The following is a 72,089-nucleotide window of genomic DNA, read 5'->3' as shown; positions in this document are numbered from 1 at the left end:
GCTGTTTTGTTTGTTGATGGTATGGATGTGTTTGAGAGGGGTTTAGAGTTTCTGAACTTTTGGGGGTTAAGGGGGTGGTTTTGAAGACGTTTTGATGCAGTCACCCCATTTGATGATTTGGTTGAGGATTTTAAAAACAGACCCATTGCTAAAAGTGCTGGGACTTGGCTCCATCAGGCGCATGGAGGGGGTTTACCGTTGATGAATGGCAAGTTTTTTGTAGTTGGTCATCTCGCAGTGCGGGAAGAATTTTTTTTTCACACCATGGTTCTCCAGTGACTGCTTATCATTTGTTGGTGGTTTTGAGGATGAGTTTAAGTTAGCTCGGTTTAGATGCTAGTCCATATGGCACCCATTCTTTTCGCATAGGGGCTGCTATGGAAGCAGCTAGGTTGTATTTGCTGATCAACAGCATTATGGCAGAGGTCTCGGTCTGACTAGCAGCCATCATTAAATTTTCTGGTGGGGCAAGAGTGGCATGCGGTGAGGGGATTGCTTCCTTTGTTCGCCCAGTTATCATCTTCTGGGATTGTCGTGATTTACTTTGTATTCATCTGGGTGAGATCAATCTAGCCCCTCTTTGAGGATTGACCCTTCTGTAACAGATGAGGGCGGACTTAAAATTTCTCAGACAGTTATGGTCGGGTACAACTATTGTATGGACTGAGTTTGTGCCTAGAAAGAACTGGAAAGGGGATTTGAAACACATTGCGGTCAACAGAGCCAGATGTAAATAGAACAGGGCTATGAAGTTATTCTGTCAGTCAGCATTTGACTAAATTTGGTTATGCCTTTTATTTTATGGAGTCGCATGAGCTGTTGGCACAGGTGTGGAATGAGCAGCCTTGGTGCGTTTGAGGTATGAGTTTATTTTCTGTTGATGGGGCAGGAAAACACCTTTTCAGGGTTTTACTGGCTGGCGGTAATTTGACGGGCGCATCCACCCCGCAGAAGGGTTAAAAGGAGGACCCAAGGGGAGGGAAGAGGAGCTTGGAGGACATGGAGCTAGGCAAAGGAGAGTGATTTTGGTGAGGATGGTGTGTGCTGGGTGAGAGATAGATTGGTTATTTTGAAGAATGGGTGTAAGCAGAGTGAATAACCTGGTGGGGTAGGGGATGTTCGATTGAGTGAGCTTGCATAGTTTGGGGTTTCAATGGTATTCTGCATTAATAAAGTTACTGTTGTAAGTTCTGTACAATGTTATTCTTATTACTACATACCTGTCCTAAAAAGTGTTCTTCTCTGTTTCAACAGGCTTTTGTGTGTGTCTATGGTTCTATATTGCACAACAGACATATTGTTGTTCTGTACTGATCAAATCATCTGAAACAGGACAAGTCGGCCTTTACAGGTGGGCGAGCCAATGAATTAACAGGAGGAGCAGAGCCAAGTGTTTTGGCTGGGCTCTAAGAGGCCATACATGATCCAAGCCCTGAAAATAGTTGGCATCTAAATCATGCAACGAACATCATGTGTCATAGTACCTCTGAAAAAAAGTATACCTTTAACAGGAAGAAGCGTTTCACATTAGTATATCAAATTATTTTTTAACAGCTCACACCCTGTACTCTACTTACATTTTGGGAGTTGCATTCATATGTGCTAAAAAAGAAATAGGAGTCTCTGTTAAATAAAAAATTTGCCTTGGACCACATGATTTGGAAAGACAGGATTGTTCCTAGGTTTTCTGGTTTCACATTAGGAAATGTACCCAGTAGGTAGATACCTCTTTCTCTATTTTTTAATGTCAAAGGTTTAAGCTTTGTTTTTAGTTCTTGGCACATATGGTCAAGTGTGGGAGGTAGGCAAAAAAGCTACATAAAAGCTCAACTCTTTTTGGGCTTGAGGATCCAAGAGAGCCTTGAGCAGAGTCAAGCCTATAGCTCAAAAATGGCGCAAGCCTTAAGTGGCCCGCCCACCTCTACCAGCCACTAGTATGAACATGCAAAGCTTATACAATATGGGTACATTCCAACAGTAGTTTTGTGAATCGTATCCATACCCAGAGTTTGATTTAACTTGTGAAGCTGCATTATGAGTGTTGTTTGTGGCTGTTTTATTGCTCTGCTACGCAGGTCTTAATAGTTGATAATTTAGTGATTTATGGTATTTTATTGGGGAGGCCGCAGCTCTTACCAAGTGCTTTGTAGATTATTTGGCATATTCTTTGTACAATTTGTAGTGTGTAAGTGAGGTAATTGGAGGTAGTGGACCATACTTGTCATCTGTTGCCCTGTATAGACTTTGTTGGGTGCTTGTGAGGAGTTCTGTCTAAAAAGGTCTGTTGTAGGTGTGTGGCATATCAAGAAGGTAAGTACTGTTTTGAGCACAGTAATAGCAAAGCATATCTGTTCTCTGTTGGCTGTATGTGCGCTGTTCTGTTTGACACGTTCTGTTGATTATTGTGTGCGTTGTTTCTTATTGGTTAGTGCTGTTGTGAGGACAGTGAATTCCAACTATGTGCACTAGCTCTGCTGTGTTAGATGTAAGCATAATCTGTCTAATGTGTTTTTTGGAAGCTCGATCTGTGGAAGTTTTACAAGCAGTTTTAGCATACTTTTCTCACCTGGTTACAATGAAAGTTGAACATTTAAGAAGGCACTATGTTAAGTATGACACCTAAATCAGGTTTTGATGTTTTTGTTAGAAGCACTTTGTATACTGGAAAGTGAAGTTCATTTTATGATGATATATATATATATATATATATATATATATATATATATATATATATATATATATATATATATATATATATATATATATATATATATATATATATATATCATATGAGGTTTAAACAATGTGGATGGTCTGAGGGAAATTGAGTTTTATATTAGCTTCAATATTTCCTAACCATCTCTATATTTATCAATATGAGTTGTTGTGATCAGAATTTTATAGAGTTTTAACAGCATAATTTTGGGTGTTTATATACTTTTTTAACATATATACTTATTGATTTATATGTTTTTTTATTTATTCAAAATGCTGCTAATTTATTGACATTTCTAATGTTTTCAATATGCTCTATAACAATGTATTATACATTCATACATTCGGACACATTATGATGACACCCATTACTAGAAAATGCGTTAGTATGCTTTCTATGTCTATCAGTTACCAACATTGCAGCTGATGCATTTTAATACGTCATGAATAATTATACTTTAAAAGAGCACTCCGCCTTTTCAACTGAGTCATGTGATCAAGGCCCTTTCCGGGCTGAAACGCGTCATGGCGGTTTTGGTGTCGGGCATGCAATAGAGAAAAATCGCACCATCCAGTGGGTTCACCTTGTCTTTTTGCTACGCTACCTGAAGACGTCCTTTTGCCTCAAGTTATTTCGAGATTGCTTCCTCGAACTGGCGAAACCCCTCCACGATTTGGCCCCACGGCATGAAGCAGTGATTTCAAGTGTTTGGAATCCTCTTTCTCTCCAAGTAAGAGTAGCCGCGATTGCCCCGGGAAAGCGGAAGTACATCCTGTGTGGCAGGGAAGTGTTACGGTGGAGTTTCAGGTGGGAGGTCGGCTGACTGAGGACGGGAGCTGAGCCGCTACTTCCTGCTTGCTACAGGAGTCCCGCTGATTGTCCTGTGTCAAGTGTGAAGGATTTGGACTACGATATTTATCAAAGGACATATCCGATTGTGAGTATTGAAAAGCCCTATCATTATATGACACCATGTCCGCTGACACGTTGAAAAGCCTTGAAGAGGCAGCCACTGGCATGTTTGCCGATTCCCCGGCTGGGGAATGTGTACCAAGTGTGATATCCAGCAATCTGCAGGAATCGCAACCTAAAATTAAGGAACTATTTAAAGCCTTGGAGAAAGCGAGCAAATCCAAGCAGGCCAAATGGTGGGAGCATCGCTCCCTTACGAGATATTTGGAGGCTGGCAGGATTCCGTGGAGTCTGAGGATAATGTTGGCACCATCATATGAGAACCCAGACCCCCTCATGTTATCTGAATGGGCGGAAAGCAACCTTGAGTCCTCTCGGCATTTGGTGCAAATATTGGTGAAATACGCCGAGAGTGACATGGCTGCTTTACAAATAAAAATTGATGCTCTAAATAAAGAAATTGAGAAGCTTCCGAGTATTCCTCTCACTGCAAAATACCAGGAGGACATGGAAGCACGTCTACATCGGGAGGAGGAAATTATAAAGAAACGTAAAACATACAAATTCAAGCGTGATCATTTGGATTATGAGCACGGGCAGATATTCATATTTGCTAAGAAATATGACAGTTTGAAAGCAAAAAAGAAAATGATACACAGTGTAACTACAACAATGCGTCCTGTTGGTAATGAAGCCCCTGAGACTTCGTCACTCTCAGAGTTAAGTTCGAATGTCGACAGTGAATCTGACAATGACCAGCAGAGGGCGCAGCGATTGGGGTTTTGCAAATTCACATTGGCTCAGGAATTAGACTGTGTGTGCCAAGATCAAAAACAGACCTTGCGTTCCGGTGCACGGAGTGCAAATACAAACAGAGCGCCAACCGGAAACGTAGCACAAGGAGGCGATGCAACAGACAGCGGAAATGACAGTATCAAGCCTCCCATCAGAAAAACCAGAAAACAATGGAAACGCAAGTAAGTCTTTTGCATGATGGTGCTCAAACTGTTGTTAACCTTACTGATATAAAGCTCAGTGATAAAGAAACTAATATCTTGGCACTGGGGCTCCCATACAGTGCTAAAAGCAACTTTGATTATGCCAGTACTAAGATTGACCTCTATAGGTATGTACGGAAGCTCAAACTCTGCAAATACCATTCAGTGCACAAATCAACTAAAACAATACCACCAACTGTGCCAATCTTGAGCTCACCTCTATTGACAGCAGGAGATTCTGATTTATTGCAGGAATTATTACAGATGCAAAATGAGACTTCAGTACCATCCTCTAGTTCAGACATGGGGCTTAGAGTCATTACAGCTCCTACTGAATTCAAACCGAAATCCACCTTTTGCCCTTTAATGTTGAAGGACAACATTGACATGTTTCATGACAAGGCCTCTCTGGAGCTTAAGGCATTATATGTAAAACAGACCAAAATCACCAAAAGACATCACTATCGTGACTTTTCCTATCACCAGCTGATCAAGAAACTGCAAAGTAATGCTAACATCATTATCCGCCAGTCGGATAGGGGCGAAAATGTGGTGCTTTGTCCAAGGCAAATGTACATGGAAGGAGCCCGTGGCCAATTGAACGATAGAGAATGTTATAAGAGGACGACCATGAGTGATGTTAAGCAGGCTTGGAATTTGATTAACACAAATCTAATGGCATGGAGGAGTATGGGACTAATAACTATGGATGAGTTTAAATTTCTCAAAAAAGAACATCCGGTGATGCCCGTAGTTTATTTTATTCCCAAGATTTACAAGAACAGAACAAAACCTCCTGGTTGCCCAATCATTTCAGCCTGCAATAGCTTCTTGGAAAATGTAAGCAAGTATGTGGATATTTTTCTCCAGGACCATCTCAAAAAACTGCCATCCTTTGTCCTTGACACAGGGGACCTACTAAATAAATTAGTGGGCGTTGCATGGCAACCTGGATATTTACTTATCTCCTTAGATGTATCCTCCCTGTATACTAGTATTCATCACAGGGAGGGATTGAAAGCTGTACAACACTATCTGAACTTGAGACCAACCGGTTTTTACGAACATAACAAAATGGTCCTGTCAATGATTAACCTTTGTCTGGAAAATAATTTCTTTCTTTTTGCCAACCAGGTGTTCTAACATGTGAGGGGTGTGACTAGGGGGGCCTGTTTCTCTCCCAGTTACGCCTGTCTCCATAAGGGGTACTGGGAGAAACAGGTCCTCATACCCAGCCATCCTGATATTTTGTCTACTAAGGTTGTAAAATGGATGAGATATATTGACGACCTTTTGATTATTTGGAACTGCTCTGAAAGCAAAGCCTCACAATTCATAGGCCACCTGAACAACAACAAGCTGAACCTGGGATTCACAAGTCAAATTAGTGCAAACTCAATATGTTTTTTAGATGTTGAGATCTTTATCCATCATGGCAAATTAGAAACTAGGTTATTCAGGAAGTCTACAGCCGGCAATGCCGTGCTGCACGCATCTAGTCACCATCCTGCATACCTAATAAGAAGCATTCCATAAGGAGAAATGCTTCGTATTAGAAGAATTTGTAGTACAGAACATGACTGTAGAGAGGCACAAAATGAATGCAGAGCTAGATTTTTGAGGAGAGGCTATCAATCTGATCTTTTGGACAAGGCCATATGCAAAGCTAATACATCAGGCAGGCTACAATTACTGGCAGGCAAAAACAAACTCGCTCCGTAACGAAGAAATAGAGACCAGACTGATTTTTACTTATAGTTGCCAACATCAAACTATTCGTAAAATTGTGAAAAGGAACTGGGCGCTGATTGCTAGTGATCCTGTATTGGGTAATCAGCTAACACGATCTCCTAGTATTACTTACAAAAGGGCGAGATCGATGAGCAACTGCTTGGTATCCAGTAGCCCAGAAGTCAGGCCAACTAGTTCCTGGCTGAATAGCAGCAAATGGTTCATCAAATGCTCAGTTTGTAAGGCCTGCAGAAATGGGGTGAGCAAAACCGAATATAAGACACCCTTTAGTGAGAAACCTGTCCGTATCCAAAGTAAATTGACATGCAAGACAGAGTACGCAGTGTATGTGCTGGAGTGTCCATGTGGCCTGCGCTATGTGGGAAGCACTAAGCTGCAGGTGCAAAAAAGGATACTCCAGCACCTACGTGCCATTACCAACGGTGACACCGCGTACCCAGTCGCTAGGCACTTTGAGGAAACCCACAATAAAAACCCTGCAGATATAAGATACTTTGTGATTGATACAGTCCCTCCGTTGAGGAGAGGTGGTGACCGTGAGGCATTACTGTGCAAGTTAGAGACCAGACATATTATACTCCTCGATTGCAAAGTACCTAATGGATTAAATGCTAGCGAGGATTGTTTTACTTACCTGTAATTATTTCATTTTTCTTAGAAACTGTACACACTTGCTGCTGCCCCTTCTTTAGACCAATCTGGTCCCTTCATTTTAATCAGTTTTTGAATATTTCATATTTTATCACTTTTTAATACTTGGTTTGCACGTTATTTCATGTCCGTATTTATTTGCTGATTTTGCACGATTTACGTATAATACTAATATGTTATTTTACCACTTGCCCACTTGAGCTATATTCTGGCGCGTCATCAATTATTACTCATATGTGGATGGTGTGAGGGAAATTAAGTTTTATATTGGCTTCAATAGTTACTAACCATCTCTATATTTATCAATATGAGTTGTTGTGATCAGAATTTTATAGAGATTTAACAGCCTAATTTTGGGTATTTATATACTTTTTTAACATATATATTTATATATAAAAGCGCTGGACTTCTTCCTACCTTCATTGGCCAAACTCCGTAATCTTTCCTTTTCATCAGCCACAGTACCCACATGTTGGAAACAGGCTTGAGTTACTCCCATAATTAAAAAATCTACTCTAGACCACGCAAAACCGGAAAACTACAGGCCAGTTTCACTGCTCCCGTGGGTGTCTAAATTAGCTGAAGCCCATGCGAACACCGTACTCACTGACCATCTGGCCAAAAATAACATCTTGGACCCCTCCCAACACGGGTTCAGGCCTGGACACAGTACGGAGTCCGCCCTTCTTTCCACCACAGAACACCTCCGGAGGATTATGGACATCGGTCAGAGTGCTGCACTGATACTGCTCGTCCTCAGCGCAGCATTCGACACGGTTTCCCATAATATCCTACAGGGCCGCTTGGAAAGCATTGGGATCAGTGAACTGGCTCTGGAATGGTTTCGGTCATTCCTCACGAGCAGATCTTTTCGCGTGTCAGCCCCCCCTTTTATTTCCCAACCTCATGCGATCGGCCAAGGAGTCCCACAGGGATCTGCCCTTAGCCCATCCCTTTTTAATGTGTATATGCAACCTCTTGCGGCAGTGGCCAAAGAATGGAACCTCACGCTGGTGTCATACGCTGACGATACCCAGCTTGTAATCACCCTCACAGAGGTGCCCTCTGCCACTGCTACAAGATTTTGGGATGGGTTAGCTGCAGTCGCCAACTGGATGACTGCGAACTGTCTACAACTAAATGCAGGAAAAACCGAGGTGTTACTCCTGGGTAAGGACACTAGCGGCTGGAACGACCATTGGTGGCCCCCTTTGCTGGGCCCCACCCCCCCCCCCCAAATCCCTGGTAAAGAACTTAGGAGTATGGTTGGACTCCGCACTGAATTACCAGTCGCATACCAAAAAAGTAGCAGCTACATGTATTGGGTTGCTGAGAAGCCTTAACCCCATCTTAGGCTTCTTTGACCCCAAGACAAGGCAGCTCATTGTCCAATCCACCATCCTTGCCCGGCTGGATTATGCGAACGTCCTTTTACTGGGCGCTAACAAAGCAGAGATAACCAGATTCCAACGTATTCAGAACTCAGCGGCCAGGGCAATTGTAGGCCTGCCCAGAAGATGCTCGGCTAGAGCCACCATACAGAGGCTCCATTGGCTGCCCATGGAGGCTCGCATCCAGTTTAAGGCTCTTACCATCGCTTTTAAAATCCTTAAAACTGATGGCCCCGAACTTCTCCAATCGTTGCTAACACCTTACACCCCCCAACGCAATCTTCGCTCCATGGGTCAACACTTAGTAGTGGTCCCCCGCACGAAGTTCTGCCGTGTCGGAGGTCGCTCCTTCAGGTTAATGGGAGCAAAATTATGGAACTCTTTGCCCCTCCACATTCGTTGCCTTAACAACCTGTCCGCTTTTCGTAAAGCAGTAAAAACGCACCTCTTTCCACTTCTGTAGCTCCCTCTCCCTCCCCCCCCCCTCCTCAGTTAGTTATGCCATGGTTCTTAGCGCCGGGACGCCCCGTTGCTGGGGCAGCTGTTGCGCTCAACAAAACTTATAACACATAACATAACATAACATATATTTATATGTTTTTATATTTATTCAATATGCTGCTAATTTATTGACATTACTAATGTTTTCAATATGCTCTATAACAATGTATTATACATTCATATATTCTGACACATTATGATGACACCCATTACTAGAAAAAACGTTAGTATGCCTTCTATGTCTATCAGTTACTAACACTGCAGCTGATGCATTTTAATACCTCATGACTAATTATACTTTAAAAGAGCACTCCGCCTTTTCAACTGTGTCATGTGATCAATTCCCTTTGCGGGAAGAAACGCATCATGGTGGTTTTGGTGTTGGGCATGCAAGAAAGAAAAATCACACCATCCAGTGGGTTCGCCTTGGCTTTTTGCTACACTACCTGAAGATGTCCTTTTTCCCCATATATATATATATATATACAAATGTAAATATATATGTATATATATATATATATATATATATATATATATATATATATATATATATATATATATATATATATATATATACAGAGGACACTATGCTTTCCCTTTGATATTGTATATTTTTGCACATAATCTTGCCCCAATATAGGCACAATACTAGATTTGCACTTACTGGTACTATACCGAGAGCAATGTTAGAAATGAGAATTAACGAGGGCAGAAGTTACTGACAAGGCGGCGAAGGTACTCATCCTGATGTAAATAACTAGAGTAGCATTAGATTAATGTATACTCTATGGGTACTATACCGAGTGAATGGTGTATAGAAAAATGTTTATAAAATGTTATAAATGTTTATAGGAAATTCCTCGCGACTTTACCAACATGGCGGGGAATGTATTAGCCCAGGAATAATTAATTTACTTTCACCTTGGAAGAGACTCACAATTAATTAATGCCGGTACATGCCATAGTCAATATGTTAAAGTAAATGACAACCTTGAATGTATGAGCTTCAAAAAGTGGTTTTGAATGCATTATACGTTGTATTTTACCATTCTGTAATGGCGGGCCAAGGTTTACATAGAGACACATGTGACCTGAGACATACATGTCAATACCCTTGTTTATGTTTATTTAATATGCCGGAGGAGTCAGGGCTTTTACGGTGTGATCAAGACACAATCTAGTGTCGAAACGCGTAGCGTGTTTGAGGATAAAGAAAATCCTTGAGCAACCTGCTTCTGAGTGCGCATTGCTTACGAGCGGTTGAGGAAAATTGAATTAATTTGTAACGGCATATAGTTGACTGGATGCAGGTTCTGTATATTTAAAGGACCAGTGTACATTGCAAATTATGTAAATGTGAGAAACTGCCTCTTTTTGTGTGGTCACCTACCTTTTTTGTGGACCGATGCTGCTGGTTTTTTAACTCTGGGCACTGTACTGGGGCACTTTTGATCGCATGTGCTCTAGCCCCGAAAACATGGTAAAACTGACTGATCTATCTTAAATTGTATTATGTTATGTTATATTATGATATCAGGCCTTGAGAAATCTACTCACCCACTTGCTATGGTGATTGGGGAGCTAACAAATAAAAGCTGTTCTGTTTAGTCACAGTGAATGAGCAATAAAGATGCCTTAACATGTTGTTTTTATCTTGTCACAGTTGCTCTGTATTCAGAGGCAGATGTCAAAGGTCAGTTTGTCTTCCTATGTTTACTTTTCTTTTTCTGACTATGAAGTTAGAGGATTTTGTAAAGTGAACTGCATGACATTCATGCTGTGCAAAACTTGTGAAATGAAAGGATGTAAGATGTTAGGCTTTTTTTCTAAAACAACATTGAAATAGCTAATAAGTGAACTGTATGAACATTTCAAAATATGTTTCAGTAATTATGAAGGCACATGTTTGTACTTCTGTATGGTGAAAAAAATATTTTTATAGAATGAAATCAGAACACTTTACTTGGTGATGTGCAAAGGATACATACTTTAGCTGAAACCCAATTTCCAAGTATTGTTTATGTGCTATGTAGTTTTTTTTAGTTTAGAAAGCTTTATTGAAAATTGTAAACATTGTAAAACATCATTACAAAAGCAAATGGTTTACAATGAAATGATAGAGTATAATGTTTGCAAATTCAGTCCCAAGAAAGGGAATTAAAACTGTACATAGGGAAAAATCTTTCTAAAGATTTCTGAAAGGGGAAGAGAGAGAGAGAGAAGAAAAAAGAAAAAGAGAAATAGAGAGAGGGGGGTAGCTTAAAAGAAAAATGACTACAACAACAACTACAAAATCTGTAAGAAGATGAAAGTAGAGAAATAATAGAGAAAGAAAAGGGTACTTTAAATGGGAAGAAGAATGGCTCAAGGAGCATGTTTGGAAAGGTAAGCTGTGAGAGGTGACCATAGCAAGTCGTTTTTAATTAATAGAGAGACTGAGGTGGCAAATGCACGGTCAAGCCTCTGATGGTGGCATAACAAATTCCACCAAGCCTGATATGATATTTTAGAGGTATCTTTCCAATTGGTTGTAATGATTTGGAGGGAGATGGCTATAAATAAGTCCATAAATCTTTGCACATTACAGTGAACAGTCCATGTTGGTGAGGAACCTCCCAAAAAATATGTATAATCTCAAAAGGGACATTGGTGGATAGAATGTCATTTAATTTGGATCAAATATGAAACCATAGAGATTTAACCAACGGGCAGTGAAAAACATATGGAGAAAAACACTATCCTCACATGGGCATGACCAAATTTTTTTAGAATCTAATAATTTTAATCTCTGTAAATCAGAGGGGGTAAAAAAGAGTCTGTTATAAAAGAAAAATAAAGTCTGTGTAGTGCTTGCAGAACGGGAAGAGGTATGTATTTTGGACCAAACAGATTTCCAAAGCTGAGGTGAAAATTCCTAGGCTAAATCTTCCTCCCATAAAAGTTCTATTGGTGACTTAGATGTGTCTGCTAATGGATGAGAGTTTATAGATGACAGCAGCTCTAAGTGGGGTAGAGAAATCAAGTGTGAAGGAGGGGACTTGAAGAGGAATGGCTGAAAGGTCATCCTGAGAAAAAACTTGAGTAAGGGAGGCTTTCAAGAGGGGTTAATGAAGAGAGTGAGTGTTAGAGATGTCAAATGATCCGTGAAGATCTGAAAACTACCTTGGTGAATTGTCCTTCATTAAATGATTAAGAATAATGATACCTTTATCAATCCATTCCTTTCAAAAAAGCGCTCTATTATTGATCTTTAAAAAAGTATTATACCATATTGGGGTTTGGTAGAGTGATGTAAATATATAATTTACCGTCTTAATTTCTATGCAGGTAAGTACTTAATCAATAATAACTCAAATCGGAAAGAAAAAACCAGAGTCCGTGGTGTTAGAGTTCTTAGGGGTTTTATTCCTCAAAAAGGAATGGTCAAGACCAGGATATCATGTTCTTCCCACCACAGGGGTGGAAGAAGGGATAGAGCGCGCTACATTTTATTGACAGTACATAGCTTATATACTTAATTCATGTCATAGAAAACAATACAGTAGGCGTAACAGCTGAGAGAAGACAAGATAACAGTATCCACGTGTTACTAGTACGTAATCAAAAGGCGTGGACTAGGCGTGAACTGGAGGTGTGTGCTAGAAACGTCACAGATAGGTGTCACAAAGGGGTGGCACTAACAGAAATATTGCAATGTCAGCAGAAATCGGAAGCTTGGATGCGCGCGCAGCTGCATGACGTGTGATTGACGTGAAACTGGAGGGTGCAGGGGACTTGACATTTACACTAACGGAAAGAGACAGAAGTCTGGCATGTCAGATCAACTTGTACTTCTATCATATCTGATATCTGATGTTTGGGAACCATATTATCTGAACGGGAAAGGTCTCTGGGGCAGAAGCTATTCTATACTGACTATGAATGCGTGTATGAGCGCCTGAGTGTCTGCATGAGAAGCGTGGAGGCAAGGGGCCTTCCATGGGAGCATGGTAACAGAGGCTATGAATTACTTGCACTGAGACAGGTCGGCCCTTTGGCTCTGTAGCTGAGGGGGATGTTTACTGAAGCTAGTAGGCAGGAATGTATTTTCGAGGAGCGGAACAGATAACTCGAAGGTTATAGTCAGTCTTGGCAGGCAGCAGGCTGAGCTGAGCGCGGTGGGCCGCGCTGGAAGTAAGTCAGAGTTCACGGGTACAGAGGCAGCCTGGGCTGAGGCTTTCAGAGTCAGAAGCCAGAAAAAAGGCTCGATGGCAGAAATTCAGGGCCTACTTTGCCAGAGCAGAAAAACGTGTAAGGTACACTACAAAAAGACGTTGGCATAGCATACTTAGGAACGGACTAATTAACCCATTCAGGGTGGGTCTGAAAGAGGACATGTTAACGTTGGACGCAAATGTATTTGCGTCTTCATAGCTGGCACAGGAGGGAAGTTACATGCACTTTAAGCTGGTACATGGAGACGGTGGGGTACGCGCTAGGGAACACAACTTGACCATAAAATTTATATTTCCTCAAGAGAAAGTCCTTAAAAGAGAGATGAGAACGAAACAGGGAAAGAGAAGAGCTTTGAGTGATTAAAAAATAGGAGTGGAAAGACGTTTCGGGGGTTGAGATAAACGAGTAGCTGTGAGAAATGAAAAGGGCAAGAGTTGAGCGATTTCAAGGGAACTCCAAGCTGTTAAGGGAGGGAGGGAGGAATCGGTTAAAAAGGGCCAAATTTGTTTTAATGTGAAGGCAGAGTGATATTGTTTAATATCAGGAAAGTTAACTCCAACTAAGTCTTTGGGTTGCTGGAGAGGGGAGACAGAAATCCTAGCTTTGCGGTTATTCCATAAAAAGTTTGTTATGGAACGATTTATGGTACTAAAGAAATAAAGCGGGACGGAAATAGGGAGCATAGAGAGGTAGAAATTAATAATGGAGAGAAGCATCATTTTAATAGTGACAAGTCTGCCCCACCAGGATAAGAAAAGAGGGGACCAGCTCTATATGAGATCATAACATTTTTTAAATATATCTGTGTGATTAATCTTAATAGATTCTCTAATAGTATTTGCATAAAGAACGCCTAAACATTTGATGCTCTGGGGATTCCATTCAAATCCGGAGCCATGAAACATGTGGGAAAGACAACATTTGTTTAAAGGTAAAACTTCAGATTTATCAATATTCAATTTATAGCCAGAGACTAAGGAATATTCTTGTAGTAAAGAGAAAAGAGCCAGCAAAGAAGTGGAAGGGTTAGAGATGTAAAGCAGAATATTGTCTGCATAAGCAGTGAACTTAATGTCAATATCCTGAAATTGAAAACCTGTGTATAAAGGTGAGCGTCTAATTTGTTCAAGAAAAGGCTCTAGAGCAAGGATAAAAAGAAGAGAGGAAAAGGGGCAACCTTGTCTGGTTCCTCTATGAAGAGAGAAATATTTAGATTGACAGCTTTTAGCCCAAATAGAAGTAGAGGGGTCAGAGTAGAGCAATTGAACATATTGAATAAAGGGGGGACTGAAACCAGGCCATCTCAGCGCTCCAAACATAAAGTCCCAGGTCACCCTATCAAATGCTTTTTCTGCATCCAGCGTGATAGCAGCAACAGGAGAATCCATTTTAGAGGCAAGGTGGATGATGTTGAGGAGAGTTCTCGAATTATCAGTTATAGACCTCCCTTTGACAAAACCAGATTGGTAAATATTACTAAGATCAAGAATGACTTTGTTGATACGGATGGCCAATAATTTAGTGAATATTTTACAATCAGTGTTAATTAAAAAGATAGGCCTGTAATATTTACAAAGGGAGGGATCTTTGTCCTTTTTAGGAATTAGACATAACATTGCTTGGGTAAAGGATCCCTTTGACTCTCCCTTGTCAAGAAAATGATTTATCAATGAAAATAAATGAGGTATTAGAGATTTTTTAAATTGGAGAAAGAATCCAACAGTGAAGCCATCCGAACCAGGTGTTTTATCTTTGGGTAGAAATTGATAGCATTAATAATTTCCTTTTTCTGAAATAGGAGTATCTAATAATGTAAGATCTGTCGAAGCGACAGGAGAATTAGGTATGGATTGGAAGAAAGAGTCAATTTGAGCGTAGGAAGGAGTAGACTCTGGAGTGTTAAGAGAGGTATAATACTGAACAAAGCAATCAAGTATATTGTCATCAGCAGTGTGACCAACACCGGAGTTGTCAGTAATAGCAATGATTTTAGGCTTCTGTTTCTTAATTTTAAGGTAGTTGGCTAAAGATTTACCTGCGTTGTTCTGTCCGCCATACATTTTTGCGTTAAATTTAAGGAGGTTGTTACATGCAGAATCCCATGAATGTTTATTAAATTGCATTTTGGCTTTGATAAGAGAGGAGAGGGTATCATTAGAATTAGTGGTGAAATATTGGTGTTCTAGAGCTTTAATTTGTTTAAGGATAAGAGAAGAGCCAGAAAGGGTTTTTTTCTTCTTCCGAGATACAAAATCAGCAATGAAGCCTCTGGCAGCGGCCTTAAAAGCATCCCCAAAAAATGAAATTGAGGAGTAGAGGAAAGATTGTTAAGAAAGAATTCATCCATAAAAAGTGTTAATTGTTCAACAAATTGGGTATCTAGGAGAAGAGAGTTATTGAAACGCTATTGGCAAGATGAGGGGGAGGGTGACGGAAAATCCATATCTAAAATTACAGGGGCGTGATCTGAAATGAGGATGGAACCTATTTCTGAATTGGTCATAAACTGCAGGGCATGTCAAGTGAGAAAAATATAATCAATACGGGAATAAGATTTGTGGACTGGGGAAAAAAAAGAAAATTCTAATGTGTCGGGGTGAGAGATTCTCCAAGTATCTACTAGGCCTCTAGATGAAATTGCTTTATGGAAAGTTTTCTGCATCTTGCTGGGGACATATTTAGTTTGTGATTTTGGATCCAGGAAGGGATCCATAAGTTGATTACAGTCTCCACCCAAGATCAAATCATCAACAGCATGTGAAGAGAGAAAGATAGAAAAATCATTCCAAAATTGAAAATCAATACCATTCGGACCATAAACATTACAAAAAGAAAGTTGAGTGTTGTTAACAGTGGCATTCAAAAACAACAACCATCTACCATTATCATCATGAAACTCATTTTGTAACTGAACACTTAAAGGTTTGTGAAATAATATAAGCACACCATTTTTGTTATTCACAGCCGGAGAACAAAAAACTCCTCCTACCCAATGTGTACGTAAAGAGGACAAATCTTGCAGCTTAAGGTGTGTCTCTTGTAACAGTGCAACATGACATTTTCGCCTCGCTAAATGAGACAAGACACGTTGCTTCTTAACAGGGTTACGAATACCTTTGACATTCCAGGATAAAACACGGAAAGCTTTCATTAATAGACTTCAAATTATGATAGCGTGAAACTATATACATACCAGAGAGAGGGAAAAGAAAGAGATAAAAGGACAGGATTGATCTGAGTAGTAAAAAGACATAGGAAGTATAAAGGAAAGAAAAGCTTATGTAGACTGGCCACAAAGGGATAAGGAATGGAAAACAGTAAAGTACCAGAAATTGAGGAATAGAGTAAGAAGGTAGGGAAAGAGATAGGACGAGAAGATAGTACAAGAGAAAAGGGAAATATAAGGAAAGAAAAAGAAAGAGGGGAACAAAGTTGTCCCACGAAAGTTAGGTAAGAGGAGATGACAGAAAGCTAGAAGGCTTTAGCCATGTTGAACCAAAAAAGGAAAAAAAGAACAATTAACATTAATGTGGGAGGGGGGCAGCCACACCACTGGGGGAAGCACTGAGAGTAAAAATAAACTATAAAACATCAGATGGAAAGGAAGGGAGAAAATACTCCAAAGAGGAATTAATAGATAAATGAAACAACAAAAAGGGTAGCTTACCAGACACTGGAGACAAAGCAACTGGATACATAAAACTAAATAAACAAACGGATGATGTAAGCAGGAATCTTCAACCACAGCACAGGAAAGACCTAAAAACGGACAAAAAAAACATTAACAATGATATATAACAAATGAAGACCTAAAAAGAAGATAAGAAAACATATGTTCTTCACGATGAGTATGAATAAACTTCCAGATATCAGCTGGGTCATCGAATGAAAAAGTTCTGTCTTTGTAAGTCACTTTGAAAAAACAAGGATCTATAAGGACATAACTTGCGTTCATGGATTTTAAAGCTGGTTTGAGATCTAGGAATTATTTGCGTCCACTGGCACTTGGTTTGGATACATCCTGACTGAAAAAAACGTTGTGACCTGACCAAAACATGTTTTAGTTGTTTAACAGCACGGAGGATTACCATAAGGTCAGAGTATAACAGAAAATAGGCGATGATACCCCGTGGTTTAGTGGCAGATGATGCATTTTGGGGTCCCAGTCTGTGTGCTCTTTGAATGTTAAAATCCATTGATTTTGGGAGGCCAATAATCTGCAAGACCTGAGATTTCAAAAAGGAGATCATGTCGGTGCCTTCGGATCCATATGGAATTCCATAAATGCGTAGATTGTTACGCCGATTGCGATTTTCTAAATCCTATGTAGCTTTTTTAAGTTGGTTGACTTCCTTGGTAAGGTTTTCAACTTTAGCAATAACATCCTGTGTGCCGCTAACCTTCTGTTCAACATCAGAGACTCGCATATCAAGGCTAGAGCATTTCTCCTCAATTCTTTGGAGGGTGGTGGTAGTGCCAGACATGAAGGGGCGAAAGAGACGCAATTCATCCATAATGTCTTCCAATGTGATGGGAAGAGGTGACTTGGTTGGAGAGGAAGGGTCCTTCTTAAGTCGCTTGCTGGTATTGGCTGTAGAGTCTTTGCGACCTCCAGAAGAAGCCCCTGTTGCCCCATGAGTTTTGTTAGACTGCGTAAGATCCATGGTAAGGCGATAAATCAGACAATAAGGTAAAAACAACGGCAAGAAGTGCAAAAATCAGGTTAAGATTACTGAAACTCAAAAGATGAAGGCATCAAAAGAGCTAAATCGGAAAGCACAGAGCCAGCATAGAGCAGTAACCAAGTAGACGCAATATAGGCAGGAAGCGGTAAAACGCAGCCAATATATTAGTATGTAATAAGAGGCTGTTCAGGAGCAAAAAGGCCTTGCTATAATGAACTTTAGATGCTTCAACTGCTATCAAAAGGATTGGCGAAGAAAAGAAGAAAAAAAACTACAGCCTTCATAGTAAGGAGACAAGTTCCAAGATCCAAGTGAACTAGAAAGATGTTAAATTATTATACGTCAAAAAAGTACATTATGTACAAACATAATGTGTAATTGTTTTGTAAAGCTCACTGCGGTGAGGAGAACTGACTGTCAGCGAGTGCGCACACATTAGTAGCCGCAATGCAGGGTGAGCTGAGGCAGAAATTAAGCGTGTTCTCACAAGTGTGCACACATTTACGGTCGCATTGTAGAATAAGCTGAGGGGAAATTAAATGCGGCGTTACAAGCGCACACAAAATGGCGGTCGCAATGCGGAGTGACTAGTTGCAGGATCAGCTGCACAGTAGAATAAGGTTCTTAAGTGGCATAATGTTGGTCGGAAACTTGCCTCTGCAGTCCTGGCAGTTGTGGTAAATTTAAATTACCTATACTTAATTTATGCGGTAAAGTTCAATAAGAATAACTCAGTCAAAAAGAAGAGGCAAAATCCGTGATATTTGAGGTTTATAAAGGGGTTTTATTCCTTAAAAAGGAATTGGTATTGGTTCGAACCAAGGTAGCATACCATTCCGTCACCACGTAGGTTCGGGAAGGGACTGACAGACAGTACTTTATTGACAGTTAACCATATATATAGTCAATGCATTACAGTAAAGACAGATGCAGAAGGCGTGACAGCTGAGAGGAGAGATAAGAGCAAACATACGTAATGAAAAGGCGTTACAATAGGCGTGCATGAAGGCGTGTACTAGGAACGTCATTAAGAAGATGTCACAAGTGGGTGGATCCATAAGAGAATCCTGCAGTGTCAGCAGAAATACATGGCAGAGATCCGCGCGCAGGCAGCATGACGTGTCATTGACGTGTAACTGGAGGTTGAAGGGGACTTGACATTTAGCCCTACATGAGGAGACAGAAGTCTGGGATGTCAGATCAACCTAATCCCAAATCGTATCTAATATCTCGTGTTTAAGGAACTGTATTATCTGGAAGGAAAGGTCTCTCGGACAGAGGCTATTCTATACTAACTGTGAGTGCGTGTATAAGCGTCTACGTGTCTGCATGAGATGCGAGGGGGCATGGGCCTACCATGGTAACAGGAGCTATGAATTACTTGCACGGAGACAGTGAGGCCGGGCCCTTTGCTCTGCAGCTGGAAGGATGTTTACTTGAACTACTAGACAGGAATGTATTTTTCGAGGAGCGGAGCAGATAACTTGAAGGCTGAATACAGTCTTGGCAGGCAACAGGCCGAGCCAAGCACCGTTAGCCGTGCAGGGAGTAAGACAAAGGTCACGGATACAGATGCAGGCCCCGGCTAAAACATTCAGAGGCAGAAGGCAGGGAAAGGCTCGATGGCAGAATTCAGGGCCTACTTCGCCAGAGCTGAAAAACGTGTAAAGTACACCACATAAAGACGTTGGCAAGGCATACTTAGGAACGGAATATTTGACCCATTCATGGTGGATCTGAAAGAGGACATGTTAACGTTGGATGCAAATGTATTTGCGTCTTCATAGCTGGAAGTGGAGGGAACATACATGTACTTGTAGTGCGTACACGGAGTCGTTGGGGTCTAAGATAGGGGACACAATTGATCATAAAAATTCATATTTCCTCATTCCCTCCTTGTCCCCTACGGACCCTTCATGATATATCGATCCTCATGAATCGATCAATCTGTTCACGTAACATCATTTGCTCTTCTTTCTTCTTATGGCGTTTTGAATGGGAACTTGAATGCGGAATACATGATGTGGCACACATGCCGCAAATCGCTGGCCCACATTGCAGACATAGGCAGCAACTGAATACTACGAGAAGGGCAATGCCTAGGAAGGATAGGACCTTCCACCCCCAGGCGGTCAACGTGGTCCAGAACCAACCGGACCAAGTCCAGGTGCCTGGATTCTGGTGTATCAAACTTGCAATCTTATGAAGACGGGTTATAGCTTTGTATACTGATGGCGCGTTTTCTGGAATGAAAACACAGCAGCTCGATCCGATGACTCTACAGGCTCCGCCCCTATCGGCTAGGATGACGTCAAGGACAAGACGATTTTGAAGAACAACAACCCGCATAGCAGACTGCTCCTCTGTTAAGTTGCCTAGGGCGGAGGTAGTTTCATTCACTACTGCTTCGAGGGTTCTAGTTAATTTGCGTATCAGTTTACTATTAAAGACAGCACCTAAGTAGGGAAAGAAACCTTTATTGAAGTCTGTGTATTGCTCCCATGCCGTTTCAGTGTAATCGACAATCGGGAGATCTCTTCGGAGTCTATGGTTTACTAGATTAGTATTTCTATGATAATCAGGAGGGGCTAGGAAAACAGGTGGCAGAAGGAATGCAATGTAACAGGTACCATCCCAATCTAGAGGTAAGCGTATATATGCGGTATGACCACAAATGAAGTAGGAATGACGAGTAGCTCTGAATGCAGACTTGCCTTGATCACTGAATTCGACCACAGTAGTACATTTACTATGACCTAAGTGTACTGAACCATTTTTTCTAACACATAATTCACCTGTGACTGGTAATACTGACATAGCAGGCAAAACTGGTGCAGCTTCGGATTCAACATTCAAAATCATGAGGTTAATGGTAAAGTTACCTAATCCATATACTTCATTTTCTAGATCAGTTCCTGTTCTTGTGGGAAGTCCCTCCTTGTTAGGGTAGCAGGCTTTAAGCAAAACTAAGTTCAGGTTTCCCCAAACCCAATTTCCTTCATAAACTATAGTATCAGAATCTAAAGAATTAATCAGTCTAAACCATGCACCACATGAGCCATTGTGTGTGAACGGGTACGGAAAGAGGGGCAGAACTCCCTTGTATTTCTGGAAGGGAGGGAGTCGGCCACATATCCAACAATTTGTAGCGTTGTTGGTCAGATGGGAGTGGTGTAACATACTAATGAATGTGTTGTTGCGCAGCGCAAGTCTGTAAGACAATTCATGCGGAGGTAATTCGCTAAAAGAATGTTCGGCAGTGACGTTGAAAGCAGAATGTGCACGCTTGAAAATAGGGTAATAGATATGCAGTAATATACTTGCAGCAATAATCAGAAGACTTAGAAAAAACATAATCAATAATGTCACTATACAGTGACTACGAAGTGATTTACAATATGCACGTTTCTTGAGCTGTCTCTGTCTATCTCTCTCTCTCTCTCGGTCTAGGGGATACATGTCAGAAACTAATTTAACCGATTCACCTAGGGGAGGACTTAAACAATTAAACTGTCTGACTTGCTAGACCGTAGTTTCAATCTATATTCTTGAGATGCGGTTTTCTCAACCAGGGGGAGTTTTGAGTCAGTCTGTGGAGGAGGGCAGGGCTGAGAGTTCAAGTCAGAAGGAAGTCCATGAAACTTTTTAACATGGCTCGAATGCAGCCACCCTTTCCTGCCCTCAATCTTCACGGCAGTCCTCGTCGTCAGAAGAACCAATTTCGGGGTTTGCCAGCGGGGTTCCAGCGGACTTCTCCGGTCGAAATTACGTACAAAAACAAAATCCCCAGGGACCACTTCATGGGGCTTCACCTCGGTGTTGTCGGGAAAGGCTGCAGCTACCTGTGAACGACAAGATTGTAGTGCAGACATCAAGGAAGCAAGGTAATCTGTCAGCATAATACAGTCAACATCTGTTATTTTACGAGGTATGGGCGTCCCCCACATATTTGGTGGCCTACCGAAGACCACCTCATACGGGGATAGCCCTGTTCGAGAATGCGCAATCATTCTCATGTAGAAGAGCGCAACTGGCAAAGCTACTATCCAGTCAACGCCTTTCTCTCTGCAGATTTTTGAAAGTCGGATTTTCAGAGTCTGATTATGGCGCTCCACGAGACCTGCTGCCTCGGGATGCCGGACACAGTGGAATTTCCACTGATAGCCTAACAGGAGTGTAATGTGTTTCACAAGCTCGGATGAGAATGGCTGACCGTTATCTGAGTACACAATACGGGGCAAACCATACCGTGGGAAGAATTCACGAACCAGCTGCTTGGCAGTGGTCGGAGCAGTGTAATCTGGGACTGGATATGCTTCTGTCCATCGGGAAAGTGCACATACGACTACGAGGACATATTTGAATCCTCGGCAACGTTCCATCTGGATTTAATCCATCTGGAGGACTTCGAAAGGGTGATCAGGAGGCTGAAATCCACCTTGCTCTACGGGAATGCTTTTGCCTGGATTGAACTGACAACAAATCATGCAAGTACGCACTTTCTGTTTGGCTGCTGCTCGTAAGTTTTTATTGAAACATATGTGTTGAATACTGTCTAGCATGGCTTTTTCTCCTAGGTGTGCTGGACTATGTATCGTGTTAATGATGACTTGAACCATAGAGTCGGGGAGAAACCATGTAGATTTTCCCTTCGTCATCCATCCCTGATCTATTTGGATCCCTCCTAGTTCAGTCCATTTCTTGATTTCATCTGGTGTAGCATGTGTCTGTATGTCAATTACATCATGTGTGGGATCCCTGACTGTCATGCAATGTGTCGATGTCGGAACTATTGTCTTTGTCACGTCAGTTACATGAGTTTGATTCTGAGCAGTTTGCTTAGCTGTTCGATCTGCCAGGTCGTTACCCTGGGAGATGATATCGGTGACTTTTGTATGTGCTTTACACTTCATGATAGATATTTCAGTAGGCAGATGTATTGCATCTAACAGAGCTTGAATGAGGGGACCGTGTTGAATGTTGGCACCGTGAGAAGTTAAGTAACCTCTCTCTCGCCAGAGGACTCCGAAGTCGTGAACGACTCCGAATGCATAACGTGAATCTGTGTATATGTTAACTTTCTTATTTTTGGCTTGAATGCAGGCTTGTGTCAGAGCGATGAGCTCTGCTGCTTGAGCTGACAGGGTGTCGATACAATTGGTTTCAATAACTTCGGTGTCTGTCGTGACTGCGTAGGCGGCCACTAATTCACCTGTACTTGTTCTCATACATGAACCATCCACATAAAGTGTTAGGTCTGGATCTGGTAATGGGACGTCTGTCAAGTCTTGTCTGGGTTTCGTTGTAATAGTAATGACTTCAATACAATCATGTGCCAATGGGTCTACGCCACTTAATGGCAAAAGTGTGGCAGGATTTAATGTACTACAGCGTCTGATTTCTATGTGTGGCTGAAACAATGTCAATTCATAACCTGTCAGTCTTGCTATAGTCAAGTGTTGGGTCTGTGTACGGTTTAAAAGAACTTCCACGGAATGTGGAACTTGCACTGTCAATTGATGTCCTAACACTATGGAATCGCTTTGCCTGATTGCTAAAGCTGTCGCTGCAACTGATTTCAAGCACGCAGGTAGAGCCTGGGCTACTGGATCTAATGTGCTAGAAAAGTAAGCATACGGTTTGTGTGAACCTGCTTGTTCCTGAGTGAGTACTGACAAGGCAGTACCTTCGCGTTCTGTGACAAAAAGTGTAAAAGGCTTACTGTAACATGGTGTTGCTAAAACAGGTGCTTGACATAAGGCTTTCTTTAAGTCTTCAAAAGCTTGTGTATGTTCTTGAGTCCAAGGGAGGACAGTCGATGTCGCTGCCTCCTGGGTTGTCAACTGAATGAGTGGTTTTGCTAGAAATGCATATTGGGGAATCCATTGTCTACAGTACGAAGTGAGGCCTATAAAGGCCCGCACCTCCTTTTGTGTCTTGGGTGGTGACATGTTTACAATTAACTGGATGCGATCAGGTGTGAGCTGTCTCCCCCCTTTGGACAGCAAGTGACCGAGGTACACAACTTGCTGAACACAGAATTTCAGCTTTGAAGGGGATACCTTGTGTCCCTTGTCGGCCAGAAAATTTAAAACCGTCAGTGATGCTTTTTCACATTCGGGTTCGCTTCGGGCGGTAATCAGCAGATCATCGACATACTGAAGTAGGGCGGTGTTAACAGGCATGTGTATACTGTCAAGTTGTCTTTTCAGTGCTTGGCTATAGATGCTGGGGCTTTCTGTGAATCCTTGAGGTGCGCGTGCAAATTTGAAACTTCGTCCATTTAAACAGAATCCGAACAAGTATTGGCTTTCCGGATCGATTGGGACGCTAAAGAAGGCGTTCTTGAGGTCAATTACAGTAAAGAACGTTGCTTCTGAATCAATAGCTGTCAGTAATGAAGAGATATCTGGAACCACGGGATACTGTGGTACAATGCATTTATTCAATTCGCGCAGATCAATAACTAATCGATAAACTGGTGGTGCATTTGGATCAGTACGTTTAAGAACTGGAATGATAGGAGAATTACATACATTGGAGTCGGTCTCTACGACCACTCCTTGTGCAATGAGCTCGTCAATGATTTTCAGTAAAGCCACTACAGCATCTGGGGGTAACTTGTATTGCCGAATTCGTGGTAATACCACTCCTGCTTTGAGTGTGACTCGATATGGTGTGATGTGCATACAACCTACATCCGTGGGGCCTTGTGCCCACAAATGCGCAGGGACATTCTGTAATCGGTGATCCATGTCTCTCAATACATAGTGACCTTTAAAATCTCGCAAGAATAATCGTACTCCTTCCGGAGAACAGCATATTATAGCTCCTAGAGCTTTCAGTGTCTTTATACCTAGCAAGTTTTCTGGGCATGATTTTGTAAGCAATAAATCTGTAGTCCGTGTCAGAGGACCAACTGCAAGAGGAAGAGGTTGTGATACTTCGTTAATAATAGGTTTTCCTGAAAATCCAAGGGAAACATTCTGTGAGCCTGAGAGGGGTGCCCCTGGAACCTCATCGGGACTAATCGTTGTTCTGCTTGCCCCTGTATCAATTAAAAACTTTCTGTCTTTCCCTAATACTTGACTGTGTACATAAGGACCCTCTTGATCTACAGGAACCTCAATAAGAGGCAAGCCAACCTCCCTCTCTAGGCTGTTTCATGTGTATCGCTGGTAATCGGGGTAGTCATTTTGTGCATACTGATACATCTGTTGTGTCGTGTTTTGTGTTGAGGCAATAGGCTGTGGCTGTGGTACTGCTACGGTCTGTTGTGAAGCTGGCATAGGCGGTATATGCTGTATATTCTGGGGTACTTGTTGTTGGGCTTGATCTTGTCTAGGTGGACGTGGTCTCTCCTTGGTCTTACCCGTGGAGATATTGTGTTTCAGAACTGCACAATCGTTTATATAATGACCTGGCTGTTTACAATAGTTACATACCCCTTTAACAGGAGCCGTTGAATTACTGGGCTGGGTCGCACCCTTTTTGTGACCGTCAGCTGGAACTGACTGAGCAACTAACATTTTCATTTTCGTGTCTTTCATACGCCTTTGTTCCTGTTCTTGTTCTTCTCTAATTCTATTCTGGTGGTACTGTAACATTTGCAACATTTGTGAAGGGGTATTAGCTTGCCAAGTACTCTCGACTTTTAGTACTCTGTTCTTAACCTGGGGCAGTGAATTCTCGACTAATTTTGTTACAAAAAGATGTGGATATGATTCGCTACTTGCTTTCAGGCCGCTGTTAATACCAAAACATTTTTCAAATCGGGAGTAAAAATCGCTAGTGTCCTCATCGGGTTTCTGTTTACAGGCTGAGATTGCACCCCAGTCTTCCTTTTTCGTATTTAATAAACGTGGCAATACCTGTACTAACAACCCTGGTAACGCTTTGACTTTGTCTCCAAGCCCTAGGCCTGGAATTCGGGTATTTTCTTCGTTTTCTAATGCAGCCCAATCAATCTTTGCATTTCCCACTTCCCATTCTTTTTCTTTGAGTTTCTCGTAAATACCAGCAGGAAGTAGTACTTTCAATATTTTCATAAGGTCAGGATAAGTGTTATCACCCATGAGTAACATGTCTTTTATTTCACGATGAAAACCTGCTGGATCTTTGTCATGGCTGGGCACTAATTTTTTCATTTCCAATAATTCTATTTTAGTTATGGGCGTGTACACAAACACGCGTCTGAGCGTATTATCATCATTCTTAACTGGGTGTACTTCTCGTAATGGATTCTGTCTGTCTATGTAATACATTTTTCTTTCCATGGAGTGTGCTGAATCAGGTTGTGGACACAGGAAGGCACTATATCTGTGCCGATGTTCTAGAATTACTTTAATTAGATCGGTACCTAGACCTCTCCATTTATTCATGAGTAGTTCTGCTAATATATCGGGCAGGGGACCTGGATCGGAGTGTTGGCTTCTATACAATATGAGTAGGTGTTGTATCATGTACATACCAGCTAAACGCTGTTCGCTTGGTGTCATATTCAAAAATGTGTGTGCTAACGCATCATCACTATATTTCTCAGGATTGTCAGCCCATTGTACTGCTGACCTAGCTAATTCTTGTTCATCCATAGAATCGAGTACATGGTACCCCATTCGTTCTCGAAGTCTGTTATCAGTGGCTTGGAATAAGTGTTCAGGCGTTCTCGGATTAGACATGGCTTCCTGAAAAATTCTTTTACTTTCTGGACGTACTGGACGCATTGAATTATTATAGGATCTTCCTTTACCTACATAAGCTATCATTTCTCTAACTGGTAATTGTGCTTGTTCTGCTGTCTCTTCTGGTGCGTCCTCCTCCCCCGAGGATTCAAGTTTGTCTGAATCTATTTCTGGTGCTGGCTGTCTTCTTTCATGTATCTTTATTACTGCATTTCTGATCCTTCGGTACATATTTTCTATACAAGCCTGTTTATCATGATTCCCGTCTGCTATATTCTGACCCCATCTATGAAGTGCTTTTATTACTTCCGGGTTTGCACCCGGCCTATCCACTTCTCTTATTAGGCAGTTTATAAAAAACCGTAATATCTTGCCTTGAGTATCAACTTTTTGGTAAGCCATGGCCTCGCCAATACTTTCAGGGCCTACCCCTGTTTGAACAAAATGATATATTCTATCTAGATGATCAACCATTCCAGGTAGTGTCAATAAAAAGTTCGTAACTCGTCGCAATCGTACTGATGCGAGCATCATTCTATCGTCATTCTTTTTACCGGGTACTGGATCATATCTACAATCTGCAAGACGTTCTTTATATATGTCAAAATCGGCTGCTTGAGGTGTACGTTGTTGTGCTAGATCCCTATAAGTCCATCGATGTGTTGGTGGTGGGGTTTGGAAACCTATCGCCCCTCCTGACGCGCCTCCTGAGGCGCCGGATCCGAAGGGATTCGTTGGGTGTAAAGTAGGAGGAATCGGTGCAGGAAGAGGTGGAAGGACAGCCGGAAGGGTTGGAACGGGAGGAGGAGTAGCTTGTCGCGGAGGTGGGGGTTGACTATCTCGGGGTCGAGCGCCGCCAGTAGGGGGTGTGCGGGGCGGTGCGGTATTAACATATTCGGGGCTGCATCGTCTAGATAGGAAGAAAGGAAAATATCCTTTGCGGTTTTATGATGCATTTTAGTCGGGAGCATTGGAGGTTGCAGATCTTTTGGTACTTCCGGGGTGGCCTTAGGTAAACCCTCGGCCAGAAGAGGATACATACCATTCATAAGGGTGTTTCGTTGTCTATCTACTTGTTCTATTTTTACTCGGATACCTTCCTCAACTAATACGTTTTCTCGGGCCTTATCTGAATCCTCTCTACTTTTCTCTTCTTTTCTGTGTGCTTTTTCTGTACGCCTATGCGATTCTTTACGCCATAATTCAATGGCATCTTTCTGTGACAGTCTGGCTTTCTTTTTCCATAATGCTTCTTCTACTCTCATGATGCAATCTGCATCCCATGTCCCAGCAGCGGGCCATCTCTGATTCTCTGCTAGATCCTTGGTGTAGTCCACCCATAAATCGAGATATAAAACGGCATCTAGGCCATGTTTGTGGTACATAAAGTACCCTGGAGTATCCCTAGGTGGAATGGGAACGGCTTCCTCAAGTATCCCTTTTCTAGTTTTTATCTGTCTTAATTTGGAGAATAACGGCATCTTAAAACTCAGGGTACTTGATCCTTACTTAGATATGAACACAGTTAACACAATAATCACAATAATGAAAATCGAACAATCACTCATACCACGACATTTTGAAAACACATTAAAACATTTGAAAACGAACAACAATGATTAGAATAAAACTAGCTAACTACATGATACTGGATGTACTGCTAAACAGTACAGATACACCGTTAAACAGTGCAGACAGGATATACTGCTAAACAGTACAGATACACTGCTAATCAGTGCAGACCAGGTCTGTGTACCCAAACCCGTCTTGACCGGCACAAATTAATGCACACGTCTAGATGCGTCCCCAGCAATGGTACTCACCGGGAAGCACGGAACGGAAGGCCTCGGAAACTGAACTGGACTGGACCGGACTGGACTCGACTCGTGACGCAGATACTTCGGAACTTCGAAACCTGGTGGGCCTCTGTATACCTCGGATCTTGCCCTCTCAGCTAGGCTCTGGTCGGGATCCTCCGCACTCCTCACCGCCTCGTCTGGGTGTTGATCGCAGCCTCAGTCACCTCCGTTGGCCTGAGGGAGATACAGGAAATCCTGCGGGTACGCATAGTTGTCCGTCCGGCTGTGGCAGGGGGCTAGGCCTGCAACGCACCTCCGGCGCGTGGGGTGGGGGAGGGGTCCCTGTTCGGGCGCCAATTATGTGGTAAATTTAAATTACCTATACTTAATTTATGCGGTAAAGTTCAATAAGAATAACTCAGTCAAAAAGAAGAGGCAAAATCCGTGATATTTGAGGTTTATAAAGGGGTTTTATTCCTTAAAAAGGAATTGGTATTGGTTCGAACCAAGGTAGCATACATTCCGTCACCACGTAGGTTCGGGAAGGGACTGACAGACAATACTTTATTGACAGTTAACCATATATATAGTCAATGCATTACAGTAAAGACAGATGCAGAAGGCGTAACAGCTGAGAGGAGAGATAAGAGCAAACATACGTAATGAAAAGGCGTTACAATAGGCGTGCATGAAGGCGTGTACTAGGAACGTCATTAAGAAGATGTCACAAGTGGGTGGATCCATAAGAGAATCCTGCAGTGTCAGCAGAAATACATGGCAGAGATGCGCGCGCAGGCAGCATGACGTGTCATTGACGTGTAACTGGAGGTTGAAGGGGACTTGACATTTAGCCCTACATGAGGAGACAGAAGTCTGGGATGTCAGATCAACCTAATCCCAAATCGTATCTAATATCTCGTGTTTAAGGAACTGTATTATCTGGAAGGAAAGGTCTCTCGGACAGAGGCTATTCTATACTAACTGTGAGTGCGTGTATAGGCGTCTACGTGTCTGCATGAGATGCGAGGGGGCATGGGCCTACCATGGTAACAGGAGCTATGAATTACTTGCACGGAGACAGTGAGGCCGGGCCCTTTGCTCTGCAGCTGGAAGGGTGTTTACTTGAACTACTAGACAGGAATGTATTTTTCGAGGAGCGGAGCAGATAACTTGAAGGCTGAATACAGTCTTGGCAGGCAACAGGCCGAGCCAAGCACCGTTAGCCGTGCAGGGAGTAAGACAAAGGTCACGGATACAGATGCAGGCCCCGGCTAAAACATTCAGAGGCAGAAGGCAGGGAAAGGCTCGATGGCAGAATTCAGGGCCTACTTCGCCAGAGCTGAAAAACGTGTAAAGTACACCACATAAAGACGTTGGCAAGGCATACTTAGGAACGGAATATTTGATCCATTCATGGTGGATCTGAAAGAGGACATGTTAACGTTGGACGCAAATGTATTTGCGTCTTCATAGCTGGAAGTGGAGGGAACATACATGTACTTGTAGCGCGTACACGGAGTCGTTGGGGTCTAAGATAGGGGACACAATTGATCATAAAAATTCATATTTCCTCACAGTTTCTGACGTACTCACATCCTTTTGTGAGCAGGATTATTGCGTGAGAAGGTCCCTTCGGGCAGAAGTGTAGCTCGCACTAGGTAGCCTCCTCAGGGTGCGGCCATCTTGCCGCTGCGCGCTCCTATGCTATGTAGTTTTATCAGTGGAACTGCATGTTAGTGGGAAAGTTTGTGGCCATGTCAGTGGAAAATGTGCGGTCTGTAAATGACAGTGCACTACCACATCATGCTTTAGTAATATATTTATTAAAAGTGAGTTTTTAAACATGAACTGAGAAATATTCCTGCCACCACCCTGATGGCAATGCTATTAGGAAACTAAGAGGCAAGTAAAGGGTCATGTGTACCCTATATGTGGGCTCAATTCTTTTGCATACAAGGAGCAAACATTTAGGGCCTTATTACAACTTTGGTGGTTTTCCAATAGGATGGCACCGGTCCCAGGAAGACTACCATGGCCATGGTGATCTTGCCTGCCGGATCATGAGTTTAATCCAGGGGGGGGCGGTGCAGTGGTAGTCTCATGGCAGCTTCTATTTTAGGCACATAGGAGAGCCTTAACAGCATACCACTGCTGTGAGAGTGTCTGCAGGACTTTCCTGCATGGTGTGCATTGCACTATGTTGCACATGCCACACCATGCAGGAACGAGGGTGCAATTCCAGGGGGGCACAACATGTGCTCCCCACACACACACCCAGGTGCAGATTCGCCCATGAACAGGGCGGTGGATGTGCAGGTCGTAATATGCCTGGCGGTGCCGTCATCGGCACCACCAGCATATTCAGGCTGTTTGAAGACCTGCTGCAACTGGACTCTTACTCCTGGCAGAGGTGGCGGTCCCATGGTGGTCCCACTGCTACACTCATAATACAGCAGGCGGACCCATCAGGGTGGTGGCGACCAGACCGCCACCAAGAGTATGGCAATCCCAGGACCACCATGCTTGTAATAAGGCCCTAGTCTATTCAGTTAAAAATATATACATATTTTCTTTGCACAGCAGAAATGCTGAAATCTCATATTTGAAGCTGCTCTCATATGTGATAATGAAGAGAGAGGCAGCTCCAAAAAATAAAGTATTTACCCAGGATCACATAATTTGAAACCAGTTTACCAATCAAGTACATTACAGTTAGGTTGAGTAGATTATTCAAGTTACTAGACCTGCAGGTCTATTAACAATTTATGATTTTTCGAGGCCTGCTTGTTTTATGTCGATTTGTATGGTCAGCCGTGTGCGCATCCAGGCACTTGAGCAGGTGTGTAATTGTGTGGTCTCTGCAGAGCTATTCGAAGAGCCTGGTCTTGAGCTTCTTCTGGGACCCTAGCTCCGATGGGTTGTGGGAGGGCATTCCATATTTTGGGTACGATGTGAGAGAACAAGCAACCTCCTGCTCATCTTTTTTGAATGTGGGGGTTATGTGCGAGTGAGTCTGAGCATAGGTGTCTAGCAGGCTGGTGATAGTGTATGCGGCTGTTCAGGTATGCTTGCCCAGTGTTGTGCAAGGCTTTGTATGCTTACATAAGGAATTTGAAATGGCTGCATTTGTGAACGGGGAGCCAGTGGTGTTATTGGAAGGTTAAGCATGAGTTTTGCGGCTTTGTTCTGGATGGTTTGAAGTCTGTGTAGGAGCTGCTTGGAGATTCCAGCATAGAGTACATTGCCATAGTTGAGTCTGCTTGTGATGAGGCTTGTGTGATGGCTTGTCTGGTGTTCTCTGGCAACCACTTGAAGATCTTCATAGCATTCATAGGATGTGCAAGCAGGCAGCTCTCACTTCGCTGACTTGTGCCGTCATGTTGATTTTGTCCACCAGGATGATCCCCAGAATTCTGGTGTGGTTGGTGAGTGTTGGTCCTAGCTCTGTCGGCTACCAGGTGACGTTCCACGGGGAGGTCATGTTTCTGAAGACCAGTACTTCCGTGTTTTTGGAGCTGGCCTGCAAGGTTCTCATCTATTCTGCTACCATGTTAATGCAATTGGTGATGTTGGCTCTGGTGGCGGTTGCCTTGTCCGGCAGAGAGAGCAAAAGATGGGTGTCATTGGCGTAGGAGATGAGGGTGATGCCTTGGAATCGGATGATGATGGAGAGCAGAGTGTCATGTAGACATTAATCAGGGTAGGGCTGAAAGACAAACCCTGGGCGACTCCGCAGATCAGGCTCTTGGTCTCTGATGTGAAGGGTGGTAGTCTGACTTTTTGGGTTCTTCCTGTGATGAAAAAGCAGATCCTTATTAGTGCAGGTCCTGGGGGCTGTGCTTTTGGAGTTTTCTGATGAGTGAGTTGTGGAAGACCACGTTAATTGCTGCGGAGAGGTCGCGCAGGGTGAGGGCTGCTGTTTCTTTTCAGTCCAGGATGGTCTGGATGTAAATGGTGGCTGTCGATGGGTGCTGTTTGGGAGCTGTGTTTTTTCAAAATATTGAAGTGATTGAGTGGTTTTCAGTATGTAGTGAGTATATGGAGTTGTTCGAGGTGGGATGTGAGTTGCTAGTTCATGGCCTTCTGTACCACTTTGACTGGGTAGAGGAGCAGGGAGATAGGACAGAAGTTGCTCAGTTGGCGTGGGTCAGCCCACAGCTTCATGAGACGAGCATTGATCACTCCATGCTTTCAGTCTTCTGGTAAGGTGGAGAAAGTAATGGAGGTGTTGAGGATGTGGATGAGGGTGGTGCTAATTGGTGATGCTTCAAGGTTGTAGACGTGGGGGAAAGGGTCTGTTGGGGCTCCTGAGTGGATAGTCTTTATGATTGCCACTGTATCTTCATTCATGAGGGTTTTCCATGCAGTCAGGTGGCTGTTTTGGTTGTTGATGGGCAGGTTTACAATTAAATCGCTAGGGTCTAGTTGGTGTGCTAAACTGCTGTAGAAGGTTGCAATTTTGCTGTGATAGAAGTATGATAGGTCATGTTAGAGTTATTGGGAGGGAGTGATGCTGTTGATGGAAGCTGAGAGTGTGGTGAAGTCTTTGGCGATCGAGAAGATCTCCTTGCAGTTGTTGGAGCCTTGTAGATGGTTTTGTGGCTGGCTTTTCATTTCCTTTCTAGCTATTTGCAGTGTCATTTGGAGTCTCGAAGGTCCTCTGATTACCAGTTGACCTGCTTGTTGGTCCTTCTTTGCTTGTTGGGTTTCATGGGTGCAAGGGCATCTGCACAGTGTGTAATCCAGTTGTTGAAGTTGGGGATGTCCTAGTTGAGGCTGTCTGTGGGGTTAGGTTGATCTGTGCTGATAGCAGTGAGCCAGTCTACTTCTGAGATTTTGCCCCAGCGTGGCTGAGTAGGCTGACACTGGTGGGTGTGTTGACTTGCTGTGTGTTGATTTGGAAGTGGATAACAGAGTGGTTAGTCCATGTAAGTGGTGAAGTGGAGTTGTACTTGATGCTTACGCTGGTGGTGAAGATGGGGTTTACTCTGTGTCCTGTGATGTGTTATTTCTGTGATGAGCTGGGTGCGATATGGTTCAGGCTCTTAAGGAGTGCTGTGAAGCAGGGGTCGGTCTTGCCTTCTAAGTTGAAATTGAGGTCACCAAGGAGTATGAAGGCTTTGGAACCGATGGTGAGTGGGGTAATAAAGTCCCTGATGAGGCTAGTGAAGGTAGCTCGCGGTCTGGGTGGTTGGTAGTACAAAAGGGGGTGGTGATGGACGGAGCATCTGAACCAATCAAACACTCACACCCAGTCAACAGATCTGTGTTTAATCCATCACCGTTCTTTAGCCCACTCTGCAACCCCAGTTCAGACATGGCCATATGCAAATCAGTCTGACCCTGTGCCTCATGGGAACAGTCCAGCCCGAACTGACAAGCCATGCCTTCCCAGGAGCCGAAACAAGCTTCAGAGGACCGGTTTCTGGCATTTCAGCCGTCTTCAGGCCGGCTTGCTTGAATCCAGTGGCAAACACCAACGCGTTTCAATCTCTTACTGAGATCTTGTTCACGGTCAACAAGATCTTAGTAAGAGATTGAAACGCGTTGGTGTTTGAAGTGTTTGGAGCTTTCTTTAAAATAAATATCTGGATTGACTTCAAAGGATTATTGGTGTGCGACCCAACTTCTTTTCCTTGTGGAGAGAGATTACTGAATTTACGGCGGTCTGCTCAACTGCGAGATAACGCACGCTGAGAAGCAGCACCTGGACCGCGAAACGAGCATTTTTATATATATATATATATATATATATATATATATATATATATATATATATATATATATATATATATATATATATATATATATATATATATATATATATATATATATATATATATATATATATATATATATTCACTGAAAAAACCATAGGTTATAGACCATATATAGTTAGGAATTAGCATTTTTACAAAACCTTGAAAATTCACTGAAAAAACCATAGGTTATAGACCATATATAGTTAGGGATTAGCATTTACAAAACCTTATTTTACTCGCACAAAACCATTGAAATTCCCATATATAGTTAGTTGCACTAACTATATATCGCACACCCGCAATCCACTGCTGATGATGTCACATATTACATCATTCATGACATGGTCAGTGACATCACTGATGACATCTCAAATGACATCACTGATGACATCTCATTTGACATCACTGATGACATCACTGATGACATCATCCAGTGACTGTGTTTCTGTAAAGTTTAAATATGTTTTACATATTGAAGAATGAGTGGATGTATAAGTGTCTGGATGAAGGATTTAGTAGGTGCGTGACTGACTGTATGAGTGAGTGATTAAATGTGTCTTACTAAATTCATGGGTTAGTGACTAAACTATCTGAATGTGTGCATCAGTATGTCTGTTGTTGTGTAACCTGCTGCATGTGTTAATCAGTAGCTATATGAGTGGCTATATGGATTATTGATTGGTTGCCCAAGTATTTGAATGGGAGGCTGAGTGTGTGTGTGGGTGGCTGGGAGGTGTGTGACTCTGTGCATAGATGTGTAAGCAGTTGATTCACTAGGTGTATGAGTTCAAGAGTGCATGTGGAAACAGCTATATGGGCGGTTGACTGTGCATGGGTGTGTTGGTGAGTGAATGGATATTTCAGTGCTACATGTGCAAGTAAGTACATATGTAAACACAGTACATGTGAGAGTTGACATATATAAATAACTGTGGATAAGAGCCAGTGAATGTGTGAGTGGCTGTATGGATCATTGTGAGCTTGTGTCAGGGGTTGTATGAGAGAGTAAATATGTGTTAGAATATGTTTGAATAAGTAAGGTGTGTATAACTGTATAGTTGAGGAAATGGAGGTGTGATTGATTCTTTGCATGACTGACTAGGTGTGTGAGTAACTCCATGGATGAGTGACAGTCTGTGAGTATCTGTTTACACTGAGTGTATGTAAGGTTATATTAGAGTCTGAAGAGGTTCATCGTATTATCACATGAGTGATGTCATCAGTGATGTCATCAGTGATGTCAAATGAGATGTCATCAGTGATGTCATTTGAGATGTCATCAGTGATGTCATCAGTGATGTCACTGACCATGTCATGAATGATGTAATATGTGACAGCATCAGCAGTGGATTGCGGGTGCGCGATATATAGTTAGTGCAGCTAACTATATATGGGAATTTCAATGGTTTTGTGCGAGTAAAATAAGGTTTTGTAAATGCTAATCCCTAACTATATATGGTCTATAACCTATGGTTTTTTCAGTGAATTTTCAAGGTTTTGTAAATGCTAATTCCTAACTATATATGGTCTATAACCTATGGTTTTTTCAGTGAATTTCAATGGTTTTTTAATAGCAAATATCAAAAGCTGTAAAATGTATTCTTCTTTTAAATGACACTTTTTCCCCAAACTGCCTTGGTATATTCCAATAAATGTCAAAGACAAAAATGTAAGTGGTCCAATCAATTTTTTCCACAATTTGAGGAAGCATAGAAACATGTGAATAAATCTGTTTCTGCTTACATGAGAGACTATGGAATGGGTTTAATATACAACAATAACTTGCGTTCCAACATTCAACACATCTACAGAAGAGATGGTGTTCACTTCTCTGATGAAGGGAATAGAATATTCGTCCTTTATTTAAAAGTGTGCATTGGAACATACTTGTAGGTACCTAAATTAGCCACAGAACACAATAGCTCTTTTCAGAGCTACCCTACCTCTGATCATTCAAAACGTTTATCTTTTTCTAATTTTTTTTTCTTCACCAAAGTACGCTCCCCGGTTCGCTTACCAGTGCACGTACCGGGCGCTCCCCCCGTGAAATTTTCAAAAATTTAATTTTTGTATTTTTCCATATATCAGCGTCCTAATCCCCCTCAGAAAACATAGAGGGTCATAAACTATCTACCGTGCCCCCTTCTACCCATGCCGAACATTGTTTGTCCTCCATTTTGTGTCTCAATTCTACCAATACTCAAAATGGAGGACTCCCGTAACGCTGCTGGTTCGCGTACCGGGGAGCGCACCGGTAAGCGCTCGATAAAAAAAGGTGGGAAAGAAATTTACAGAAAAACCACTACAGACACTTTCATCAAATATAGAATAGCCCCTACTACATAGCAGTCCCTACCATTTCCCTAAATTTGATGGAATTTCATTGTGAAAATTATGCTGTAAGCCTGATTAAATATCCTGAGGTAAATTACCTAACCAAAACACTTATGAAGTGTTAGAATTGTCAACCAATCAAAATGCTACTTTCAATATCTTCTATTATTTCATGACATTTGATTGGTTATGTACCTGAATATATATAAAGAAAGAGAGAGAAACACAGCCATTTTGACTACTACTTCTTGAAGTACATATCAAGTACATTTCAACTGATAACTTAAACTTCTATTTGAAAGGTAAGATGTTATTTTAAAAACTGAAGTATGTTCTGTACTGTAAGTTAATTAGGAAAACATTTTCTGATAATTATATAAAATCCCTCTGTAATACTTATAGAATAAAATAGACTTCTCTGTTTTAGTTATGGATGGAATTAAACTTGTCTTGTATAATTAAGAATTGACTTAGACTTTATCACATACATTTTTTGATATTTCTACTTCTAGTCTGATACCATACACTCCCCAACGAAAAAATCACTGTTTAAAAAACCAAACTACCTGTCTGTACTTAAACCCAACAGTGCCCTATCTGTACTGATATATTTTTTTAAAATTCATTTTACAGCACAGAAATGGAAGGAGAGCAGAAAAATAACGTGGAAATTGTTGCAGAATGCAACCAAGACACAGAAAATGATTCAGAATTCTTTGATAAATCAATGGACATAGAACTTCTGCAATGTGTTGAAGCTGTGGATTTCTTAATTAAAAATGAGACAAAATCTGACCAAGAATTATTAGAAGTTCTTTTTAATTTTGAAAACAAATCAGAAAAATAAATTTATATATAATAATTCAAAAATTGTTTGAGACATTATTCATTTTTATATGTATTTTTTAAACTAGTAGCAAATTGATTTTAATGTAAAATCAGACTTTAAATATACTGTGCAACTTTAAGTTTGCTCATAGTTACTTCCTTTCTTCCACTATATCATCTCCAATGTGTATTTAACATCTCTTTATCATGTCCTGCCTCCATTGTGTTTCTGCTTTCCTGACAGACTACGCTATGAATTCCATATACCTCAATAACTTCTGAAACAACCTGCAAGATATCTACAAAGGAAACAATGTATTTTTATTTTTAGACTCTGCATTTGTACCTACATGTTGGTACTTAAATAAAATAAATTTAAAAAAAACAAAAATAACAATCAATAAACATACAATATTTGAACATTCTTTCATCCTATTTTCCCAATATTACGCTTCCCTGACCGCTTCCCGATGCGCGTACCGAGCTCTCCCCGCAAAAAAACCGATATAAAAATTATTATTTTTTAACCCCGCGAGGCCCTTTTAAAGCCCCCTCTTCAAACCTAGGGGGTCAGGGAGGATGTACTCTGCCCCCTTATGCTCATTTCCCCCTTTGTTTTTGCCACCTCTTGTGTCTCGATCCTACCGAGACACAAGATGGCGGCCGCTCCGGACTGTTTAGAATGTTTACAGACACCGGAGAGCCAATCAGCTTCGCTTCGCGAAGTTCCGTTACGCGTCAGGTACGCGAACCGGAGCGCTAACCGGAGCGCTGTCACAGATATATCTGTTTTTTAAAACGTTAATTTCTCAAAATCCACTGGAGCACATATATTGAGACATAGCAAAGGCACATCGGGCAAACCATATCTACAATTTTGCCAAGTTTTGTGTAAATCCATTCAGCCGTTCGAGCTAAAAGTGAGTCCAACCGCCCTATGGAAAACTCAATGTTAAAAACGCATTTTGGGACCCCCCTTTTTTCTCGCCCCCCCCTTGACGAAACCCCCCCAAATTTTCAGAGGCTGCTCAGAAACAAAATGTGCAATTTTCCTGAAAATGTCAGCCAATTCCGTCCACGAACGCCAAAGTTATTCAACATAGAATTTTCAAAAATCCCATAGGAAAAAAATCCTAACTATATCTACCTACTGGCGACCGCCAGTAGGTAATATATATATATATATATATATACATATATATATATATATATATATATGCCACAAAGAATTGCAGAGCCACACCACCGACTTCTATTCAGGCAGACTTTATTCGTCAAAATGGCATCATTCATTTTCACTCATTTATATCCTTACGCGTTTCGACGGTACTTCCGTCTTGTTCACAGGTGAGTGATGTTATTTGTCCAAGTGGTCTTTGTGGCATATTTTCGAGCAACAGGATCTCCATTCCTGCACGCAGAGCCCGCCCTGCAAGGTCGGGGGCCCCCGGCAAAATGGAGCCTTTGTGTGCGATGTTGATGGAGGGGGCATGACCTGCTCGAGCCCAAGCACCAGCCAGTGGACTTCCGTGGATATTTGGCATTGGGTTTGAGAAAGGGAGACGAGGGAGGTGTTTCTCCTCTCTCTGGTATCACCACATTTCAAGCACTAATGAAACTGTGGCATCATTTTAAATATGCACTTTGCTTCTGATTTCAAATGCACCCGTGATTTTCGTGACATTGGGGCTGAAATACTGCTATTTGAGCTGCAACAGAACACTTTTGCTCAATGCACGATGTGGATGTGCTGCTGTGATGCATTTTGGGGCCTGTAGTTACCTTAGAGGCCATGTGACCACTTGGACAAATAACATCACTCACCTGTGAACAAGACGGAAGTACCGTCGAAACGCGTAAGGATATAAATGAGTGAAAATGAATGATGCCATTTTGACGAATAAAGTCTGCCTGAATAGAAGTCGGTGGTGTGGCTCTGCAATTCTTTGTGGCATATTTTCGAGCAACAGGATCTCCATTCCTGCACGCAGAGCCCGCCCTGCAAGGTCGGGGGCCCCCGGTAAAATGGAGCCTTTGTGTGCGATGTTGATGGAGGGGGCATGACCTGCTCGAGCCCAAGCACCAGCCAGTGGACTTCCGTGGATATTTGGCATTGGGTTTGAGAAAGGGAGACGAGGGAGGTGTTTCTCCTCTCTCTGGTATCACCGCATTTCAAGCACTAATGAAACTGTGGCATCATTTTAAATATGCACTTTGCTTCTGATTTCAAATGCACCCATGATTTTCGTGACATTGGGGCTGAAATACTGCTATTTGAGCTGCAACAGAACACTTTTGCTCAATGCACGATGTGGATGTGCTGCTGTGATGCATTTTGGGGCCTGTAGTTACCTTAGAGGCCATGTGACCACTTGGACCAATAACATCACTCACCTGTGAACAAGACGGAAGTACCGTCGAAACGCGTAAGGATATAAATGAGTGAAAATGAATGATGCCATTTTGACGAATAAAGTCTGCCTGAATAGAAGTCGGTGGTGTGGCTCTGCAATTCTTTGTGGCATATTTTCGAGCAACAGGATCTCCATTCCTGCACGCAGAGCCCGCCCTGCAAGGTCGGGGGCCCCCGGTAAAATGGAGCCTTTGTGTGCGATATATATTTTTTTTTTAAATTGCGAGATGCGTAAAAAAAATACAGTTAAATAACAAGTTTTAGTGTTTAGATATTGGTTGGCTCTAAAAAGAGCCGTTGTGTTCATTGATTGTTTTTTGTACCTACAAGTAAGTACCGATGCAGAGTCTAAAATTCAAGAGGACGACTCTGTTCCCCTCATCTGTGAAATGTACACCGTCTCCTCTATAAATGCCTTTCATGTTGTAACGCAAGTTGTTGTGGTATATAGAACCCATACCATAGTCTCTGAGGAAAGCAGAAACAGACTTATTCACATGTTTCCTTTCTTTCTCAATCTGTGGACAATATTGATTGGACCAGTTTCATCTTTACAGTCCTTCTCTCACTATCAGTACTCTTTCTTCACCCTCTCTCACGTTATCCAACTACCTCTTTTTCCTCTCTGTACCTCACTTTTCTTTCCTATCTTACTCCATCACTACCTTTGTCTTGCTCTATCCCTCAGTGTTTTCTCACTCCCCCTTTACTCTCTTTCCTTCACATCATCCCTCACTCACCTTCACTCACTCCACTTCTCTCAGTCTCTCACTCCTTTTCTCTCACTCCCCTTCCTTTATTTTCTCCTCACTCCGTTTTCCTCAATCTGTCTCTAAGTCTCTTCCTCTGTCTCAGTCAGTATAACTGATTTACTCCTTCACACTTCCTCACTCTCCCTCTGTTTGTCTGCCTCACTGTCTCCCTCTCTCTCCACCACTCTTCCTTTTCTTTCCTCTCTCTTTCCATAAATCCTTCTCTCTCACTTATTTTATTTTATTTCACTTAATATGCTTCTTTTTCCTCACCCTAATATCTCGTCCCTCACTGTCACTGCCCTTCACTTAATCTCACTCCTCTTCCCCCACTTCATGTTCTCCTCTTTGTACATCACTTCCATTTTCTTACTTCAGTCTCTGACATCTACTCACTCTCCTTCTCTTTCTCTCTTACTCTCTCCCTGTCTCTCTCTCCCTCACACTTCCTCTCTTTTACTTTTTGTTTCCTTAACTCTTACTTTATCGCTCAGTCCCTTTTCCACTCTTTCAATCTCCTTCCTTTTCTGTCATTCCCCTTTTGTCGCCCTCAAACCCTTTCTCTCATTGTTACTGCTTTTAACTCTTCCTTAGTATTTTTCCCTCACTCCCCTTACCTCACTCCCTTTCCTTCACTCCTCTTTCGTCACTCCTTCACTCCATCTCACTTACTCAGTTTTGTTCACTCCCTCCCTCTCTTGTTCCTCAATGTTTCTCTCCCATTCTTCCTCTGTCTCATTCACTCTAACTGCCTCACTCCCACTCAGTCGCTTGGTCTCCCTCTCTTTCGCTCTTTCCCTCTCTCTCCCTTACCCTTAATCTTCTTTCTTCTGTCTTTCTACCATTCCCCCACTCTCCCTCACTCACTTTACTTCTCTCTTAATTTTATTTCTTCTCCTTAATTCTCCTTCCCTCACCCTCATACCCCTTCCCTAACTGTCACTGCCCTTCACTCACCGTCACTCCCTTTCCCCCATTACACTTCCTCCTGTCTGTATTTCTCACCCTTTCACTTTCCCATTTCCCTTTTCCCCACTCCCCCTCGCTCTCCTCTCACTTTATTCCTTACTCCCCTTCTCTCACTTCCCTTTACTATCTCCCTCCATCCCCTCACTCCACTTCTCTCTCCCTCACTCCACATCTCTCACTTTCCCTTACTTACCCTTACCCTTTTCTCATCCTCATACCCCTTCCCTAACTGTCACTCCACTTCTCTTACCTTCACTCCCTTTACTCTGCTCTACTTCTACTTCTCCCTCTCCATCTCTTACTCCCCTTCCCTGTCTCAGTTCCATGCTCCCCTTTTCTCACTCCTCCTCCCTCACTTTCTTTTCCTTACTGCCCTTCCCTTACTCTTTCTCTCCCCTTACCTCACTCCCCTACCCTTAGTCCCCTTGTTTCAGTCACTCTTAGACTCCCCTTTCCTCACTCACCATACTACCCTTTCCTCACTCATTCCATCAGTCCCTTCCTCCCCTACACTCAGTCATTTCAGTCATTCATTTATACTCTACACATTCATTCAAAAAAAGTATGACACAGTATATAAGAGATATAGCTCTTCGTGGAGAAGTGAAGTGAGTTCTGAAAATAACTGTTTTTTTGTCTTTTTTGTTTTCTATTTTTTTTATTGTAGTTTTTAACAATTTTATATTTTTGGGGGATTTTTTAGAACAAAAATTAAAGACAGGTAACAAAAAACTGCTCAACATCAACAAAAATTATTAAATAAAAAAAATTATTGGCGGGAGCATATGTGCTGGATAATCTTCAGCTCCATTAAGTTTAGACTTTGCTCACCATAGCAAAGAATTTCATTGCACATGTTGCAACGGAGGTGGACCTTGCTGAAAAGTGGCCGTATTTTGAGAGCTGACGAAGAAGGAGATGCTCCTGCAGTTGAAGTGCTGGGGACAGAAGGTGGAAGTTGTGTCGCCAGGGCTCTTGTGGAAGCCTGTGCATATTGGTGAGGGTGCATATTCCTCACATGCTGCAACATGGTGTGTATACTGAATGAATATTTCTTCTGAGGGTTTCCCCTCGACAGCACACTCCCACAGATGGTGCAGGATACCTTTGGCACATTGACCTTCTTCTGCCCCTCAGGATAACTGAAGAACTTCCAAATGAAGGACTCCTTTGACTTCTTGGCAGGTGGCTGTTGTTGCTCCACATCTGACTCAGAAGAGGAGGAATCCTGTGGCTGCTGTCTCTCTGCCATCTTTTCAATTCAAATCCTGGAAGCAAACTCCAAATCTGGAACAAAGCAGCAAAGGTCCTTCTCCAAAGAAAGTGAAAGAGATAGTGAGGGAAGTGGGTGGTGTTTTTGGAGATTCTGGAACAGAAACTACTATTAACCAATCAAAAGTGTTGTTTTCAAGTCACATGACTTTATGTGCGAGCACGGGGGCGCGCACGATGCGCGACTGTCGCATATAAATGGCGTTTTACCCGATTTTCGTAAAACGTGAAAAGGAGGCAGAGAAGAGACTCCCTGACCCCCTAGGCCTTCTCATGGAGTCCCTGAAGGACCCCAAAGGGCAAAAAAACCTTTTATTTAAAAACAAAATCACGAGGTGCGTGCACGGTGCTCCCACCCCGAGGTGCAAGAGTGTGAAAAAACAATAGTGGAGAACGTGGAAAAGGGGTAGGGTAGAGACTCCCTGACCCCCCTAGGCTTACCCCAAAGGACAAAAAAACCCCTTTTTTTAAAAAATAGTCACGAGGTGTGTACACGTTGCGCGCACGTTGGGGAAAAAACATTTAATGACAAATTTGACTGTTTACATTTTGATTGAAGATGTAGACTATACTATTCAACTTTATGCAAATCATAAAAACTAGCTGTGCCGTTGCATATTATAGGATACAGTCAATGTATTACAATATACAAAGGCAGTTTGTTGAAAAATAAATATATGAAAAATATAAAAATTGATACAGAAATTAGCATTTGAAAAATCTTTGAAAATCACTTAAAAAACCCATAGTTTTCACACACGTTATAGTTAGGAATTAGCATTGAAAAAACCTTGCAAATTCACTGAAAAAACCATAGGTTTCAGGCCTGATATAGTTAGGAATTCGCATTTAAAAAACCTTTGAAATTCACTGAAATAAACATAGGTTTCAGGCCTGATATAGTTAGGAAATAGCATTTAAAAAACCTTAGAAATTCACTGAAAAAACTGTAGGTTTTAGAGGTGTTATAGTTAGCTGGACATTTTACTCATACAAAACCATTGAAATTCCTCCGATATAGTTAGTTGTGCTCAGGTTCAGGTTCATACGTTTTTATTCGAAATATTTCATCATAAAAGACATCATCAATTTAACTCTATCGTCAACCATTAAAAAATTTTACCGGGACAATAAGAGAAGGCACAATATCACACAATAAATACAAATGTTAAGAAAGTTTAGCCTAAAAAAAATTAATAAAAACTTTACAGATATATAAAATTCCACAAGGTAACAAAGATGCTATAACAATATTTATGTCATAGATGAAACTTTAAGACGTACAATGACCTCTATAAAAACATGATTGGATCAGTCTAGTCAGCTTTCTGAGGTATACTTGGCTCTAACTATCCACGACCAACCAAAAAAACTTTGCAACTGCAATAACCACTGGGACGGATGTATCAACCCTCAAAACCCGCAGGGCCTCCATTCCCACCCTCGTGTTCATATTTTTGCAGATGGGTTTTAGCCATTTTCTCCGGGGGGCTATATATACAGGACACACAAAGAAGAAATGGCCAAGGGACTCTTTTTGGTCCCTACACCAAGGGCAAAACTCATTAGACTGTCCTCGCCATTTGGAGGTAAAAGATCTTAGAGGAAGGGACTCAACCCTAAACTGGTGGTATAGCTTCCTGTCGCTACTCTTGGTGATAGCGTCTCAATATTCTTCTAGAGCAGGATCGAGTTTGTGGTCCAGGAACCAACCGGACAAAGAGGCGGTATCTGTCTGGTCAATAAGTTGTTGTCGCACAGAGGACCAATATAATGCTTTGAAATCCTTTTTTGAGGGAAAGACGTGTTTGTTTGGGTCTGACCACAGGTTGCTCAGGCCCATGCTTAATAGAAGTGATTTTACTTTTCTGAACCATGGGATGCTACCCGAGCCCAACACAGATCTGACATCTAAAATTTCATTAGCAAAGAGTGCCAGTTCAGGTGTTGTCCAAATACTCCTCCACATAACCACTATTTTAAAACGGGCCTCATCGTCTATACAGTGGCAACCCAAGTCAAATAACAGGGGCTTCAAGGGACTGGATTGGGGTAGGCCAACAAGGTTTCTTTAAAATTTATTTTGGACTTTAACTAATGAAGATAAATCCGTTGAAGCCCATAAGTCCGCGCCGTACAAGATCGCTGAACTTATTTTGGCATTATACATTTTTAAGGCAGGACCTATCCTTTTAGTCAGTGATGTTCTCTGTTCCTTGATCAGACACCCTGTTAGCCGGGCGAACTTAAGAGCAAGTACATCAAGCTAGGGTTTCCAGCTGAGCCTGTTTTGCAACACAACCCCTAAGTATGTCATGACTTTAACCTGCTCAAGATTACAGCCATTCATACTAACGTGACCCTGCTGTAACCTATTTTTGGCCAGAACCATAAATTTTGTTTTTGATACGTTGACCTGCAGGTCATTGGATTGGCAGAATACCTCAAACCTATTCAGGGTGGACTGAAGACCCTTCTGAGTTTTTGATAGAATTAAGGTGTTATCCGCAAAAATAAGTACAGAAACGTAGTGCCACCTAGAGTCGGGCGTCTGTTGGGAAAGCTGCAAAGTACTGCACCACCCTATTGATGAATAACAAGAACAGGGTCGGTGCAAGTACACAACCCTGACGAACACCACGGGTCACCGTAAATCAATCTGTGACCTGTCCTTGCGTGCCTCATCTGACCTGTGCAAATTTTGCTTCATAAAGTCTAATTACCATATCAAGAAGTTCTCCTGGCATCCCCATGTTACCTAGGGCATCCCATAACTTAGCTCTGGTAACTAAATTAAAGGCAGACTTTAGGTCTACGAACGCTGCATAAATAGTACCACCACCCAAAATAACAGCCTTCCAATAAATTAATATAAACCTAAACACCTGTTCGATTGTGCTAACACAGGATCTAAAACCTGCTTGTAATGGGGATAGGATGTTCTCTAAATCCATCCAGGACTGGATCTTAGCAAGCACCATCCTAGCAAGGATTTTCTGGATTGCATTTATTAAGCTTATGGGCCGAAAATTCCACGGTTTTGTTCGGTCCCCCTTTTTAAAAATAGGCAATATTTCAGCACCCTGCCAAGAGTCTGGGATCAGTGCCCCTTCACAATAGAATTGGCCAGAAAGGTAAAATAAGGCACCCAGTTTACGGGGTCGGATTAAAAAAGATCTGCCGGGATGCAGTCCTTCCCTGGTGCTTTACCTCCTTGGACCATCCTAAGTGCACTCTCTACATCTTTTCTATCAAACACCAGTGGGTGGCTGGGGGTCAATAGCTTTGAGAAAAATTCAGCATAGGCAAATGCAGCCTCTGCAACTAGACCCCTGAACTGGGTTTCAAAGTAATCAACCCAGTCTCCGGCTGTCACGTAGGTAACTGGGACTTGAGGTTCTACGGACTTACCCCATTTAACTATCTGCCAGAACATAGTCTGGTTTTTCAACCTACTTGCCTCAAGTAATTCCTGCCAGTGGAGGTCATCCCATTCCTTTTTAGTCTGTCTTTGTATTTTCCTGTAGGCCGCCCTTGCTCTCCTCATATCCTCAGAGATTCTCGATTTTATAGCCATCACCAAAGAACCATAGGCCCTGCGGCACGATTTATTATACCAGGGGTTTTTTGGTCTTTTAGCTGGTACCTTACTGGGTTTGCTGCATTTGGAAAAATTAGATTTCAGTTCCCTAAAGAGCTGTTCGTGAAGTGTCATTGCTTTCACGTCGATTTCCTCTTCATTTTCCAGTGCCTGTAGGGCACTCAGGGTACTGGAGACCCCATTAGAGATCTTAACTAAAGTCATAGGGTCATCGACTACCCTTACCCACCAAACCCTGCGCATATCGTTTGTAAGCAGAGCATCCGCTGTGTCAATCGCGGTAGCTTTAACACTCACTGGGCCGCCATCAAGTCTTAGGCTAAGTAATAATGGGTTATGGTCACTCTCTGGGCGAGCAGATATTATCAAGTCCTCAAGAAAATACCAATGTTCAACATTTCATAAAATGTAGTCTATTCGACTAGTATTGGTGCCATTATCGAATGTTATCCTTTCCATCTTATCAGAGACTGAGCGACCATTTACCGCTCTCATACCCCTTTCAAGACAGAACCCTAGCCACTGTACGGCGGCTTCTGTCCATTTCTTGATTGGATTTAGATCAAGGTGTGGGATGTTCCATTGTGCGTCCTCATCTGCGAAAATATCTTCCCCCTCAAGATTTAGGGGTTCGAATGTGCAGTTGAGGTCCCCTGCCACAAGCACAAGTCCTTCCATCCCGGCAGAGTTTAGAACAAGATCCAGCTCGTTTGTCATTCCCGAGCTCCGCCCACCCGGCTGTCCTCTAGCATAAATGTTAACAATAGTAATCTCAATATGGTTGGGCCTTGTTAGCTTTACAACAAGAATATCCGGGTTGTCCACCATTACTTCAATCGGCCTATAGCAGAGAGATTGCTTCACCCAGATGGTTAAACCACCTGACGGTCTACCTTTATTACCTCTAATGGCAGGTTTGTAGAATTAGATACCCCTGACGGTATATAGGGTCCAGGGTCCAGCTTTCCTGAAAGATCAGAATGTCATGATCATCCACGAAGTCCAACCACTCTAATATAGAAAGTTTACTCTTCAGCCCTGCTATATTCCAGGAAACAATTTTAAGCAAATGGGGAACAACCTCTTTAGACATCTGGTATAGAGCTGGCTCTATCAAATTTGGCCCCACTTCCATACTACCCATACTGGGAGCACCACAATCTGGGATTTCAATGGCCAACCTTTCCAAGCCTTGGGCATCCGTACACCCTCCTCCTGCCATCACCGGGGTAGACACCCCAGGATGCACGGAGGCTACCACGGTAGAAAGGCAGGTGTCTCTGCTACGGTCAGGGCAATTTCAATCCCGAAATAACCCTCCCTCCAGGTGGTTCATCTCCCCAGAGTGACATCCATCATGACACACCTTGCCCCGTGGATAAGCCCCTGTATGGCTTGTCGGGATATTCTCATGTCAATCTACCCCCTCCAGATATGTAAGAGCATTAAAACGATTTGCCAAAGGGATTTGAGTATCAACCCTGGCGAACGGATTAACACCGTGGGGTCTCTTTGCCCAATTCATATAGGTATGATTTGTTTGGCCTCTGGACACTTGTGCGTAAAAGTAGTTACGGCCTAGGGATTGAATGTCTCCTGGTCTACCGGACCCAGCATCGTGACATATGTACTCAACAACCCATGGGTCTCTAAAGTTCACAATTACACAATCACCCTCTATATCTTTAACCCTGCAACCCACCCAACTCACCCTTCTAACGTTTAAGATCTCTGCGTTAGAAAAAGCTGGGAGTGTTCTGTTCTTATTGAGCCAGTGGGAGACTTTATTTTTCAATTCTCTATGGGATTCCTCTTTGTCAGCATTAAGCCCGGGAACACCAACCAAAATAACGGTATACGGTATGGATTCTACGGGTAGGTCAATACAGGGCAGCCTTTGTTTAACACCCTTATTTCCTGGTTGCGTTATCTTGCTTGGCATCCTCTCAGCTACCCGTTCATACAGTGCGAGTTGTTTGCTAGCTACCTTACCTGCCCCTGGGACCCCTTCCCTACTAGTACCTGGTGGAAAACTCTCCGACAGGCACATCTCAGCACGAAGCTGGGAGACCCGAATTTCCACCCTATCAGGTTCTGCTGGCTGGGAGTCCCTACAACTCCCTCTGGGTATTTGGGCTTGACCTGCGGGCGTTATATGCTCAGAACCCTCACCACCTTTCACTATGTTGTTTATCAAACTGGAGTTTGCTAGAACTAGCTTTTCAAGTTGCTCCAGTTTGGTGTTTATCATTTTTGTTCTTTCCAAGAGGGGTAGCATCAGTGACTTCATTAATTTTTCCATTTCAGCCATAAGCCCCTCATTTGCGTTACCCTGAGTGGGTAGTTGAAGGGGTTGAGGCATATTTGTGCTCAAGCTGGAGGGCTGGCTTGAGGATGGTGGCCCAGGATTAGAACTATTCTTCTTTGGTAGTTTTGCAGATCCACCCTTTTGAGTACCTCCCCCTCTTTTCCTTTTACCAGAAACTAGATTTGACGTAGTGTCTTTACCCTCTACTGTGTCAGGATTTTGGTTATTGATAGGAGGGCTAGGTGAAGAATGCAAATTGGATACCCTTCTCCGGGAGCCGCTAGAAATGGAGCAGTCGGTGGTCAGGCTCAAAGAGGTATTTGCCACCGGACTATCTAGCCCTACTAAGACTAAACTAGAACTAGGGCTCAGAACACCTGGGTGTTCATTGTGTCTTACGTGAACCGGAGTTACCGCAGACCCAATTGTACCCAAAGACGAGCGCTTCCCCGTTAGGAGATTTAGGGACAAGCGCTTCTCTGTTTGGGCTATTTCCTTTTCCACTACCGCAGCTGCCCTCGTAATGAATTGATCTATTCTCCCAGTGACCGCCCCCCCGGTAGTGGATAGTGTAACTTTTCTACCCTTCCCAGAGCGTAGCGCCATTGGAAATCCTGTTTGATTGGCAAGCAAGCAAAAGTTATACAAAATACTGCCAAACAGAAAATGCAATAGACAAAACACACTACAACACCCGAAGCTTTAGTGGGGTGGCCCGGCCCGGCCTCGTTCGTCCTCGGACGGGCTCAGACGGGCCCGCCCTTGGCCCGGGCACGTCCCGCGCACGTCCTGCGCTGCGTGGGAGGAGCCTGATTATATAGAGCAGGGAGGCGGGTTGATTACGGGAAGAGGCACCCGCTGGTAACAACTGGGAATGCTGGTCCTCGCAGTCCCGTAATCCCGGTGGTATAGTGGCTCTGTCCCGATTTAGACACCAAACAGCAGTGACCCATAGAAAGTCAGCAAGTGATAAGAACCTCCACAGTCCTCCACAATCCAAGGTATGAGCGCTTTCAATCAGCGAGCGGCTCCCGCGAAGCGGGGGCCGCGAGGCGTTATAAGGATGCAGGCAGGCAGGCGGGCTGATTACGGGAAGAGGCACCAACTGGTAACAACTGGGAATGCTGGTCCTCACAGTCCCGTAATCCCGGTGGTATTGTGGCTCTGTCCCGATTTAGACACCAAACAGCAGTGACCCACAGAAAGTCAGCAAGTGATAAGAACCTCCACAGTCCTCCACAATCCAAGGTATGAGCGCTTTCAATCAGCGAGCGGAACTAAGTATATCTCGCGCGCCCGCAATCCACTGCTGATGATGTCACATATTACATCATTCATGACATGGTCAGTGACATTACTGATGATATCTCAAATGACATCACTGATGACATCATCCACGTGACGATACACCACATCATACACTAGTATAACCTTTTGTCACTCACTGTAAAATACAGAGTACCATATTTAAATTCATTGACACACCGATACAAGTTTCTAAAAATCCACTCAGTGATTCCTAGATCTATACACACATCTAATCACTTACCTACAGATTTACTCATACATGCAGTCATTGATTAATAGAACACTATCAAATATACTTATACACCTATATCGACATTACACACCAGCACATATCCTATTCACTTATAAAGTCATTCTATTCACTTTTGCAAACAATAGATCATACTTACATTTACTTAGCTACACACTTATACAAACACCATTTTATCTATTCATATATACTAAGTAAATTATACTTAGTATGTTATAAAATCACTATTACAAGTATACAGTTATCCATACAGTCACGCATACAATCACTGACTCATATGTATACTTATTTATAAACAACAACTGACACATACATTGCCTTTTCTTTTTCTACTTTGTTGGACATGTACCATTAAGAGAAATATTTGCTCATCACCACACCCATAAAGATATTCACTCACCCATACAACTGTTATAACATGTACTCTTAATGTCATATACCTACTAAATCAACTATTCACACATCTTTGGGCAGTCACACACCTCTCACTGAACCACATACACATTCACTCACCCATACAAATACTCAGTTAACTAATCGATAACTAATAGAGACTTTCAAATAGCTAGTAACCAACTGGAGAATTAGTTTTTACAACAACTGACAAAGTGATACAGATGTTCACATAGTTTAGTCACTATCCAATATATTTAGAGAGACACTTTAAGTTAGTCAAGTAAACAGTCAATCACACTGCTACTAAATCCTCCATCCAGATATTTATATTTATATATCCACTCATTCTTCTTTTTTTGTTTTTATTTAAAAAGTTTTACAGCATTTATTCCCCTAAATCCTCCCCCCCACCCTGCACAGGACATGAAAAAAAGCAAAAAATACAATCAAGTTTCGATTTTCTAGGACATTTCTGCATCTCAGGTTACAATGTTTCAGCCGAGCAAATTATAATGGGTAACCAAGAGTATCAATCAAAACAGCTGGAAAAAAAAACTGTGAAAAGAGGATCAAATAAACATAACCCCATGGATGCAGCGTAGTTATTATTCCTGATTTACATTGCACACCCGCCTGAAAACCCTATAGAAGTTCTGTGTTTCCTGCCACCCTATTCTTCCAGTCTGTTATTGGTTTCCAGATCTAAAGACCAAGGGATCTGCCCTTCTTCCCTTTTCTAGCATATAGCACTTTTTCCATGTTGTATATATACAAAAGCCTGGCCAAACATTGCTGCATAGTGGGAGGAGCTTGTCTCGCCATGCCGAAGCTATGCATAGACTAAATACGGCCATAGCTACAAACAGAAAGTTCTCCAACTGTGGTTGCTCTCCAGTACCATCCAATCCCATTAATATTACTTCGGGTGTCATTGTTAACTTACAATTCAGAGATCTATCTAAAAACCCTTCGATTTCTTTTATCAAGGGAGCCAGGTTGGGGCATTCGCCAAACATGTGCACTATGTCTCCCTCCTGGCTATCGCATCTTGGACATGTTATCCCTTGTGTACCCTCCCACTGTGCAATTCTGGCTGGAGTATAGTATAGCTTGTACAAGGTCTTACAGTGCTGGGCTTGCAATGAAGAAGAGCGGAGAACCTCCTGTCCCATCTGTTATGACTTCTCAAAGATCCCCTCTGTAATCCCTAACGCATCCATCCATTTTGCTTCAATTTTACCCAAGTCGTCTCCCCTATGTGCTATAAGTTCGGCATAGAACCTTTTTATCGTGCAGCCATGCCCCCCTTCTATTACTTGTAGTGTTATATTATCTCCAAATCCCAAAGGTCCTCCTCTCTTTCCAGCCAATAAGCTTCTTATCTGTAAATACTTAAAAAACATTCTTGTACTGACCCCAAATTTTCTCTGTATCTCTGAGAATTTGCGCACTCCTAACGGGCCTATCAAACCCCCCATTATTTTTACTCCTAACCGTCCCCATTCCTTGAAAACAGTATCAGCAAAGATCTCTGGGGGTAATGTGGGGTCATTCCCTAACCTAGTATATGCATGATATCTACCCAGTCCAAAACTCTTTTTAAACGCCTTCCACACCTTATAAGCTGCCTCCAGAGTTTTGAATCTGGTCCTCTTAAAGTAGCTCGGTTCAGTGTATCTCAGCAACACATTCTGTGCCTCCTCGCCTAAAATCAAGCTGAAAATATCTAATGAGCCGGTGTAGAATTCTACTTCCATCTCCGCCCCACCGATGAGGCCCATTATTTGCTGCAGCACTGCTGCCCAATAATAGAGTCTCAAATCCGGTAGTGCCCACCCCCCCACCTCCCTTTCTCTTGGTAATGCCATAAATTTTAGTGCCCTTCTTGTTTTACCCTGTGACCAGATAAACCGGTTTATTATGAGTAAGCATGGGCGAATTTTGCGAATTCGCGATCCGCGAATTTGCGGATTTGCGAATTCGTAATCCGTAAAATTCGCAAATTTTGCGATTTTGCGGATTTTTGTTTTTTTGCGTGTTCGCGGGGTTTTTTGCGTGTTCGCTGGGTTTTTTGCGTGTTCGCAGGGATTTTTGCGTCTTCGCGAGCCGCTTGCATAGCGAAGTTACCCATGCAGTCGTTTATGGGAGAGGGAGAGATAGATAGATAGATAGATAGATAGATAGATAGATAGAAAGAGAAAGAGAGGGAAAGAGAGAGGGAGAGAGAGAAAGAGAGAAAGAAAGAGAGGCCGGATCTCTGAAGGGCCAGATTCCTGAGTTGCCCCTACAGAACATACAGCTTTTTATTTTTAGCAAAATGCATGTGAAAATTGTGCTGTAAAGGTCTCTTTTAGTTTAACCCCTCCTGACAACTCAAAATGGGTGTATTTGCCATCCTCTCCCTTCTTCCTGTTTTTTATATCTGTAAGTGCTTCCTGATGAGGTTTAATTCCTTGGACAGGTGCCTCGTTGCCTACTTGTAACTATTCTCTGACCCTGCTTCAAGGGTCAGAGCAGGGTAAATGTAAATGTAAATGTATAGGCATTTATATAGCGCACTACTTACCCGTAGGGTCCCAAGGCGCTTCGACCGCTGCGAAACCCTTCCTGGCTTCCCTGAGAGATGGTCCCTTAATGGGTATCTCCAGGGTGAGACCAGGCATCCCCGGCGGTCTGGTGGGGCCGTTAGTGAAGATGAGGCAAGCTAATGCCCAGAGTTGCCGAGTGTGATCGCTGATCAGAGTGGGCACCGAGGCGAGAGAATTATCGAGAATAGTTGCAAGTAGGCAACGAGGCGCCAGGAAGCAATTAGCAGCAGGTGTCCAAGTTGAAGTTAATTTGTTTGTAACCCTTTTGTAAAAGGTTACAAAGAAATTAGGTTCAACTTTTGCACCTGCTGCTGTAACCCTTGCTTGGCTGAAAATTCGTCCCCGCTGCTTTGCAGATTTTACCGCGATTTCGTGAGATTCGCGGATTGCGAAATCGCGGAAAATCCGCAAATTTGCCCGTGAAACGGATTTTACGCCCACCCTTAATTAATTATGAGCTCTATTCTACTAAACAAAAGTGGGCTAAAAAATAGAGGTATAGTTCTAAATAAATATAGAAATTTTGGGAGGAGATTCATTTTGATAACATTTACCCTGCCAACTATGGACATGTGCAAATTATGTACCCTATTCAAATCCTTCTTCGCTTTCGAAATGATAGGAGAGATATTTAAGTCCACCAGATTACCCATTGTCAGCAGTGATAGTTATTCCTAAGTAAACCCCCTCAGCCACCACCCGTGAATCTGTGCATGTTGCGTATGTATTCTTTATAATTTGTGTCTTAGTTTTATAGGACATGGCTTTTGTAGTTCGGACTGGACTGTTCCCATGGGGCACAGGGTCAGAGTAGGCATGGGCGGAAAATCCGTTCCGCTCGCGGATTTTGCGGATTTTCGGGAAATCCGCAATCCGCGAGATTTGCGAATTTCCTGCAAAATCCGCAAATCCGCGAGCAGCGGATTTTGCTCGCACTGCTCGCACTGTTCGCGTGAGTTCGCGCCCCGCGAATAAGTGCGAAATTGCAGAAATACGATCTAAGCAAAACTGAAAGTAACTACTTACCAGGTTCAAAAGTTCAGGCACATCATTAGTAGCCATTTCCTGTAGTGCTTCCTGAGGGGCCCCTCCAGAGTTCAGTTGCCAGTTGCAACTATTATGTGACCCTGCTCTGAACCTCAGAATAGTTACACATATGCCACAAAGGTCCTGAATTACAGCTAAGGGAGACAAGCAGGAGCCAGGCTGGAAGTTAAAATCCATTAATCAGCCCCTAATTCATTATTGTCAGTTGGGGCAGGGCAGGTGTTGTAACTAATTTTGCAACAATGAAAGCACTTAGCAAGTGCAAAAGATCACTAATCAGGGCGCACTAAGGAAGCAGGTGCCAGCTAAAAAAATATTCTGTGACACATTAATCAGCCCCAAATTAATTCAGGTCACTTGAGGCAGGGAAGGTGTGCTTTGCTTTGCCGAAAATAATGTACACTGGACAACCAGAGGGTGTGGTGATGAAACAGAGGGTGGCATGGGTGGGCCAGAGGGTGGCATGAGTAGTCAGAGAGTGGCAGTGGTGACAGAGAGTGGCAGTGATGAAGAAGAGTGTCCCAAACAGGTTGGACACGTAGAAACAACAAGTTCGCAAAACTTGCGACCCGACAGGTAAGTTCGCAAATTGCGAAATTGTAAAAACCCTCGCGAAATGGCAGAAACACGGGCGAACACAAAAAAAAAAAAAAATCCGCAAATTCGCGGGAATTCGTGGATTTTGCGGATTGCGAGTTTGCAAATCCGCAAATTCGCGGATTGCCAATCCGCAAAATCCGCTCATGCCTAGGTCAGAGCTGATTTGCATATCGCCATTGTCTAACCCAGGGTGGTGTGGAGTGCAAAAAAACGATGGATTTGGGCCCAGATCTTTGGACTGGGGTGAGTGTGTGACATTGATCCACATTCGGTCCATCACCTGTTGTTTTTGCATATTCCGCCATAAGTGCGCTGGGGATGCCCAGACGTGGGTCCCAGGCACTCCACACCACTGGAGTCAAGCTAGCCGGGCTGATGAGAGGTGTTACCTCGAAACCGGTCCGGTCCTCGGATGCTTGATTCCGTTCTGGGAAGGACATGGCTTTTGTAGTTCGGACTGGACTGTTCCCATGGGGCACAGGGTCAGAGCTGATTTGCATATCGCCATTGTCTAACCCAGGGTGGTGTGGAGTGCAAAAAAACGATGGATTTGGGCCCAGATCTTTGGACTGGGGTGAGTGTGTGACATTGATCCACATTCGGTCCATCACCTGTTGTTTTTGCATATTCCGCCCTAAGTGCGCTGGGGATGCCCAGACGTGGGTCCCAGGCACTCCACACCACTGGAGTCAAGCTAGCCGGGCTGATGAGAGGTGTTACCTCGAAACCGGTCCGGTCCTCGGATGCTTGATTCCGTTCTGGGAAGGACATGGCTTTTGTAGTTCGGACTGGACTGTTCCTATGGGGCACAGGGTCAGAGCTGATTTGCATATCGCCATTGTCTAACCCAGGGTGGTGTGGAGTGCAAAAAAACGATGGATTTGGGCCCAGATCTTTGGACTGGGGTGAGTGTGTGACATTGATCCACATTCGGTCCATCACCTGTTGTTTTTGCTTAGTTTTATTTAGTGCATACCCCACAACCCTCCCAAAATGCTCCGCCTCCTGCTCTATTTTACTGATAGCCTCTGCCGGTGAGGGTGTGATAATCGCGATATCATCCGCGTATGCTAGTACCTTAATCGGTCCCATTTTAATATCTAGCGGCCTAATTCGATCATTTAGCCCCAATTTCTTAATTAATGGGTCTATGTAAAGTGCAAAGAGCAGGGGCGAGCACGGGCACCCCAGTTGTGTGCCCCGTGTAATTCTATGGGATAGTGCGGCCTGTATTCACCCTTACACACGCCGTTGGACCTCCATATAATGATTGTATCGATTTTATAAATCCTTCCCCGATTCTCCCTTTCCTTAGCACTGCCCACAGAAATTCCCATGCCACATGGTCGATGGCCTTTGACGTCTAATAACATGGCTGCCATTGGTTTCTCCTCCGTCCCTTGTACGTCAAATAGCGTGATCATCTTTCTAATATGCAATGTCGTTCCTCTATGTGGGATAAATCCATGCTGGTTAATGCTTACTAGTTACACTATTACCCTAGCAAGTCTGTTCGCTAATGTTTTAGAGAAGATTTTTTGGTCAGCATTAATCAATGTAATCAGGCGGTATGACCCGGGCTCTGCGAAGAGTTTCCCATTTTTAAGGATTACGACAATATCTGCCCTTGCCCAGCTGGCTGGTGTAGAATGCCCTGCCTGTGCCTCCCTAAGTGCCCTGACTAGCTCTGAGATGATTGATGCAAAAAACACTTTGTAAAATTCCCGGGTATCGGGTCCGGCCCGGCAGCCTTGCCGGAAGGCAGACTGAGCATAGCCTCTTTAATTTCTTCTGCCTCTAAGCAGGTCTCGAGAGAGTCCCTATCTACCTCCTGTAGGGCTTTACTTGGTAGTTCTTGCAAGTACCTCTGAATATCGGCAGGGTCCCTGTCCTGCTCCTCCTCATAAAGGTTACTATAGAACTCCCTAAAGACCTCGAGGATTCCTTCCCTATCTGAAACCATATTGCCTCCGCTGTCTCTTTTCTCTTTAATTTCTCCTTTTGCCATCCTCTGTCTCGTGCGTGTTGCGAGTGTCCGCCCTACCCTTTCACTATATTCATAGCATTGCTCTCTCTTAGCATTGTATATTTTAGCTGATTTTATTGCTATACTCTCTTCTGCATCCGCTTTAGCCACCATGGTCTCCATTAGATATTGTTCCAGCTCCCGCCCCTCTGTGATGGCCTGTTCAAGTCTGCTCTGCTTTCAACAGATCACTGTTTACCTGATCTACCTTAGCTTTCTCCTTTTTCTGATTGGCTAGGCTAAAGCTCAATGTCTCACCTCGCACCCCGGCTTTAAAAGTATCCCAATCATTTCCTGAATTAGTGCTCCCTCTGTTGATATCCCAGAAGCCCTTTATCCAAGCGTGCATGTGTGTAATATAGTCTATATCCATCAGAAGTTCTCTTTCAAATGTCCATGATTTAGCCTGTCTTTTAAGCCCGCTACCTGTTATTGTCAATAATAGGGGATTATGATCAGACAAAATACAGGGTAGCTTTGTTATCATGAGGGTATTTGAAAGTAACCCGGAGGTAAAGAAGTAATCCAGATGGACGCACTTCCTATGGGGGGCCGAGTAGTAAATAAAGCCGTCCTCACCGACTTTAAGCTCTTCCCAGACATCAATAAAGGCGTTGTTACTGGCCATACTTCGGATTGCTCTGCACACCCTCTTTTTCCTTCCTTGGTATAGTCCCCTATTATTCAGTCCCAAACCTGGTGCCCCGTCGATGTTGAAATCTCCTGCGAGGATCACTCTTGGTGCCCAGGTAGCTAGTTCTATATCCAAGAACTCGAATACTTCAGGGTCATCCTCTGTTGGCCCATAGACGGACCCGAGTGTAATCCAGACTTCTCCAATCAGACACTCAATCAGGGCCCACCTACCCCAAGGATCTTCTAATTTCTCCTAGTGCTAATGTTAGGTAGTTTAGTTACATTTTCTTAGCTACACACTTATACAAACACCATTTTATCTATTCATATAGATAGTAAATTATACTTAGTGTGTAATAAAATCACTATTACAAGTATACAGTTATCCATACAGTCACGCATACAATCACTGACTCATATGTATACTTATTTATAAACAACAACTGACACATACTTTGCCTTTTATTTTTCTACTTTGTTGAACATGTACCATTAAGAGAGATATTTGCTCATCACCACACCCATAAAGATATTCACTCACCCATACAACTGTTATAACATGTACTCTTAATGTCATATACCTACTAAATCAACTATTCACACATCTTTGGGCAGTCACACACCTCCCACTGAACCACATACTTGTACTTGTAGGTATACTTGTAGAGCGCGATCCTGTCACCCAGAGGGCATCCTGGAGCTTGAAGTTCAGTTAACAACACATATCGCTGCTCAGACATTTCTAGGAAAGAGATGCGTTTTTAGGGCTTTCCTGAACAGATAGTAGTCGCTATGGCTTCTCAAAGAGAGTGGCAGGAAGTTCCAAAGTTTGGCCGCTGCAACACTAAACGAGGGGCCACCCATCCTAACTCTCTGAAACCTTGGGACCACAAGCAGTTGTGCCGAGGAAGAGCGGAGAAGCGGCGGGGCAGAGTACCAGGCAAACATATTCTGCAGTGGCACTGGGCCCTGTCGGTGTACTGCCTTAAACACCAGGCACGCCGCTTTATACAGTACACGCAGGTGCACCGGCAGCCAGTGTAAGTCCCTTAACGCTAGGGTGGAAGAGCTGAAATTAGGGCGAGAAAGAGCCAACTTGGCGGCCATATTCTGCACCCGTTGTAACTTCCCCAGCAGATTTTTTGGGGCCTCCAGAAGCAGCGCGTTGCAATAGTCTAAACGACTCAGTATGGTCCTGCGAACTACTCCTGGCCTGGCCTGGGCGGGGAGGAGGGGCAGAACTTTACGCAGCATGCGTAGCAGCATCATGCACGAAGAGATGGTCTTGTTAACGTGCCTGCCAAGTTGTAAATTTGGGCCAAAGATCACCCCCAGATTGCGGGCTGACTCCGCAGCCAACACTGGCTCGGGGAAGGTGGCAGGCCAAATGTTCTCTGGGAGTGACCGAACATACACATTCACTCACCCATACAAATACTCAGTTAACTAATCAATAACTAATATAGACTTTCAAATAGCTAGTAACAAACTGGAGAATTAGTTTTTACAACAACTGACAAAGTGATACAGATGTTCACACAGTTTAGTCACTATCCAATATATTTAGAGAGACACTTTAAATTAGTCAAGTAAACAGTCAATCACACTGCTACTAAATCCTCCATCCAGATATTTATATTTATATATCCGCTCATTCTTCAATGCAAATTGCAATATATATAATACATATTTAAATAACAAAGCAAACCACATTCACTGGATGATGTCATCAGTGATGTCATGTGAGATGTCATCAGTGATGTCACTGACCATGTCATGAATGATGTAATTTGTGACATCATCAGCAGTGGAATGCGGCGCGCGAGATATAGTTAGTACAACTAACTATATTGGAGGAATTTTAATTGTTTTGTATGAGTGAAATGCCCAGCTAATTATAAAACCCCTAAAACCTACAGTTTTTTCAGTGAATTTCTAAGGTTTTTTAAATGCTATTTCCTAACTATATCAGGCCTGAAACCTATGGTATTTTCAGTGAATATATACATACATACACACACTCAAATTGTGTTTTAGCACATTGCTCCCATTGTCTATTTTGTGTGTGTGTGTGTATATATATATATATATATATATATATATATAGATAGATAGATAGATAGATAGATAGATAGATACACACACACACACTCAAATTGTGCATGTTTTAGCACATTGCTCAAATTGTCTAATTTTCTATCATGAAATGACACTATTCTTTGATATTTTGATTTGCTGCCTGCTATCTTGCATTAAACAGTGTTTGGAATTGGGCATTCCTATGTGATGAGTTTAATATTTACAGATGGTGCATTGTGGCAGTGAGAAACTGCCTCCACAAAGAGGAATAGAAGGGTGCTGGACCAGACTCCATACAAGAACCAGAAAAGAGAAGAGAGAAGTTTTATTAGAAGGAATGGGATGGAGAACGATGGAGAATGTTCTGGCGTCGACCGTGGTAGTATGGAGAAATGTGGAACACAGTTTCAGTTTAATGTTTATTGCTTGATTAATTAAAATCATCACAATACCCCCTACATAAAATAAGTGAGTTTCATCTACTCAAATGAACACATATTAAACCAAATGTAGGTACCATTTGAACAGCACTTACTATTTGTTCACAGTTTGCTTGTGTGGCTTGCATTGTTTATGGCTGATGTATTGATGAAGCTAAAGAGAAAAAGTGCTGTTATCAGGATAGGAGACTCTGAGAGGAAATAAAAGCAATTGGGTAGGTAGGAGTCGGACGGGAAAGAGAGAGTGCTTGCGATCCTATGGACAAGAGCAAGAGGGTTCTAGAAAACTGCAGCAATAGGGGATATCGGAAGTAGTTATAGGACCCAAATCACAGACCTTTGAAGGATGATAGTAAATGAGAAAGAGACCATACGATCTAGCCACTGACCACTTCAAAAGCCTCCCTGGATGTAGACTGAAGGTCTGCCACATGCAAGGGGATCTTTGGCTAAAAGTGTGTGATACCTTCTTCTGTCCCTCTACGAGATCCGCTAGAAGAAATAACTGAAAAGAATCCTGCCCTCTCTCTTGGTTTCTTTCTCTCCCTTCCTCCCTACCTCCTTCTATGGGATGTGCTGTGGGCACAAGGTCTACAAAAGTATTTCCTATATTCTCCAGTGTGAAAGGTTGTAAGGAATCACAATGGGGGCAGAACGATCTGAATGTAGCTTGCCCCCACCAAAAGGAACTCCTGCCCACACTATGTATCAATACTATCGGCAAAACACCTGCAGCTTTTAAAAGAGTAATGGGACTCGGTAATGAGGATGGAAAAAAGTCATTTCAGGAACATGGTACCTCTAATATAGAAAGATTAGCTAATTTACAGAAAAGATTGAAAGGCCACAAAAATAAAGTAAATGGTGAACAATAATCACTTTTCTTTTAGGGAGCTTAATAATGCATTCATAAAGATGAAAACAGCTCTGGATTTGGCCCCATGCTTGGGGCTCCCAAACTACGAGAAGCTTTTCATTCTGTTTTGCCATGAACGTAATGGATTTGCTCTTGGTGCATTGATACAAACCCATAGTTATCAGAAAAGACCCATAGTCTACTTCTCTTCTACAGTGGATCCAGTTTTGTGTGCATTCCCACTTTGCTTGTGCTCTGTAGTGGCAGCTGCAATCTGTGTTGAAACATTTGAAAATATTGTGTTAAGATCCCCACTAACAGTAGCTGGACCACAATCTGTGGTTGCACTTCTCCATACCATGAAAACACAGCACTTGTCCACTGCTCGTTTATACAGTTTATCACATTATACTATTGCTGTTGTCTGCACCCTATATAACTTTGGTTCATTGTTCTGCACTGAACCCTGCTTCACTGATGCATACAGGGGAGTGAGGAGGAGGGAAACCCACACAATTGTATTTTAACCACTGCACAAGTTACAAAAAAACGTTGACCTTTCAAATACACCTTTACCTGATTATGAATTAACTAATTTAGTAGACAGATCATACCTTAGGAATGACAATGTTACTTTAGTTACTGGGTATGCTGTTTGCACTGTATGTATTGCTGTAAAGAGCTGTAGCCTTCCCACAGTTTAATCTGCCCAGGTTCCATGGCTCATAGTGCTTACAAGAGGAAAACGCTGTCATTGTATATACAGACTCAAGGTATGCCTTTGGGGGTCACCCATTACGTCAGGGTCCTTTGGATGCAGAGGGATATCTTGAAGTCAGCGGGTCCCCCATAAAAAATGGACAGTATGTTCAAAACATTTTAAATTACTTACAGTTACCAGAAAAGATAGCTGTAGTGAAGTGTGCAACCCATTAGCATCCCCACGATAATGTTTCCAAAGAAAATGCTTTCACTGACTTAGGTGACAAAAATGCTTTATTGTCTTAAACCGTCGATGTTGCTATGTATGTTGTGAAAACAGATTTATTTCTTGTACACACTCTAAGAGACTTGTCTCAATTGCAGGAGCAACCATTTGAAAGTGAAAAAGAAGCTTGGTTGAAGTAGCAATGTAAAAGATACCCTGAGGGAGTGTGGTATGGCATCATTGGGTGTGTCGTCACACCGACATTTCTACTCCACAACATCACTAGGTTGTACCATGGAGCAGTCCATATAGGTAGTGATGGTTTGATCCATACCACTGCAACCCTTTGGTGTGCGCCTTTCTTTTCTTCTGTAGCATAGAGAGATAGCCAGTCTTGTGCCACCTTCTTATCATTAAATGCTGGAAAAGGGATCAAGACCAACCCCAGTGCTTCCCCTTCTCCTTCATGCACATCCAGGTGGATTTTATAAAGTTACCAAAATATGCAAATTTCTCTTATGTGCTAGTTGTGGTATGTATGGTCACAGGGTGGCTAGAGATATAACCCTGTGCTTGTGCAGATAATGTCCCTTTTTCAATGCGGGTGCTTAGAGACTATTTCCCTAGGTTTGGGGTACCAAGTCAAGTCAGCAGTAATCAGGTTACACACTTCATATCCCCCATAGTACAGGCAATCTAAAAAGCCTGAAAAATGGATCTGCAATTTCACTGTGCCTATCACTCAAAATCAGCGGGTAGGATAGAAAGGAGTAGCAGGACCATAACAAATAAAATAGCTAGGATCTGCCAGAGACCCAGTTCAAATGAACAGATGCCTAACCTGTATCTATGTTCCCTGAGAGTGATCCGCTCCCAGAAAACTAAACTCAGCCCATATGAATTTATTATGGATGACCCATTTTGCTCCCTTCCAACCCCCCGACCCCTAGGTCATTGCAAAGCTATATCTAAACCTTAATAATGATGTTGTGTTGCAGTACTGCAGGAAGTTTTTACAATTTCTTTGCAGTTCCCGTTCTCAGTTGTGAGGTGCTTTGCCGGAGTGCCAGACCAGTGACTGTCACTCTCTTCAGCCTGGTGATCTGGTTCACATGCAGGTGTACCAAAGGCAGACAGGTTTCCTACCCTCGCTAGTGTGGTTGATAAAAGGTTGTGTTCATCACGAACACTGCTGTTAAATGCTGAGGCCTGGCAACGTGGATTTGCTCCTCTCACTGTAAGCGAGTTAGTTGTCTGAGGGGCAGTGGTGCTCCTCCTCAGTGCTTGGAACAGACCCTGAAGCACCCGCAAATGCTGTCTCTACTACAGCCTATTCTGCGACTGGTAGGCCAAATTCTGTGGACCCTGTTTCTCAGTCGGCCTCTTTATCACCATTCTCTGCCCCTGGTAAGCAGCCTTCTCTGCCCAGATACTGGTGGATCCCATTGTCGGTCTGCCCTGCTGGTACTGCTTCTGCTCTAAGCATCTGGCTGGTTGGTGTATACATTCTTGTGGCAGGTAAGGGATTTGTTCGTAGACCAAACCGTGCCAAGACTCCCTGGGTACAAAGTAACCGCTCAACTCACAAAAGTAACTCCTACGCGTGTGATTAGAGAAATACAGGCAAACAATGAACTCTTCCTCCTGCTGGGACTGTAAGCATATGCCTGTTGATGTAGTAGAGAGTATTCCTTTGATTGAAGCACTGAGCAGATTCAGTGACACTTACCTGCAACTTTATATTCTGGGACACAGACTGCCCTAATGTGTTGGAATGTTCCCCTCTTCCTTTCCACTCACCTTCCTATGACTGAAAAAGGGTTCATTTGTAAGCACCAAGGAGCAAATGTATTCAGTATTTCTGTGGGGGATAAGAATTGTGATTTAATTGTGGAGAACATTCCTTTTGACCTTCTCCCACATGGGTATCGTCTTCCTCACAAACTGCTGTATCTTCAACAGCAACCTCAAGGGGGATCATGCATATTTCATTTAAAGGCCAGCTTTTGAACTAAAACGTGTTATCCAGAATACATTGCACCTGCTGTCAAACCTTTTCATGATGACCACCTGAATAGAGTAGGGGCCAAGGAGCTGTTTCAACCACCTCTAGATTATTTTCTGCCTCAACACCTATGCATGGTATGACTATAGCACTGAAAGAGACCAGGAGGAATAATACATTTTAGAAGAAATTGTAAATTCCACCACAGTAGCTTTGGGACTAGTTACAGAACAGTTGGATGCCCACGTAAAGATGTTAGTCCAGAATAGAATGGCTTTAGATTGCCTTCCTGCAGCCAAAGGGGGTTTGTGCCTTTGTAGGGACCAAGTGTTTCACAGATCTCCTCAAAACCTCTCTCATCATAGGAAGATTGGAATGAGGAGCTGGCAGGTCCTAGAGGGGCGACCATATCGGTCCGCCTTCGGTTGATCCAATTCAAATACCTTCATAAGGTATATTATACACGACGGAGGCTGTGGAGGGCGGGCCTCATTGCATCCCCAGAGTGTACTAGGTGTGGATGTGAGGAGGGCACCTTCCTCCATACAGTGTGGAACTGTGGCTGACTGGATAAATTCTGGAGTGGTGTCTGTCGTGGTCTGGATGAGGCATTGGGCTGGGTGCTCCCGTGCACATCGCGACTGGGTTAGTTACATGTGCTGGAGGGAGTGGGAGGCAACCTCTACAAGAGACATCTTTTAATATTAGGACTCACGGTGGCCAAACGAGACATTGCTAGGGCCTGGAAGGACCTGCAAGCCCCGTCACTCATCGCTTGGAAGAGGGGCCTAGATTTCTGTATGGGGATGGAGAAGTCTATATTTCTTGCCCGAGGCTGCCCCGGTAAACATTACAAGATCTGGAAGAGGTGGGCCGATTACAGAGGTATCTGGCTAGAGCCCCCGGCAGAACAAGATCCGGACAGGAAGTTTGAGTGAGCTCTGCCGTAGGAGGTGTGTACGTGAATGGTCGGATTTGTCAGACGCCGTGCAGGGGGGGAGGAATCCGGGTGGGATGGAATTGAGGTCAGTTGGGGGGGTGAGGGGGTGAGGGGGGGGGTTTGGTTACTTGCATTGATCCCGCTGTTCTGAATGTAAAAGTAATGATGGACTGCGTTGTTTTATATGTGTACTGATACCAGGCGGATACCTCTGGGGTACAGAGATCTGCAATTGTCTATGTGATCTATCCATAAAATCTGTTTTGAGGAAAAAAAGCCTCTCTCCTCATACATGAACAAATAGATAATAAAGATTGTGGAGAAATGGCATGAAATGACTGAAGGCCCGACTTGATTCCAAGCGGCATCTGGGCGTAGCTGAGGGGGATGAAGATACTTGAATCATGAGTTGGTATTATATTAATTGTGATTGCTTTTCTTTTAATAAACGAATTAGAGTTGTGCATCATCCAGTGCTCATGCAAAAAAGAGATTGACGATTGTGAGATTATAGCTGTAGTATGTAAGGGGAGTTGTAAAAAAACATATTTTATTATTCTATATTATACCTAGTATATGTATGAAAAGAAATGATAATATGCAGTATATTTGTAAAAAGAAAACATATTACACTTCTATGCATGTATCACCTGTTAGCAGCTCGAACGCAATCCTTTAATTCTGATTCAGTTTACACTGTATTGTGTACTGTGTTCACTGACAACTTTGTTAGGAGCCGTTATGGTACGTGAAGTGCATTGCACATTTTAGCAAGAATACTTTCGTTTTCAAACCTAGCAAGGGAATCAAGGTTTTGTAAGAAGAATATAGTCAGTGTTTTGTTATATGAATGTTGTCTTGCAAGGCGTTCAAGTGTTTCGTTTGGAACAAAAAGTGCCTGACACCTGCATTTTGTGCTGCAGCAACAAATGATGGATGTAATGCTGAATAAATCAAACATTCTCCCCCAATCAAGAGGTCTAGGTTAAACCTATTGTTCTTTTGCTCACTACGCCACCCTAGTTTGGACCCAGCCATATGCAAATCAGCCTTGACCCCGCTCCTCAAAGGAACAGTCCTCAGCGGACTGGAAACAAGCATCCTGGGACCGGTTTCAAGGTATATCACACCATATCAGCCAGGCTAGCTTGATTCCAGTGGCACAGCGAGCAAGTGACCCACATCTGGGCATACCCATCCCACTTAGGGTGAAAAGTGCTGCGGCAACAAATGATGGATGGAATGCTGAATAAATCAAACATTCTATGCTGAATAAATCAAACAGTCTACCACAGTCAAGAGATCTGGGTTAAACCCATCGTTTTTTTGCTCACTACGTCACCCAATTAGGACCCAGCATATGCAAATCAGTCTTGACCCTACTCCTCATGGTAATTGTTCAGCCCGAACTGCCAAGCTGTGTCCTCCCTGGACCGGAACCGATCATCCAGGGACTGGTTTCAGGGTATATCACCCCTCATCAGCCAGGCTAGCATGAATCCAGTGGTAAGGTGAGCAAGGAACCCACGTCTGAGCATACCGCTGCCCAGACGTGGGGTCTTGCTATCTTATGAACCACCGTACCAAAAGGATCTCTGTGACCAAAGCAATAATCCACCCGGCTTTCCACAAAAATACAGATCTGTGATCTGCCCAGTATGCATTCTTGGCAGCAGACATATTAACCCTCTGCGCTACTTTATGGCAAGTCAAATGCCCCTAAACAAAGCTCTGACCTCTCTCTAGCAAGAACATTAATCACAAGAGTTATCTTGACATTTGTAATGCTGCCTGAATACCAGACACACAAGGCACTCTGCTGAAGGTGTTTTTAAATTGTAAGCTAATACTAAACACAGACCCCTCTCCCCTGAGGTCAGCGCCCCCTCCCCATGTTAGCGCCTAGTGCGGCTGCACCAGTCACACTGCCCTAAAATGAGCCCTGTCTATACTATTCAACTCTACGCCCCTCCACTCTATGCCACTGTACTGTATGCCACTCCACTCTATGCTATTCCACTGCACGCCACTCTACTGTACAGCACTCCACTCTACACCACTCCACTCTATGCCACTCCATTCTGAGCCACTCCACTGTACACCACTCCACTCTACACTTTTCAACTCTACCCCACTCCACTCCACTCTAAACCACTCTACTCTACACTAGTCCACTCTACGCTACTGCATTGTGCACCACTCTACTGTGTGCCACGCCATTTTACACCACTCCACTGTACACTATTCCACTCCAAACTACTCAACTACTTTATACCACTCCAGTCTCTGCTACTTCACTGTATGACACTCCACTGTACGACACTACTCTATGAGTGGAGAAGCATGGCTCAATGGTTAGAGCGGCAGACCCTGATGCAGAGGTCTGGCCCGGGACCAGGGTTCAATTCCCGCCTCGTCGGCTCTTGGACTCAATCTCTCCGGACCTGATAATTCTCGCCTCGGTACCTAGTCTAATCATGGGATTGACTCTGGGCAATAGCTTGCTTAATCTCTACAACAGCCCCAGCAGCGCTTGGATACCTGGCTTCACCTTGGGGTTGCCCAGGAATGGACATCTCACAGGAAAGCCAGGAAGGGTTCCACAGCGGTATAAATACAGCGCTATGAGACCTCTGGGTAGAAGGCGCTATATAAATACAAACACATTTACACGAGATGCCACTCCACTCTACTTCACTCTGTACCCCTCCACTCTACACACATTTAAGCCACTCTATGATACTGCACAAAATACAACTCTATGACACGCCACTCCACTCTGCTCTACAACATGCCACTCTACTCTACACCACTGCACTCTTCAACACTGTATTCCACTCTATGCCACTCTCCTCCACTGTGCAACTGTGTCAAATCTAGGACACTCCACTCTATGCCACTCTATGATACTCTATGACACATGACTCCACTCCACTCTAGGACACTACACTCTACGGCACTCAACTCTACACCGCTCCTCTCTTCGCCATGCTACTCTACTCCACGCCACTCCATTCTACACTGCTTCACTGTGTGCTATTACACTCTGTGCCACTCCACTCTATGCCACTGAACTCTACCACCACTCTACTCTATGCTATTCCACTCTACGCCGCTCCTCTCTACACCACTCTATGCCACTCCACTTTAAGCCACTGCCCTCTACGCTATTCCACTTCATTCTATGCCACTTTACTGTATGCCATTCCACTCTTCACCACTTCACTCTATTCTACTCTACACCATTTTACTTTACTTTACTCCACTCTAAGCTATTCCACTCTATTCTACTCTAAACCACTCCACTGTACGCCACTGCACTCTACGCCACTCAAATCTATGACTCTCCAACTCAATTTCAGTCCACTCTACCCTGTTCCACTCTACACCACTCCAGTCTTCACTATTCCACTCTATGCCACTGCCCTCTACACCACTCCCCTGAATGCCACTGGACTCTATGCCACTTCACTCTACGCCACTCTATGCCACTCCACCTACAACACTTCACTTTACGTCACTCAAATGTATGCCACTCCTCTCTATGCCACTTCACACCATTCCACTAAACGATATTATGCCACTCTACTCTATGCCACTCCACTGTACACTTTGCCACTCTCTTGTACACCACTCTACTGTATGCCACTCCCCTCTACACAATTCCACTCTACACCACTCCACTCTACGCTATTCAATTTTACACCACTCCACTCTATGCAACTCCACTTTACGCCACTGTCATAGCACAGTAAGACTCTTGTTGATCCCTTTTTAGAAAAAACCCTAATTTTCCTGCACAACTCTTTTTATCTTTTTGTAAATTAAGAACAGAGGGGATCGCAAACCCTGAGAATTTTTACTGTCCCCAACATGAGGGTTTAGGGGTAAAATTGAGGCCTGGATATCATATATCTAAAATAATGATATAATATTAAACATAACCTGTCCTAAATATCAAACAGACTCCTCAGCACTGGGCAAGACCCTCTGCACTTAAGAGGATCAAAGAAATCGGAATTTGTTGATCTAGCGATATCAGATTCGCTCAACAAGAGAACTGTGCAACTAGCTGAAATCCGCCACCAAGGTATGGTGAAAACTAAAGTATAAATTGATGAGATCTGGTTTCCTGAGATTGATGCTATCAGAGAATACCTGGGACCTTGTTTACTGTGTGGCCATCAAATATAAAGGCAACCGTTGTCACTATGAATATTTTCCACAGGTACAGCTTTGATGAACATTGCAAGAGCTACTTTGTGGGGAAATAGTCCCTGGTTTCGCTTGCTGCCTATTTGATATCACTCAGACAAACGGCTTCTCGTTACCGCTTAGTGTGACCCCCTTCATTACCGTTCAGACCTGTTTCATTGCATTTCCCTCCATGGTGCAATTGTCCTGGAATCTGCAATTTATCCTGTATTTTGTCTCTTTTACCCCTACTTGATGATATTTGATACATGAGCCCTCTTGCGGCCATCGCACGCCAACACAACCTCAACATCATCACTTACGCCAACGACACCCAGCTGATCCTCTCCCTCACCAACGACCCCGCCACTGCCAGAGCCAGCCTACAGGAGGGGATGAAAGACGTAGCCGAGTGGATGAAGAACAGCCGCCTGAAACTGAACTCAGACAAGACGGAAGTCCTCATCCTGGGATCTTCGCCCTCCGCCTGGGACGACTCCTGGTGGCCCACCGCCCTGGGCAGCGCACCCAAACCAACAGACCACGCACGCAACCTGGGCTTCATCCTGGACTCCTCCCTCTCCATGACCAGACAAGTCAACGGCGTCTCCTCGTCATACTTCAACATCCTGCGCATGCTACGTAAGATCTTCCGGTGGATCCCCACCGAGACCAGGAAGATGGTCACCCAGGACCTCGTCACCAGCCGACTGGACTACGGCAACTCCCTCTACGCCGGAACCACTGCCAGACTCCAGAAGAGACTCCAGCAAATCCAGAACGCCTCAGCAAGACTCATCCTGGACATCCCCCGACACAGCCACATCTCCGGACACCTGAGAGACCTGCACTGGCTCCCAGTCAACAAGAGAATCACGTCCTGACTCCTCACCCACGCACACAAAGCCCTACACAACCAAGGCCCAAGATACCTCAACAGCCGCCTCAACTTCTACACTCCCACACGCCAGCTTCGATCAACCAACCACGCCCTCGCCGCCGTCCCCCGCATCCGAAGAGCCACCACAGGAGGAAGATCCTTCTCCTACCTCGCCGCCAAGACGTGGAACTCCCTCCCGACCCACCTCCGCCTGACCCAAGACCACCTCGCCTTCAGGAAGCAGCTCAAGACCTGGCTGTTCGAGCACTAGCGGACCCCCCCCCTTCCCAAGCGCCTTGAGACCCTCCGGGTGAGTAGTGCTATATAAATGCTGTGATTGATAAATGCTGTGATTGATTTGAGTATTTATGTCCTTCCTTCCATTCTATTGTAAAGCGCTCTGATATCCCTGTGGATCTTGTTCGCGCTATATAAAACTTTATGAATAAATACATAAATAAATCTCTGTTATTCACTGTTGCCCATCTATAAGTCAGTATGTTATTAGAACCCAAACACATTCTAAGTGCCACAGTAAAAATAGAAGTACACATGTAACTACTGAACCAACAGTAACAGTGAGTACCAGTAAACATTACAGAAACCATGACACAACTCCCCCATAAACATATGGAACGAAACAAACCACACTTTAGTGTTCTTCATCTGGCATGTAACAATATTTTGTATATTATGATACATTTCTTTGCTAGCTACTTTCCAATCTCAACCTATATCATTGTATCTAGCTTGGAAGGATGAAAAGCTGAGAAGTTTTACTCTGGTCAGTCACTTGTTTAAGCGATGAAAGGACGAGACTTGTTGACTGTTTTGACTTTTCTTCCACATTGCATTATTAAATTCCATAAGCAACCAATCAGAGCATGCTATCAACAACCTCAAAAAATAGCTCAATGATTCTTTAGTCTTTATTCTTCTTTAATTGGTACATTGTGTTCTATTTAAAGACTACTTGCAAAAATTCAAATGTGGTAATTAGAATTAATGACCGCAGGTAAACAATACCTTCATGTGAAATTAGCAATATTGCTCTACAATTGACAATTCTGATATTAACATTGAGAATAAGTGGAAAAAAATAGCACTGTCAAAGACAGACAACCACCCCGGCACACCCTCCGTTGCCCCCCCCACCCCCCTCACACACACACACATTGCCAGCTGTGTATCTTGCCCTGTCACTTTGTATTAGTTGATCGTCGCATTTCATTACAGGCTTGTTTGGGGGGCAGGGAGATGATCTTCGCTCTAATGTAAGTGACACTCAAGGAATGCCCCCGCAGCAGGTGCCATATGAGCAGCCACTGTCCAGCCCCTCTGGCCTGACATTGTCATCTCTATGACTGGCCTGGCATCTGACGTCGGGTCTCCGATGCCCTTTTCCACTGTAGCCGTGGTGTTAGTAATTTGCATACAGACTGAAAGAGACCCTTGCAATATGAATTGGTTGCAAAACATCTCTCTGTCTCTTATTAGACAGCTTTGAAGCTGCTTTTTTCCAAAGTGCAGAAGTAATGCCAAACATCCCCATCCTAAAAAAAGGCAGATTGTAACTCAGGAACACATTTGAGTGGAATTTTATCAGTTACATATTGTCTGGACTGTGATATTCAACGTGGTGAGCAAAGCAGTAATGTTTGGTGCAGCATTTAAGACCACTGTGGACCTCCTTCAGGGTCCCTTGTAAACTGACTTTGGGATTCTGAGCTTTGAGGTCATTTCGGTACTCGTAGGTTTTACTGGCACGATATTTGCCACCATGGCGGAGTTAGTGCTGGGAAATTGAACATCATTTTGCACCTTGAATGCAGGTGGGTAGAATTGCATTTCCACAGTACCCCTCATTCCAAGCTAGGGAACTCAAAATAATTCAATAATACTTCTCCAGTAAATGCCTCATTTCACTGGCTTGGTACTTACCGGATGCAGAATTAACGCACATAATGAAGGCTCCACGACTTTAGAAATTACCATTTATAGCAATTTAAAGTATAGATTTCAAACTGCATTTTCTTTCCAGAATGAATAGGTCACGTTTATTCCATTTGTTTTCCCTATGCTTTCTCTATTTTTCAGATTCATTATTTACTTTCTGTTTACTTGCAATACTTTTAGTATTATTCTACACTCCTTGGTGTCACAAAAAAAGAACAGAAACGCCATCTTATTATACTGCAATGTATTTGTCTCTTCTGTATTTATGACAATAATAGTGCTGTAATTGCTTCAGTCTGAGTCCAAGCATTTATACCATCTTGACAAATTGCATTTTGAATAAAGTTCATCAGAGCATTTAATTGTACATATTAAGAAACTAATGGTTCATCATGCCACAACTACACCAATTATCTTGTT

The sequence above is a fragment of the Lissotriton vulgaris genome, chromosome 6 (assembly GCF_964263255.1).
Source record: "Lissotriton vulgaris chromosome 6, aLisVul1.2, whole genome shotgun sequence".
In the NCBI taxonomy this organism is placed as follows: domain Eukaryota; kingdom Metazoa; phylum Chordata; class Amphibia; order Caudata; family Salamandridae; genus Lissotriton; species Lissotriton vulgaris.
The sequence above is the reverse complement of the archived record's forward strand: the minus strand, read 5'-3'. Positions refer to the sequence as shown.